Source organism: Lytechinus variegatus, chromosome 18 (assembly GCF_018143015.1).
Source record: "Lytechinus variegatus isolate NC3 chromosome 18, Lvar_3.0, whole genome shotgun sequence".
Classification (NCBI taxonomy): Eukaryota; Metazoa; Echinodermata; class Echinoidea; order Temnopleuroida; family Toxopneustidae; genus Lytechinus; species Lytechinus variegatus.
In genome coordinates this window covers 19522493-19594581 of record NC_054757.1, presented here as the reverse complement: position 1 = coordinate 19594581, position 72089 = coordinate 19522493, and the positions used below count along the sequence as shown (strand labels likewise).

The 72089-nt window shown below is 36.7% G+C and overlaps 1 protein-coding gene and 1 long non-coding RNA gene across 2 annotated transcripts; one reads left to right on the top strand and one right to left on the bottom strand.

The window, feature by feature from the left end:
• Positions 1-32980: 32980 nt before the first annotated feature.
• Positions 32981-44818, bottom strand: LOC121405609. The gene is made up of 3 exons (XR_005968656.1): positions 42989-44818; positions 38864-38964; positions 32981-37206 (listed from the first exon to the last, which is right to left on the bottom strand). It is a non-coding gene; the product is annotated as an uncharacterized LOC121405609 (long non-coding RNA).
• Positions 44819-50502: 5684 nt separating this feature from the next.
• Positions 50503-63302, top strand: LOC121431650 (protein NDNF-like). Its single transcript, XM_041629254.1, has 4 exons — positions 50503-50910; positions 56951-57193; positions 59575-59693; positions 60419-63302. Exons 1-4 carry the CDS (start codon positions 50903-50905, stop codon positions 61792-61794), a joined length of 1746 nt encoding a protein of 581 aa, XP_041485188.1. The 5' UTR covers positions 50503-50902; the 3' UTR covers positions 61795-63302.
• The last annotated feature ends 8787 nt before the right edge of the window (positions 63303-72089 follow it).

Sequence of the window (72089 nt, the reverse complement as noted above, 5' to 3'; positions counted from 1 at the left end):
AACATCTCCCAAGGTCGTAGAAACTAAGGTTAATTTTTCTTGAAATATGACCATAATTGGGTAAGTGTCTTGACAGGATGTCGGTTTATTGATTTATCTGTTTTGCCTAAATACAGTATGACATTATTGTGTATTGATAGCTCAGTGGGTAGAGCGGGGGTTTCATATTCCAGTGCCCCGGGTTCGATTCCCACTTGGTGCGCTTGTGCCTTTTGGCCAGGCATTTAAATCTTCATTACCAAGTCCCTTGGAGAAGACATAAATCCGTCGGTACTCTGATTGCTTGCTTACAAGCATTCATGCCTTCTTAGCATATAAGAAATCACATCATTTACTATTTACTATTTCCCATAAACATTAGCATATACTACTAGTCACAGTCATGCTAATGGTCTTTTCTGTTTTAATATATAAAGATTAATGATAATCTAACAATGGCAAGTAGCTGGTTGTACAAATTAGTTGACTTAAAAAATAAAAATGAAATTATATGCTTACTTCAAGAAACACCAAGAATCATCCTAATCATCATTTAGTACTGTTATTATTACTATTGATGTTATTATTATTATCCATTAGTTAACAGCTAAATATATATATTCCATGTGTATTTCTTATCCTATACACTTTTCTGTATTATTGTGACAATTACGTCATGAAAACACTTTTAGATCTGAAGACACGGCCACATTTGTTCAATTAAGCCAATGTATGCAGATGTACGTATAACAAGTCATATCACAATTTACATGATTTAAAGAGAAATGCCAGTAGTTGCAGTAAACACCGATTTCATGAGAAAGTCTGTAAAATCAGACTTAATTGTCAGAATATCATCGAGGATCTAGATCTGGTACAGTTACATAAACCGAACTTTGTGAAATCTTGAAATCTCAGTACGCTGAAAATGTTACACACTGAAGATCACCAACACAGATAGGCACATATGGGACAGTATATTAATATTGCTGGAATAAAGACCCAACGGAAGTGACCGAATCCGCGCTTATTTTGCTTATTTCTCAGCGATTACACAATTTATTCCAGAATCCTTTGGCACATATTTTTCATTCATACAAACAGACACTTGGGTGGTCATTTATATTAGATTATAATAATAAAGAATAATAACGTTTTATTTACCCAGGGTAGCCACTTCAGTTAGGAAACTGCTCTATACCAGCGGGCCCTGCATAACATAACATGTTATCATTACCCTTCTCCAATCTAAATGCTGAGCGCCTAGCAAGAAGGCAGAAGGTCCCATTTTTATAAGTCTTTGGTATGACTCGGCCGAGGATCGAACCCACGACCTCCCGTTCATGAGGCGGACGCTCTACCGCTGAGCCACCATGCCCTGTCAAAAGTCATTTTGAGATCTTTACCAAAACTGGATTTTTTAATCCTATTTTTCATTATCAAGATTTAAACTCTTTATTTGAAGAATTACTTTAATTATTTGTTAATTACCAATTTTTTTTCGAGATCAAAAAGTAGTTTTTGGTCAGAAGCATTCGGTTTTTCAAATATTAAAAACAAAATTGAATTTTTAATATCATGAAATGGAATAAAATGAAAATAATTGCGTACCACACACACGTAAGTCGGTAGACGGTGGCTAAAACGTTTAGGTACGACAGCCCTTATGGCACATTGTTTGAATAGCTCATCGGTTCAAGGTAATTAACGCTCATCACGTGTGCCAAAAATAACGATAATGTCCATGAAGCATGAACTAAGAGGCGAACTATTTTAACGGAAAAGCGCTAAAATGATTACCACATTTATATGGCAGGTATTCGATCTCATATTCGGCTAATGGTCAACACAAAGATCCGGAGTTAGATGGTGGAAAAATAACCAATGTACCGAGAGCTTTGCTTGTATCAACAGGTATTATAACATCTATTTAATCAGACTCGTGACATGTATTGTGAATTAGCTGAAGGTGTCCGGATAAAAGTTCGATGATTAAGGTAGTACCCGGATGATATCGGGACCTCGTGTGAACGCGTGGTTCCATGTTCGGTTACGCTGCAGTCACTCCATCGAAACCGTCCCAAGAATAATCTTCCATGCAGGCTTCTGTGACAATTAGGAGTTGAAGTAAGAACACATTTTATAGGGCAGTTGCTCTCATGTGACGTCACAAATAAAAACTTTTAGATTCCATAACTCTCTTATTCTCTGAGGGATTTGAGTCACACGTTTACAGTTTATGACGTTCATTCATACTTCTATCAAAACAAAGTTTGTGTTGTAACGTGTGGCTAGCCAACTGTGAAATAAATTTCCAATGGAAGAGGTTCAATGTAACAACTCATTTGACACAAAAATTATCAAAATATGTCCGGAAATAATTATCAAATTAGCTTTCTTCACCATTTAAAGAATGGGAAAAGGTCGAAGCAAACATAAGAAACGAACAATGTAATGTAGGTTTGTTATTTTCGGCTTGCCATAATTTTATCACAGAGTTAGAACCTGGCAAGAATTTTAAGTGGACATTAGAATACGGGACACTAACCTTCTCTGTTGCACGGCTATCCAGATAGACCAACGCGTTACATATCAGTAACGGCAGGTGCAACCAGACTTTCAGAATCAATCATGTCAATTTTTGCCTTTGTTTTTATGAATAATTAACATGATCATTGGTGTTACTATATTCATTTTGTGCCGTAAGCCGACGTCCAATCACAAAATGCTTTACCCAGACATATCCATCTTCTTCCCACTCCTGGTATACCTAGTATATCTAGTATAAGGAGCTTGAGTCGAATATCTTGTATAGACCAGTTCGTAGTTACTTCATGGACAATTTTGGTCAAATGACCTTTCATTTCTTTCATTATGATAGGCAGATTTCAAAGCAGGATATTACGTAAGCTTGCCTTACATAGCAGGATGAAGAAATTGAATAGACCAGGTGACTAGAATAGCACACCAATGAACGCTTTATGAAGGTATTTGTTGCATTCCTACTCTGAATGCATATCATAGCATGTTGCACAATGAACTTGGCAAACTGTGAAATACCAGTCGTTCGTGGACGCATTGTTGTTTTTTGTGAATGCAAATGAAAACCCTAATTCAAAAGAATATATGAATAATCAAGACATCAAAGGTGGTGCTTATCTCATTAGATTTTAAACCACCATGTCACTTTAGTACAAATGACCTCCCTCTGGTCATGCGTAGAATCTTTTGATCATGTGCAGAAAGGAACTACGAACTGGCTTATTGAATGTTGAAAGCTAGTTTTAGTGCTGATGGTGCTAGTGTCAATGCTGCTGCTAGATTTAATCGTGCCAGAAGCATATGAGCAGAGTAACGAGCTCTGTGCTTGTGTCAGTTAGCCCGGGTGTTGACAACCGGTGCAAGTGTTGGGGATGAAAACAAACAAGCGCAACCCACTCTTTACTTGAAATGAAATCCTCTGATCTTGTGATCAATGATGGTGAGATGACAGAACATATAGATGAAATGAAACTGTCATACCTATCTTGATAATAAAATATTGTTAGATCGCTTTATCGGGCGCCGATGCTTTTATGATAAAGGTGGGCCATCAGGGTATTAACCAATCAAGGTTTACCAACAGGTTGTACGGGTAGTATAGCATGCATCATGCCTTGATCGTATGATTGCAGTGATGCCGATTATTAAAATTGATAAGAGCCCAATGGAGTTGAGATGGGGGAGGCGTTTATTGTTCGATTGGAATGCATATATGGCAGCTTCAAAGCGGGGCGATCATTAATAATGTATAATCTCCCACTTTCGTTAACCTTCATCCTCAAAAAGGGAAAGTCTAAATGGCTTCACCCGATAGGAGAGTGGCGTACAGGACACGGATAGGAAGGTAGCTATTACATATTATACGCCTTTTCGTTGCACGCCTCGCTTTTGTTTTGCCAACGCTCCCACCTCATCAATTGACGGTAAGAGAAGGGGGCAAAGCTTCCCCGCTATTATGTAGGAGATTAACAAGGGGTGCACATACCACGGGTTCTTGCGGTAGATCCACGGAACAGAAGGAATTTCACCGTAGAATCGATTTTCGATAGCGATCATGGATGTAACTCCGAGAACTAGGCGCAATTCAAACCATACAAAAACGGCGTTGGGAAGGGGTGTCAGGTATTGACTACATACAGCAGATACAGACTCAGTCTGGTAAGACACCGAAAACATGTGCTCTGGTGTCAGTTACTTTTCCTAAGCTCACTCAGTACCTACAATTTAAATAACTGTTTGATCAAAGGTTGCACCAACCATTGCTTATACGGATCACGGTCGGATTAGCCCCTTTATTGGTTAACAAGTTTTGTGTCGTAAGCAGATGAAAGTTTGTAGGATTATTGCCAGCACTCATGCGTGTGCGGTGTGACTAAAACGACATCACCGTGAACATTATTCTTTCCAGCTCAGGCCGGCGAATAGGTCTCCTAGAACTTCACCGGTAGCGCACGATTGTGTTTCGAATGATATCTCTTTGGAATCACTCTTCCGGGGTTTTTTCTTCAGGTTTTACATCTTCTGCCCACTTTTGCTTTTGGATGAGTATTTGGATCTATACCGCCAAACACAAGTACATTTCATCGAATGGTAAGATGACACTGTTTGTCAGTCAACTATGATTCCTCTTTTCGATAGTTTGGTTGTCTTGGTGAGAAATATAAATAATTTTACTTGCTGATATAGCTCCTTACACTAACTTGTATTTACACTTACTTGTATTTACACTTATCAGAGTTTCTCAAGTGATCTACAATGATACATCACAGTTAATCTGGGAGTGATATTTGAGGTAACAAGTCTATACTTCATGGTAAAAAAGTTGATTTTTTTATAACGCCGTTTACTATATGAATTTAATAGTAGTTTTTAAACAGTTTAAACCAAAAAAATGTGTCTTAAGTCTTACAACTTACTTTAAATTTCAAATATTGAATTCCCTATGAATTAACCATGGTTGTTCAAATTGTGAAACTACTGAGTAGTTCATAAAGTAAACAGCGTGGTATGATATTTTAATCAACGGTTTTATTGTGAAATTCTGATAAAGTGGTTTAAGCTCTATTCTCTGATTTTCTGTTTTTCATGTATGCTATATTACATTTAAAAAACAATGTATAGCCTCACACTTTTTAATGCTTTGAACAAATTCTCAGTGCTTTTCCACTTAAACACATTTAGAGTCCAATTATAAACACGTCTAATTAGCAATTGAGTAGACCTTTGCGAGTTTAAGAACGACAAGTGTATATTTTTGTTGAAATTGGGGTAATATTCGAAATTACTGCACATACATGAGCCGATAATGTTTATAAGTTATATTCCTGAAATGTCTGTAGTTCCACCCATAAGTGCCCTTACTGAATAAAAAATTAAGTTTATGTATTAAGCAACAACAAAAAAAGAATTACCATTGGACAAAGACATTAATCATTTGGTATTAATGATAATTTGGCTTTTATTGACTGCGATATTAATCTTTACGGTTTGGATTACTATTTTTTATTCACTCAAAACTAACTTGTTTTGTTCTCATACTCGATTGTAGATTGTACTTGCATAGTTATCAACGATCCATGTGTGCGGATATTAATTAATGAGGAATCATAAACATTAATTAGGAATCAGGACAATCCAATTCACGAATGAGGAGGAAATGATATAACTGTTTATCGCATGGTATTTCTTTGATAAAGAAAATTGCTGTTTGGTGTGGGTTTTTTTTCAAATATAAAACCATCCAGGAATAATACCTATAGTTTATTTCTGCGAATTAATCATTTATAAGACGTAAGGAACTTTACTTTTTAATGAAAGGTACTCTGCAGATGTTATAAGTTACAATTCAATTTCATAAACTGTGATTGGAAGTTTCCAAATGTTACACGAGTTACATTTTCAATTAAAATCGTATTCACCTATCTGTAACTGTGGCGACTGCTCTTTAAGTCTATACTTTGGTGATTAAGTTGATGTTTTTAAATGCTACTTGATTCTACAGCATAATCTCCTTGTTACCCTGTCATTGGTATAACAAATTTTTAGATCACATTTTGAATTCGAAGATATATACATTACACACCTTGCTCTAGGTTTTGTGAACAAATTGAAGCATGTGGTTATTTTCATAGGTGATTTATGTCATGTATGTCATGATCCTAATTCGTCTTCACTCTAGTTCAGCAACTATCATGATAAACACATTGAAATGTTCACGCATTACCCTTTTCCGTGTAATTTTAATAATCCATCCATTCATTTTACTTTCGTAGTATAATTGAAACAGAAAGCCTATTTCTCCCACTTGTGTTAATGGGGATATTACATTGCAATGGTCTTTGTTCTCTTATAGCTCTTAATTTCTGCCCCTATGATATTAGCATTAGATTTAATGATATTTATAATCACATGTTATATGAATATATTTTGTCTCTCTATTTTTTTTCCTTTTTAAGTTATCTATACCGGCTTAAACGATGATCAGCAGATATGTTGTTTTAGAGCAATGCTTGAATTAGAAAGTAAGATACAATATTACAAATAAATGTGTATGCACGAACAACGTTAATAAATTATAGAAATATAAGTAATGTTAAAAGCACAGAAAAAGGGAATGTCACTATGAAGTAGTCCCACACCTAAGTTGGTACATGAGCGATATATAATTTTTATTTTTCATTTATAAGTATGATTATATATTCTTATTTTAGGCATTAGTGTTTTAGAATTTGATCACAAGTCAAGTTTATTCACAAATTTACAAAAATGTAGATATCGAATACAGAGGAAATGATAGGAATATTATTGTCTCACGATGATAACTACAAATATATTGCCAATCATGACCATGTGAATATGTTTCCATGATAAGATTATTGGTAAAATATATTAGATCATCCATTTAGATGAGACATGGCTTCATGTTTCCTTTGGGTAAATAGTCAGGTTGGGATTAATCCCGAAGTTTTTTTTTATTCTGTGGTATAGCAAAAGGCAACAAATCCCAGAAAATTGTTTTTCGTCAACAATGTTCTTACAATAGGAAACAATAGTCAGATCAATCTGAAAATCGAAGTACCTTTAACAAACCCGTTTTCATTCCAAGGAATGTTTTTTTCATGAAAACTTATGTCCAAAATATCACTGCTTATTCGTTGCCATTTAGACTCTCTTTAATTCTTCTAAAGCGCTGTAAATGGCGTTTTGATGTTTAATGACAAATTTAAAGGGTTAAACGGATAATCACCTTGCAATCCGAATCCTTTATCCAATCTTAAATTCATCCCATTCTGTTCCCTAATTAACCTTGTGACTTTGCGGTAGACGGACTCAGATCTATACCGAAACCTTGATCGCATTGTGTCAAACGGACGAGTCGTGGTGTTATTGTAATGCAACAAAAGGAGAAAGCAATCGCTATATACATGTATATATATATATATATATATATGAAAATTATTGGTGAAAACCAGTTAATTGTTTATCAGTTTGTGGTATGCTGGTCAAATTGTTTATGAGATTATCAGTTTATCAATGATTGGTGTTAAGCATGATCAGAATCCTTTGAACTTTTGAAAACCGGGAAAGCATTCCATGAAACAAATAATCGGTGTAGAGCTAATTAGCTAGCCGAATCCTTGCATCTGATTTGCTGACAGGTAATAGGTCATAGGTAATAATTACTAACAACACTCGTCTCTTCATGAAACACCCCTGGTTTCTTTTATAGCAAGGACATCAGGTGAAGTCCATTATTTGTCCAGACAATGAACTTATCAAATGAAGATCCTTACCCTTATGTCATTAGCCTTATTCCTCGTGGGATTGATAATCCATCACTTCTTAGTACCGCGTTTTCCTGGTAATAAGACGCGGGGGGTTAAACCCATCGATACATTTCCGGTATTGGCGTTACCAAAAGAAACACTTCATCAGAAGATGTACGGTCGCTCATGCAAAATTCTCGTCGGGCGTAGTGGCGTATTCCAAGCTACATGGGCATGATGGGGAATGTTTGCAGAATTATAGCAGAGGTGCAAGATTGGAACCCTGGTCAAGTCTTTTAGGTTGGAGACCTTAAAGGTCGGCCCCATACTTGAATGATTATATCTGATTTATACACACCCTCACACACCCCTCCACACACACACACACACACATACAATTACAACGACGAAAGTGGCTTCTGACCGACAATACGTATTACGGCATTTCCACTGACAGAAAATCAGGGTCCCGTGACACAAAGGTTAGCGATTGACGTACGCTTGATTTTCACGATTGATTATACATTGTAGTCAATGGAATCAATCGTAGAAAAATGTTCTACGATCATTGCTAAGTTTTGTGTTACTGGCCCCTGGTGATCCGGATTCTTCGGTGTGACTGTAGCATAATTATACTGAAGATGATGAGAGAGAGAGAGAGAGGGCGAAAAATTGTTGGGAAGCATTCAATCGATAGTCACCAAGAAGCCAACCAAGCCTATCTTATTCTATTTACTCTCTTTGAAATAAAGGATTAAGTTGTTCATATCATCCACATCGAGCCTGTACGACATCTCACCCTCGCGAAAATAGTGGCATATCACCAAGATAAGATGTCTGTAAAATGTTTGAATGTTTATCAAATCTGAACAGTCATGCTGAAAATGGGATATTGGGTAGTAACATCTGAAGCAAAGAGCAGCTAACAATCGGGTTTAACAACCAGCATGCTCAGATGGACGCTGTTCTGTTTTTGTTCTTTCTTTGTGGAAGCACCTCTAGCTAGAGGTCATTCATGCCTGGTTTGAAGATTAGTAATGTTTTGAAGAACCGGTGTACTTCTTCGCCAATCGATATGGGCATTAATGTCTAATGAGGTAGAAGGGAGCTCCTCATCGCCTGTCTTAATATGGATTAATTTATCAACGAGGTATAAAGCTATCAGAAGGACTTTTAAAAACGCTTCAGGTTGGTCAGTCAACCAAATGCAAACGGACGTGTTATGAATGCTAATCAATGTGAGATGACGTAGAAATGGTAGTAATGATACTATTACATGGATTCCTATGCATATTGGACTTTTCTTTGATTAACTCCGAAAGAAAAAGGACTTTAGAAATGGGTGTAGACTACGTTAATTTCAGAAGAAAAACATTCTGGCGGGTAATGGATAGCAGATCCACAAGAAGTAGTATCCATTGGCCCTTTTTAAATTCTTAAGTGTAGGAACTTAGATCATTGAGTAAGCTCTCCCTGCACAGGGAATATTCTTGAGTTCTTCCAAATGGGGCGCCCTCACGTGATTCACATCTCGAGGACGTCTTCAGGGTCTGCATCTCTAGCATTACCATTGATCTGACCAACATCAACCATCATTGTTATAATTTTTCATACAGAAAATTTGCAGTGTCTTTTGTAAACAAAGAGGAGCACTGAGTTGTCAAAACAACGATTAATGTATGCGTATGGATCATCATCTACTAAGCATTCTGAATTAACACGCATTTTAGATGGGCGTAGCTAGCTTTCCACCATGTCCACAGAGGTGGTTGATGGAATCAATCGCAACTCTTTGTAAGACGGGACCTAGGTGATGATCTTTAGAAAACTAAAAAAAAAAGGAGAAGAAATAAGCTTGAATAAATGCATACCTCCTTTACTTCTTACCTTTATGTGCATAGTGTAAGTTGAGAAGACTTCTGACCTCTGAACATTCAAACTTTTTCATCAACTGATGAAGACTATGTGAAGACATTATATATATATATATACATGTGTGTAAAGCTTTACATGTGTATGTATATATATATGTATATTTATATATTGGACAATATAAGGCAAAAGGAAAGGGATAATGAGTAAAAGAATGAGTGTTTTTTTATATTTCGCTTCTTGGTAGCCAAATTTCATTATTATCTTTAAAGTTCAGATTAACAACCTAGATGGTAGTTGAGAAGATGAAAGGTGACTTTGGATGCCCTTTAGCAGGTTGATAGTTGATTGCAAAGCATGGCGTCTTGTACGTGTACACACTTCTGACATGAACGTCAGCTTTATCTTATCCGAAAGATAGAGAGCGCAAGACGTTTTTAGTTGTGAGAAGATTCCATTTCAGAGTCATCAACTCATGGAAGGTCGTAAAGGTACATATTATCACATTTCTGGCGTTGTTCGTTCTTGATAGGCCTATCTTAAAGAGGTTTAAGCAATCTGCGAACATGATGCCAATAGATTGGTCATTTCATGAGTGCATTAGAGAAGCCTTTGAGTTCTAAAGAATGAATGAAAGACTGGTTAGCGATCTTTGTATTAAAAGAGGTTATAAACCATACATGTATATCTACAAAGTAACATTATGGTATGGAGATGAAGGTATGCTGATTTTTTATGACCCATATTTTGAATAGCTATATTTATACTTTCCAAATAATGAATGTGCGTATCATGCTTCTAGGCTAAGTCAGGTTTTACAGAACACTCTGACTTTACTTCAATACGCAAAAATGTAGATTGATATCCATATTATTCAAGATTATACTGGACACCAGAGTGGAAGTGGTTTGCTTCATGAATACGTCGAATATCATTTGTCTCGTGACTGGTAATAAGAATCGATTTGATAGTTCCTTAGGCGTTTTTTCACTTCGAAGATTAATTGATCGGTATCATTCTTCTCACATCAAACCCGGAATAATGTATCGTTTCTCCTTTCTGATGTCGTAATATGTATAAACCATAATGTCACTGAACATAATGATTAAGACAAGGAAAGTTAAGAAATATTTCTTTTACTAGCATAATGATACGAAGAGTGTGTGTAAAGGTGTATGGCTGTACGTAGCCATCGTACTGATTGTCTCTATGTCATGTTGCTACTATAGATTTGCATCTGCTGGTGATTCTGTGGCTTATTATATATGGACAGTTTTAAATCAACATTTTGCTTCCTTTTCCGAATGGTTCATGGTTTTCCTATTCCCTGGCGACACTTGTACTTCAAATTCCATCAGCGGTGAACCACAAAAGCATGGAATACAAGAGCAGTATGAAACATTTCCCCCATCTCAGTAATTCTTAATGCTGAACTTGAATTTACAAAAAAAAATCTGGCAAAGTAGCACGTCCTAACTTCTCTTGGAATTTACCATAAAAAGCAGAAACCCTTGAATCCGTAGGAAATTATGACTAAACATCATCTTGTGACAAAACCTGTTTAGTTTAATTTATGAATTTAGTTTGGCGTTTTGCAAAATTTATTATCCAGAGTAAAATATAAAGGATACAAGATAATGGTTCTCTCTTATCTGTTATGCATCTTATTTCGCTATTTGCCTGTACTTTAAGAGCTCACTTAATCAGATGGTACGTCACTGCGGTATGAAGATGGTGATTGTTGTCAGATCGCTTGTTCAGCTAGCTCAGAACTTTATTTATGGTAATACGTCAAAAAATATCGATATGATCCATATAGCCGTATCTGTTGTGAATCTGTTTCTTTTTCTGCTCAAGTAACTCCCGTAGGAAATCGCCAACACCGCTTTCCGCCTTAAACTGGTATAACCAATTACAAAGGAAACGTTTAACGTCTAAGTTACTAAGTTAGTGGCTGACAGTAAATACAGAAGATTTTAGTCTTGGGCCTTTATTTCATTCAAGTGGACAAAATAGCCGAGCGGGGATTCGTACTCACAACCTCACGATCATGCTTTATCCATACGACCCAAATACGACCCAAATCTTCTCGCTTATAATTCAACAACTCACTGAATCAGAGCATGGACCTGTTAGGTCCATGATCAGAGGAGGTGTCATTGGCAGCGTGGAGATGGCGCTTCTGGGCAAAACTGTCGTGCTTTGAGCTGAGATTTCTAAGAGGATGTAGAAGATAAGGAGGACGTCTCGGCGCTCTCGGGCCACACGGTATGGTGATGGCATTGCGGCTCTATTGAGGCCCTTGTCATCATTGTCTGCATGTTAATCAACCTTGACAGCTCTGGGATCTCACAGTAATGAGTAGCATCTCATAGGGGACGCTCCTCGGGGAGGGAGACTGCAAATCATGAGGAAGTTCATGCTAGGGGGTCACTATACTTCTTATCCATCATGGACATGATGAATTCCTGGATGGAGTGGATGTAAGGGGGCTGAATATCTTGGCAGTGCTTCTCTGACACATATCCTTTCCTCAACACCGAGATTGTATGATCAAAAATGATTTATCATCAGCACACTCACAGGTTTTTGTTACTTTGATTACCAGTCTCCACTAAAAACCATAGACCTACAACAAACCCCGATGGGTTGGGACCAGAACGCGAAAGACCTCACTCGTTTTCAAAAAGGGGAGAATTGTGCAGGAAGCACTCCGGAAGCCGTTGAATAGTTGGATATTATCAGATTAAATCAATACTTAGTCGGAAGGAAAAGAAATCGACCTTTACTTGCGGAATCCCAATTTATATATAAACGTTTACTATTGCCAGGATTGCTGTTGAAATAATACTGCGATTACTATTATAGTACAAAGAGGGTTTACAAATTCCATTAGTTTTTGCAATCGAATTTGTTTTATTGCAGTGACCCCGGACTCTATGCGGTTTTGATGTCTTTGCCATAACTGAATGAAAGTTTTTTTTTACTTGGTGAAATAGGCTGCCTTTCCTGTCACTCATCTCCAAACACGTCCTTTTTACCAAGTTCATTGTCAGCCATTAATGCGACTGGCAGGGAGACTCTATTTACAGCGAGCCATAAAATACTTAACGATACTACAAACTCAACCACATGGGAGTAAGAAACTCTCGGAGTAAAAAAACACAACTAGTATCAAAACTGTCACTGAGCGTAGGACTCTACTAACTGAATATACGATTCTCTTTAGTAAAAGTTCAGTCGTTATGTGAGGATCGTACGCAGATTTTCTTTTTTCAGATAGATCAGGAAATCATTTCTGGGTAAAGTTAAACGAAGCTTCAGAAACTTTTTGTACATTTTCAATGCCTAGGATTTGACCAGCCAAGCATGATGCGCAGAATCACTTCCGATATTAACTGCAAGTACATGAGTTCTTTTAATTTACCTAAGATTGTAATTCTCGAAATGCATTCGAAGTTAATATAGGCTATATTGTTTATCAAACTCTGGATGAAAAATTTAGGAGTAAAATCATACGAAAGACGTCCCTTGGCACTGTCAGCCGCGCTTTCAATATTTTGTTTATCGGTTTGGTTGATGATCAGTTTTACCTAGCGATGGCAATGGACACAAAGCTTAAAACTTCAACTGTGTTTACAACCGTTTTCTCATAACACCTAAAAGTTCAGGCAATTTTCATTCATTAATCCAGCATTTACCTGCACTTTCAGTCACACGGGGCCGGTGCTCATTCTTATGACTTCAAAAAGATCCGCCTTCTTCTTTTTTCCAGTCTTCCAATTTGTTTCTGCGTGAGTGACGCAGGTCCCGCCCACATTATTTGTCCATTCTTGAAGCCCCTTATAGCATCGTTTCCTTTTTAAAGGGGACTATCGTTGTGAGAAGGGTAAAACAAAAAGTTTCGTGTGTCTATTTTCTTTTCTTTTTCTTTTTTAGGCAGTTAGGGAGACTATAAAAATATAAACGGACACTGCAAACTATCGCTGTTCGTGCTTTTCAAAAAAAGAGAAATGTTCGGGTCGAATACATAATAGGTCCCACACATGTATTTCTGTGTAATGATTAGTCAATTACTATTGTTATCTCAAAACCTGGATAATTTCGAGTACATTAAAGGGCTGCGTTCATTCATTGTTGTTGTTTTTTTAACTACAAGTGTCATAATTTACCAAAGAATAACGTAGATCTACTAAAAACAATGCTTACAATCCCATGATGTCGTCAGGTGAATGAGATAATTAATGGCTTTGATCCTGCAAACTGAACAAGCGTTCCTTTTTTTCTACAGGTTCCCTCACATTTCACCATAATTATTTCAAATTGTCTTTGATTACAAATCGCTTAATTATTAAATTAGATGAATGAAGCCACTTCTGATTTATATACTATGTTGATTCTTCTCATATTATATATTTTTTTGTATTGTGTTCATAATTATGTGAAATATGTAAAATAAATCCAAATCAAATAAAATCAATTATTTCTAACGTCACACGAAACTGAATGTAATTTCTTTCTTTTTTTATCAGACGAACCCATCATGGTATACCAGTTTTGAATGTATGGAGTAGTTTTGTTGATTACATTGATTACATACATTTATATTTTTGGCATAACGGTTTCTTTATTATCCCCCAAAACGTGATTTTTAATACGATATGCTCGCGAAAGGCAGTCACTGCATGTAGGTGTCTTCAAACAGCACAGCGAAACTTGAATTTATTCACAAAATCTGTACAGGCTGTCATTATAGGGTAAAAAATGACATTTGAGAATAATTGATAAACTTAATAACAAACAAAATAACAAACAACCACAATGATTATCATGCCATGACAAAACGTCAATCAATCAACAATAACATGGTTAACACCGGTAAACTGCATATATATATGTGTGTGTGTGTGTGTCAAAGACAAAATACATTTTTATTAATTCCATTAATTTCCGTTCTAATGGCCACCCATACATTTTGGCCCACAACTTCATTTAAGCTTCACGTTAAGCTTAAAGAAAGGTATGGCGGTCATAAAAGCCCAGATTAATGGGCACTTTCATGATGTTCATGATGACTTAATTCAAAAGAGAAATTAATTAGCATTTTTAAAACAAATGTATACATGCGTCAAAGTTCAACTTGATGTAGTCGATTGCTGTTTGGTTAATTTGGATGCCCTTACTATCTGTCTTAATAGCCACCCATAAAATGATTTTTTTTCGGCATTAAAGGGGTAGTCCAAGCTGAACATAAAAGGAAATTCGGACAAACGAAACACTAAAAATTTCATCAAAATCGGACAAGGATTAAAGAAATTATGAAATTTTTAAAGATTTGTATCATTTTTCAAAACAGTTCTATGCATGTCTTCACGAATATTCAATGAGCTAGCTGATGATATCATATCCCTACTTGTTATTTTGCATTTTATTTATTTTACATGAAAATATGTGTATTCATTTTTTTTCTCTTAGAACTAATAACTTTGATTGACCACTAATCCAAAACTCATTGCTGCAACTTATTTTATTATAAGGGAAACGTGTCATTTACACATGTATGAAAAATTGAATAATTATGATTTCATGTAATAACATTGAAAAAGGAAACTGGGGATGTGACATCATCAGACCACCTCTTGAATATTCATGACAACCTGCATTAACTGTTTTCACAGAATATTGGTAAACTTTAAATAAGATAACTTTGTTATTTGTTATCAGATTTTGATGAAGTTTTCATCATTTTGCTCGGTGATTTTTACTCTATTAATGTGGATATTATTTTCAACCTGGAGTACCTCTTTAACGTTATGCACAAAATCCCAATTTAAAGCCAAATATTATTATTATATACCACTATATTTTTGTCATATGCTGTATAGACTGTATGTTCATGTATTCGACCCCTCACCTGTTTGATTAAGGAGTCAAACCCCACACCCTCTAATACCGATTTCTTCTATGTTAAGGATGATAAACACCTGTTATAGTCTCAGACAGGAAAAAGCAGAGACAGAGGCAAAAGACCACACGCCACTAATTTGTGATAAGCTATCTCCAAGACACGATCTAAAACAAGGGATAACCCAATGTCGTCGCCGATGAAACAATATTTACGGAAATTTTCATACACAGGTATATTCTTAACTAAACTGCTAATCCACTAATTCACGCAGTGTTTCGTTAGAATTGACCCATAATGCATTTTCCTAGTAATAATATGTTATTCATATTATGGGGAATAGTTGTATCTTTCAATGATGTATCTTCACTTTTCACTCTTTTGGATACTCTCGTACTCAAAATTTGTTTGGAATTTGAAATAGAATATGCTCGACGCTATACATGTATTATAAACAACTAATTTATGAACGATCAGTAGGCCTATTTCATTTTCTAATTATTAAAAATATGCAACATTTCTGAGGCTTGCCCGATGTAGTAGCTCGCAGTCTGTGCAAATGGATCTGAATTCGTATATCATGTTTGGATGAAAACTTATTGGATAAGCCAATTAGGAATCCCAGCCACAGTCAAGAAATATGATCTGGAGTGTGTGCTAGTTCGATATAGGCAATCAACATTTGTTGAAACTATTTGATTCATGAGCAGGTCGTGAAGGAAAAAAAAAACATTCCTAAGATTGTCCGATGTCAAAAGGGAAAACAAATCCCTAAATGTTAACATAACTTTATTTTCTTTGCCTTAATTTATTTACCTGTCACGAAAAAAGAGAAAAAAATCATTAAACAATCCAGAGGCAGTTCACTGACCGATCAGGCCATTCCAGAGAGAGAAAAAGAAAACGTCTCTATAATTACCTTCTGAATATATTTCAAGGTGCTTAGTGTCCTGATGTACATACAATATCAAAAGGATGCATTATATACCGTAGATCTCCTTGACAGCAACAGAAATATGTCTTATAAAAATGGAAATCTCCCCTCTTATCCCCCACCTGCGAATCTTAAATATTCATAGGTTTTAGAATCCTTCTGTATCTTTTGTTACCGTCGAACGAGGTAACTACCTATGCCAAACCAACATCAATGATGATATTTTACATAATTCCATGCAGGTGAAATAGAGTTTAACTAGAGTTTAACGGGGAGAAAACACCGTTACAATGTGTGTTGTTATAAATGTCCGTGTCCCTGGGGGCGTATTCCTATAGGGGTCAGAAAGAAACGTGACGTTATTCTTTTTTATTCTGGAATAGGGGGAATTATGTGTTTCCTACTTTCTCCTCTTTTCAATATTCTTCTGTGTTTTGATCAATTTAATAGCTTAAAAACAAGACGTGGCCTTTGAATCTAACCAGACGGAGAGGAGCCCACTGTTTCCTATGCTAAAAATGCAGGCTAAGTTTATCATCTCAATTAACATTCCTCATGGATGTCTTGGAATGGAAAATTAAAACCGTTTTGCTACCATTAAAGTGTGAAGAAAAAGTAAAATAATCATGTGAAACATACAATACAAACATAATTTTGTCATTTTCGACGTCACATAATTTTAGCAGAGTTAGACCACGTATATGTATTCTTGTACAAAATATATATTTCCTTAATCATAAGCAAAAAGGGCAAAGTATTCATTTCGTTTTCAAACCATTAAACTTTTAAAATCAGAAGCCCATGTATGACTGGTATGCATTTCTGCATTTCCGATTTTAGTGTACTCAGCCTTTGTCCCAATTTCCATATTTCTTCATTTCATCACGCTTTGCCCTCTAAATTTCTTGACATGCTTGTAGAACTTACTCTGGTGATATGAAAAGAATTTCCTATGATTATTCTTGATTTAAATACATGTGTTAATCAATTAATTTCTAAAACAGATAAATTGAATTGTGAGTTTTCAGTCACAGATATCTTGAAGGTTTCTGGACGAATTAAATATTTTCTTCCTGTTTTTTAATATTTATTGAAGCAATATTATATGTAACACACATAAGTTCGAGATTTAGTTAAGACATTTGTAATTTTTAACACCTGCCTTTAAGCTTGTCTATTGGACTGTCAATAATGTATGTATCTTAGATCATTAAACTATGTAACTTAGTATGCCGAGGTGTGAATGTAAAGAGAAGTATAAGACAACGATCTTAAATGAAAACAAATTCAACCGTCGTCATTAGATAGAGCAAAGGGACTCTGTTACGTCAGAAATACGTCATGCATCCTACTTTATCTTCTGCTTTATGTTGACATTTCCAGGCGATTATTGTTTTGGGTTTGATAAAACAAAACCATTTAGCCCCCGATGGTTTGCTTGTATAAGTGATATAGGAATTAAGATTTCTTTTCCACCTAATTGGAAATGGACGCAATAGAAGGTTTTCCCAATGTCTGTCTTTCATACAATGTGAAAATTGAATTAGTTATACATGAATCCTTTCCGTTTGTAGTGAATATTAATAGTAGTATTAATGAGGAGATAAGAAAGGGACGCATCTTCTTCGACATAAGGCCTGATTTTCTCTGTTTGACAGTATTTCTGTGCCTCTCTCTCATATAAGTGTGTATGTGTGTGAGGGTGCGTGCGTTTGTCCCTTCCCTTCTCTCTCTCTCTCTCCCCATCCATTTCCCCCTCCCCTACTTTTAGATATTTTTTTTTCCTCTCATCCCCTTTCCCTCTCTCTCTTTCAAGCTTGTCAGAATTGTGAAACATGTCAGTGAACACCACATTTCGGTCGTTAGCTCTGTCTCTACAATTACATTACGCCTCCATGTGTAAGCAGTACACTGCCCCCTTTTTGCGGGAGGCCGTGTCAGGGGAATCTACCGTAGACAGAATGTGTGCGCGCGTGGATGTGCGTGAGCTATCAGCTTGAGCGTGTGGGCGAGTGGACGCACGTGAATCAGTGCGTTTTCTGTGTTAGGTATCGTTTGTCATAGTGGCGCGACAAATTGAACGATACCCCCTAGAATGCTTCATCTAGATAGTGACAGAAAGCGAGTAAGGTGCCCGACTGGCGGACTTGCGATTGTGATGGTATAGCCTTATTCTTCGACAATAAAGCTGTACTCTCCGTGAAGATTGTCTACCCCTCTCTCTCCCTCTATCTCTCATCATCTCCTGCTCTCCCCCTTTGTCTCAACTTCTCTCCATCGGCTTTCTGACCAGCGGTGCTAGACTAGCATCATCCATGACCTTAACTGTCGGGCGCGAATATAAAACGCTTCTTTGTAGTCGCCATTATTTCTACAATAATTAAATTGTAAAAGTATTTTGTAATTACCAGTCGGCATATCTTCACCCCTTGGATTGTTCACAATGCCAGAAATAACTTAATAAGCCGCTACGGATGAATACATCATATTGACTCGAAGACAATCATGTGAAATATTGTAATGACATTCTTCCATCATTTCTACGATCTCACCATTGGATACGTTGTGTTAATAACTGTAAAGAAAATATTTTAACAAATATCATCTATTTTTGTCTTGACAGCATTCGGGGCCTGATGACCTTTTTTGGATTATTCACATGACTAATCCGTGAACGTCCCTCTCTCTTGGAAACAATTTAACGGATTTCTTACCCCCCATTGGATCCAACCATGACTGGAAGATTTTTAGTTTTACCTGGTGGTTTGTGCCTTCTGCGAGTTGGAGCTGTTTTCTGACAGATCTCAACCTTTCTTTCATTTTCAACACCGTCCCTGATTTCATGGTTCTTGCAAGTTCGAGTCCTGTTTAAGCGTAACTTCGGAACGGATTTTATATGCCTGGCTCCTAACCCATCGCCAGTGTAACGCAGCATCCAACCGTCACCGTGAAATCTAGGTAAGATATGGACCTACTGTGATATTCATTCTTGATGATTTTTTCTTCATTGATATGCCATACAAGAAATATACGCTTCATAATTTGAATACATGATTGCTTTATCTGTTCCGAACGTGACAGTCGTATTTGAAAGTGATGGTAGTAGTTGGTGCCGGCTCTCGCATTCCCCAGGGACGCGGGCGAAATCGTTCCAGCTGTGAATTAACGATGTTTTAATGCTATTACATGGGCGCGTTCGAGTTGTTCGATCATACACCATTCAGCCGGCCTTGATGAAGGGTGGCTGGAGTGAGATACAGGGCAAAACGATTTTAACCCAACCATCCCCGACATTCATGATTAACATCCCTCTTGCTATCATGTCCACGCCTGCTAGACATTGCAGGGGTTAAAATCGATAATTTCAACGCGCTTGGATATGGTCACGGAGATGTTATTTATATACATGTAATGAAAGGCCCAGATTTGTGGTTTCTATTCAAATATATTTTTTTTAATTGATAAAACAGCATAGGTATTGAAAATCATGAATTTGCAGTGTGGCGTTACTTATAAAAAAAAACTGTTAACTATTACATTTTTTTCAATTTTTACTTCGTACTCAGAATTACTCAGACGCCATTTTCATTACCAAGTAAACAAACCATGAAATGCTGTTTATTTATCCTTATCATGATTTTGATATTTAAGAGCTGTAATATACTTGTCCTGTGCATTTTTAAAATTCGTTTTAGGTGCACTTTGGATAAATCCATGCACTTAAATCGAGACTAGTGACCATATGGTCGTATCATAAGTACTTTATGTCCCATAAATTATTGCATTTGAAATCTTGCTATATTCTGATTACTCTACGCGTTCATTTGCCATCTACCCATTGCGATGGGGAAACGCAAACCGCATGAGATTATTTCCATCAGATACTTTCAAGTGTGAATACGATTTTCGCATAAATTATGCAGAAAAAAAATGAAATCACCAAGTAATATTGTAAAGTCAAGCTATATAGGCAGCATTTCCAAAGCAAATGCACTTGCGCTGTCTGCACGTCAGACAAAATCCTCTTCATTCTTTAAAGTCATAGGCACCCATAACCAATGTTTTATTTTTTTTAAATACTGAATTCTGATTCATGTATTTAATACTGTTCATATGGATGAAAGAGACGCCCAGGAAGAAGTAAAAAATCAAATGCGTACACTATCAAAATATCTGTGACTGAAAAATAATGATTAAGTAAGCCTCCTGGGCAGATTAATACAACACAAGTTAGTGTATGAAATGAAATTAAGATGGGGTTTCCGGTCACTCAACTTGTCACCTTTTTAAGCACTAAATAATAATGTTCGGATGTGATTTTTTTTTCTGAGCCTCATTTGTATAACATAGCACAGACAAAGGTGACAAGTAGGACCTTATTGGTTCAATTCAATTTTAGCCAATGCCTTTAACTACATTTTCTATACTATTCTGAAATTTCATATTGCACACTTCATAAACATTGGGCTCACATGTCTTCATTGTCTTTGATAATCCTTTTCATTTTATTGTCTGATGTTGTATTTTATTCTCCATCAAACGATTCTTTTTGCAATCATTGTTAAACGGACATGAAGGAAAGGGTGAAAAAGAGCGAAAGGCAATCATTTTAATGGAACGGTAATGAATAAAAATCAAGGAGAAAAGGCAGGTGAAATGACTCAATCACGATAACAGTATTCCAGCAGAGGAAAATCTATTTTTTAGGTCCAAGGTCGACAAGATTGAAGGGCACTTATTAAGGCTGTATCGAACGGACATCAAAATAACAATAGAATGATTATATCACATTGTGCTTTTACAAAAAAAAAATACTAAGAATAAAGAAAATGAAAAGGCATGAAAGCAGCAATAGCAGCTTTGCTAACTATATTTTACTGTAGTCCATCTTTTTTCTTATTTGATATTTTGAAGAGCAACAGTCCAATATAATGATCTAGCTTTATTGAGTAAAATACATTATAAATACACATACATTATTGTAGCATCATTATGGATAGCTTCTGGGTACGTTCCAGGATATTGTGCGTTCTTGAAGTAAAGGATTCGTTTCTCGTTATTTTATCAATCCGAATACACGCATTCGTGTATTCTACCACTGCGAATGCGAGAACATTCGGGAGAATTTCGTGAACATTCACGGATGAATTCGGCTCGTTTTGAAATGTTCGAAACCAGCCAAATACCCTCAAAAATACTCCCGAATGTGACAACAATTTAATTCGGGCCCTATTCGGGTTGTATTCGGATGACATTCGGTTGGATTAGGGGGAGGCATTGGGAGTAGTCTGGGCAGATTTAGACATATTCGTATCATTCGGGGCGTAACTGTCCTAGCCATATTCGTTCCGATTCGGGTCAACAATTGGGTCGTCATTCGGCTGTAATTGAAGAAATCGGGCCACATTTGGCTGGAATCTTGCCACTATTCCGGTGACATTCGGCCTTATTCGGGATGGCCAAAATTGATTCGGGTCCATTCTTGGCGATTCTGCGCTAAATCGGGATCTATTTATGACCAATTCCTTTCTATGCGGGGAGCTCCCCGAATCAGAAATAGGTTCTGAAACGACCGAATCCATCCGAATCAGTCCATACTTCTGCAGAATCGGTGCGAATTTATTCGGGAGAAATCAATTATTGTGTATCCATGGCTTAAGCTATAGTACATCCCGAAAAAGACCCGAATGAAATTTGTCGTGGCTACATTCGGGAGTATTTTGAAGGGTGTTCAGCTGGCTAAGAACATTTCAAAACGAGCTGAATTCCTGCACGAATGATTCCGAATCCTTCCCGAATTCTCTCTCATTAGGGGAGGGAGAACAGAATCCTCCCGAATACGTGTACTCTGATTCGGGGAGCTCCCCGAATCAGATGCGAATTAGGCTCCGAATCCATCGGAGTCAGGCCATATTCTGGCAGAATCGGTCCGAATGTATTCGGGAGAATTCGGTTTTGGTGTAACCCTTGCTTTAGATGAATTAGTGAACTAAAATCCTCTGGTATGTATTTGATATCACGATTAATTAGTCTGTTGTTTTTGTTGCTATTGGGAGGTGGAGATAACATTCATGACATCATTTCAAAACAATCACCCGTCTACCTCATAGTGGAAACCCTCATGGGAACAGACTAATAGTAAAACTAACGTTCGTATTGATGAGAGTGTACCAGTATTTTCCAAATTCGAGTTTGACTTTATTTATTGAAGGTTTCCGGAAATCGATATTTGGATACTGTCTGCGCTTCGAGACCGTTGCATTGTGTTCAGTATATATCACATTTTCACAGTGATTTCTAACGCTATTGTGATAATATATCGGTGTGATATTCTTGTCTCATGTGATATACTGGAATATAAAGTGCAATATACAATATCTGTTTGAGAGGGTGTCGTATTTAATAAGATTGCAACCTACTTAATGAACTGGATAATATAAATATGAATGTATATATATATATATATGTATATTTATTTATACACACTATAAAAAAAATTGGGTAATTTTTTACAACCACGAGGGTAATTGTGTCCAACCAATTTTGAGCAGTGTTTTACCCAATGTGAGAAGCATATTCTCAAGTAATGGTAAAAAAATTCGCAGCAATTACTTTATAATGGTCAAAATGTTCATCACACTGGATAAATAAAGATACAAAAAAATGCCGAATGTTGGTTGGACACATAATTACCCTCATGGAGCAATTTCGCCCAATATTTTTTAGAGTGTATATAGAAGTCACGGAGAGAATAGGTTTGTCTTCATAATAGTTCCTAGAAGTATTATATGAAGTATTATATATTTCATTTATTACTTACATTTCTAATAACGGAGCGCCAAGCTACCTTGAAAACATCCTAGGTCTCTGGTATTGACTCGACAAGGGCCCAAACCCATAACCTGCCGTTCCGTTCATATCATAGGGAGGATTGGGGTATTATGATGGTGTTGCCTTTTCTTACTTTAAAGTGATTGGTTAACATTGGTTTGACTTTTAAAAAATCTGAGCTAGAAGGTCACACTTGTCACCTGTGTCTGTGATATGTTACAAAAATGAAGCCCAGAAAAATTGCGTTCGAAAATAATTATTTAGTGCTTCAAAAATTGAAATATAAAGTGACCGGAAACACCATCTTAATTTTATCCCATACACTTATGTGTACTATTTAGGCGTCTATAAGACGCCTATTTACAAAATCGGGGTTTGCCTTGTAGTTTCAGCTTTTCATTCTCAATAATGGTTGTTTTCAGGGTTTATTAGTTCTAATACATGCACTTGTACACATGTTTCATCTTGGTTTGAGAATTTTTTAAATCGGCTGCTCACAAAGTTAAACAATGCCTTTAATGCAATTAATTACTCAAATAGACTTGTTTGCGTCGATATTAACAAGAATCGTGTAGGTATAGGCTAAAGTGCAAGTGGTTAGGTTAGATAGATCAACTTGATTTCTATTATAGAAATTTAGTCAAAAGGCATGGACTATATATATGTATATTTTCATCCTCCTCTCATACGTACATCTTTTTCTAAAAAATCTGTTATTTGTCAAGGACCAGTCATTTGGAATTCTCTACCATCTTCACTCAAGGAGGTTCAATCTTTTAATTTATTTAAGAAGAGATCCAAAGAAATCATTCTTGCTAATTATCATTTGCTGTGAGTTATTTTTCTAAATTTGTTTTATTTAGCTCTTGCCCCCCCCATTTGTTCTGTTTTGTATTTCTTTGTATTATTTTGTCTGAGGTACTTTAACAACATTTATTATATATTGTAAGGTCGGCCGTTATAAGGGTCTTTTCCTTTCTGGCTGCATCCTGCCAAGCATTTTATTTATTGTACCAATGTAAATATTGTATTTTATGTATGTGTATTATGTTATTGTATTTTAATGCTTTGGTCAAATAAATTCAATTGAATTGAGTATATATATATATATATATATATATATATATATATATATATATATATATATATATATATAAAGATATATATATATTTGTATATTTGTATGGTCTTGTCAATTTTTGCCATATATGACACGTTGTCTCTATAAATATATACCTTTCATATATTACTTGCTGGTTCGTCAATGGAAAAGCCTGGGTCCCGTAACACAAAGGTAGCAATTCATCGTACGCTTGTTTTTTACGATTGATTGTACTCTTTAGTCAACGCAATCAATCGTAGAAAAATCTTCTACGATCATTGCTAAGTTTCGTGATATACGGGCCCCTTGATAGATTCATCCTTGAATTCCGGAAGCTATATTTCTAATCGCTGCACCACCAATAAAATTCCTAATTGATTGTGTGTTAAAAAAAACGGACAAGGTTGGTATCGAGTGTGTCTCGTGTCGGTTAGGCTAAAGCTTTACAATTCATCCATCTGGTTATCAATAATGATTTGCTGTACACTTATCAATATTGATTGAGAAATCAACTCCGTTTTAGGCTGCCAATAACCTTAATTCGGACGCTTTGATTCATTAATGTGTTCTCGCCTCGACACGGTCGTAAACTTGAATTATTGGTGTAGTTATACACTCGGTCGGTGTAAAGGTTATGTGTGGTTGTTAATAAACACATTAATCATTTGGAATTGGAGCTTAAAGTGTGTATACTTTTTCATTTAGCGGACAAGTTCAGAGATTAAAAAAAACTCTCTGTGTTAGCATGACTGAAGTTCGTCCTAAAAAAACATAGTGCACATTTGCAAATGATGGATTAATTTTATCATACGAGGAACAAAGTAAAATATTTGTTCTCATCAATCGTCTTAATGATCAAGAACTGTTTCTCTTTGTAATGGTATTTAGTAAATCCTTTCAGTTTAAATCATACGAGTAATAGTACATTGCAAATGCTACAATATAAATCAAACAAAACACCCTTCATAAAGACAAATAATTATTCATAAAAAATAAAATTGTGCAAAAATTATAGTAGTGACATCTTCATATTACAGGTGGCTAATTCATTCGTAAATTGGTTATAACCATACATTTTTTTCTTCAAATTTATTATGGGGAGGGGATGTATCGGCCATTAGCTGATAAGGGCCTACACTAAATGGCCATATTACAACGTAATGTTATGGGTTCAATGAATCCACCCTGTGTATTAACTATGAACAGGTTATCAAACGTAGCCATGACCTCTATGTCTTTCAACTAGTCGAGCCATTCAACCATTCACATTTAATTACATCATAATAGTCAAAAACTACCATGATTAATTCACCCTAAATGAGACTCGAGCGTTAATGTGATGGCCGCAAAGGGACAAATATGTCTAAAATTATGTCTGTTTTATCTCGCCGCGTTAGAATATTTGATGAGGATAATACCGTTAATTGAAAAGGGGATTAGTGGGGTATATAGGAACACACTCTGTTTCACCCTAGCCTAATTACAGAGTGTGTCAGAGCCGGTGGTCGAGTGAGGGATGCAAGAATGAATTCACCTTGATCCCGTGTGCTCAGTCGGCCATGTGTTCCGCTATCTTTTTTTTATAATCATGTCATGGGCTAAATTAAATAGCCGATTAATTGTTGTCATAAACTTATAATGTGCTTTTTGTGGACATACATGTATCGTAAAATATGTATATTACCATGATAACATTTTCGCCTTAAGTCCATAATTATGTGTTTGCTTTCAGCAGGTATACATATACCTCATTACTTACATTATATTCTCTTTTGTGTGTAGTGGCAGATGTGAATGAATTTATTTCAATTTTAGTCTACGAAAGCATTTAATGTTAGTCTCACACACTGATTATTATGCGCACCTCTCAACATAGAAACAGACACGACAGTGTTAGAAACAACTCCTTCGTATCTTTGGAGTGGGTTTTGCGTAATAAAAGGTTATACATCGATTATACGTAATTCAACCATTCAAAGATTTCTTTTTCATTAGAAACTAAAATGCTCAAACATGAGCATTTTTCCCCTGAAATTTTGTTTTAACACATTTCTTTTTTTATCCCGTACTATCATTTTGCAAATCGGAACCATGCACTTCAGTAATGAAATGATGAATATAATCATGTTCCATTAGGATCAGAAGGACATATTTGTGCCGATACTATTTGAATATTGAATCAATATTCGTTGTCATAACTTGGTTATAGGCTACATAATGACTATCCTGTAGTCCCATCTATGCATGTCTGTGATGGGCGATTTTGATTAATGGTCTACCCCCAACGTTCACACCTCCCACGTCTCACTGACATTTCTGAATTATAGAGTGAATTCCGACCACCAAACCCTCATCGACTGCCACGAACTTTTGTTTTCAGCCAGGGAAGGCTCCCAGGTTTTGTTCCAGCTGATGAGTTATCCTAATCTGTTCGTGTAATTGTGACGTTTTATCCGCTGTATTGTTTATGCATGACCTAATTATAATGATACATTCGCACTTGTTATCTTGTCATTTATAAATCTGCGACCATTCGCATGATGTTGCGTTGTGTGAACGCAAGCTCTTGAATTCGGACGTAAGCGCCTGTCTCACTGTCTGAGTAGCAAGTTCGGTTCAAATACATGTGTTCTCCAACATGCCTTTAAATAGTAAGGTGAAATTAATGTGATCATGTTTCTTGATGTTAGTTCGTGAGGGCAACACATTTATTTTTCCACATCGACAGGAGACGGTTTGTAAAGTGTTATATCACTGTTATATTTCGCCCTTACATGATTTCTCGATGACTTAAATGCTGGAGTAGTGCCCAAGTTAGGGGGATCAATTGATGCCCTGTAATAGAACATGAATTTGACCATTATCTGTTAGGCAACATTACTGCATCATTATTGCATCTTTGGGATCATGGACCTACTTGGGATGACGTAATTGACTGGTGTATCTAGCCGGGTTGTACGGTTTATTAAAAAAAAGAATTATCTTAAGTTCTGATGTGAAAACGTCATCATGGTCATGATGTATTCCTCATTAAACTAACAAAAGACAAACGCACTCTGTGCATTAAGGTCTCTTCAACATTGTTCTGCATCGTTATGGACTTGTTTTTGTTTTTTAAACTCAATCCTTTTTCCGGCAGCTGAGGCCTCTTCTCGCCCTCTACTTCCGATATTTCCATCATAAGCCGAAAGTTTAGAATGAAAACCATGTGATCTAGGACAATGATGAGATTAAAACAGAATCTTGCACCATCTCGCTCATATTCTGACCAGACCCAATCATTGGCCATTGTAAGGGTACTGTGGGCATCACATGAAAGTGTGACGGCTATTGTTTTATCTACATATACTCATTTGCTTTTAAAGAAACAGTTCCCTTACGTCGTGTTACATGCTCCAGATATACACATCTTATGGTATTTTATTTCATTCCATTGAAATAATAATCATTATTATGCAATGTATTCAAGATTTCAAATATTTATTGGCTTCTAGTTTATTTCTTCTATTTGCCACATGTCCAAATATTTCAATTTGGATAAAACTAAGTCACGGCTCAGAGGAGGGAGAACGGATAGAAAATTGTTTTTTTTTACGGCTGACAGTGTATTTTCAATTTAGTATATATGAATTCATCATTCATCCAATCTAGTCATTCCGGCATTTTCTGCGAAATAGATTTAGCTAATCATATAATATTTATCTGTCATTTATTATTTATAAGTATTGATCAGCAGCAGATCCCGATGAGGTCAAATTGCAATTTGATGATGGTTTTATAAGGGAACAAACATTTTCTTGATATTTTACCCCTCAGAAATGCATGTTCGCTTTTAAATAGGTATAAATTGATATTTTTTACACTCGTTTGATGAATTTTACACATTGGAGTATCGTGCGACGAAGAGAAAGCTGGGGTTATTTATAGGCACTATTTGCCAATCGGCATCCCTAACTGTATCACATGGGATAATGATTTATTCGGTTACCTGTCCTTTTGTGGAGATACCATACGGCCAACTTCAAGGGCAATCATCTGAAACGCCAGTTTCAACTGCCTTTAAAAAGGGTGTAGAACGTTTCAGTGTATCAGAATGCTGTGTCTGGTATTGTATCGTTCAATCAGCAGACTGTCCAGTGTGACCTTACCAGAGGAGGAGGAGGGGGGGGGTTCGAGTAAAAGCTGTCATCAATATTGAATTATTGATCATTTGGTTGGTTTTAATATTTTACATTCTTGAACTTGTAAAAGGCTAGATGTCATTTAGAGTTCAACTGCAAGGTGTTTTAACGAACCACCCGTGTATTTTTTTCCATGTCTACCGATTAATCTTTCATAGCAAGTGTCTTCAGCAGGGCTTCAACCATATCAACGGGAAATAGTGCACCATCATAGATTATCTACGCTCTGTGATAATTCTTACTATAAGGAAAGAAAATCAATATCCCAAAATTCCCTTCATCGTAATTCATCTGGGCAATTATCGAAATCATTGTAATCCAACGTAGAATCGAAAATAAAATACAGTTCGGAAAGGAGTACTGGACAAAAATCACAAATCTTGAAATATTTTTAAGGAATTACCTTTAAAATTAATTTTTCCATAATCAAACAAATTAACTTGCTTCCGTTTACAGGCGTTAGAAGACAATAACAAACTTGAGACAGAAAATATGACAATAATGGCGGAAAGTTTGGAGTCACTTAATATGCTTAGTGTAAGATTATACAAGATCATATCGCTTTCAGTCGGAGCGTGTTCGCCTTGGCCATTAGTATATTCATTTCAAGGACAAGGCAATGTCCAAAGTCAGTTTAACAAGCAACATGCTCTCTGAAATTAGACTGTCGGGTCTTTGTACTTCAATCGTCAAGTATTTTATATATTATTCTCTCTTTTTTCACTCTCTCCCTCTCTCTCTCTTTCTCGATCTATCTAGCTATCTGACTATCCTCACGCACACATAGGATACCATGTATTTCAAAATATTAATAGCTTCACCCTTATTTGTTCTCTTTCCGTCCTTCCCCTTCTTTCTCGCCCACTGTTCTCCTGTCCCTGTGGCTCACGCCGACGTCTTGAACTTATTTACTTTGATGGGGATTATTCAAATCTCTCCAAATCAATACTGGCATCTATGGCTAGTCTGAAAAGTGTATGGCAGGGGTCACATAAAAGCTGTCTTGGACCACGGTGTATCCACACTATGGCTAGCCATGTGACCAGTTATGAACTTGTACTGGTATCCATAATGACGTGATGCTCTCCAGGGTCAATTCGAGGTTCCTAGAGGTCCATAGCTGACCCCATTCCCCAGGGACTGGTATATAGGGCGTGGTCGTGGGATAAAGAGGGGTACGACGTATTCCCTCCTTCCACTAGTGTCGTACCAAATGCCCCGCACGTCATTTTTGTACTATCACGCAGATGGATGAAATCAATGTGCAAACAAACCCTGATTCTTTTCATGCAACAGACATAACTAAACACATCTTCCTTTCGCCGTCAGGGACATACATGTACATTGGATATCGTTGCTGTAAAGAAATTTAGTAGAGGAATGTTATCTGCCCTTCCATTCTGTTTCGTCCCTTCCTTTGATTCCTCCTCCCCCTTTCCTTTCCCTATACACATTTTTACGTCTTCATTTTTTCATCATCGAATTTAATAACTGCCTTGACGCTATGTCCACTCGTAAAATAAGAAGCTTCTACGATTGTAGACGACACGACCTGAATATTGATTTACACGACTTGGCGTGCAGTGGACTCGCTGTCTGCCTTGAATCTAATAGGCCTTTTAAAGGAGTTTCTCCTGCTGCCAATATTGCGTTTTAATTGGGCCGTTAAAACTGGACTATTCAGACATTTTATTTATGCTCGTCGTAGACCTCGTAAATTGTTTAAATGAAACGTCAGTGCATTTGTAACGTTTGACACTTGCGACGCAAAATATAGAGACGCTACGTGGATAAAGCATATTATTTAAATGAAAGTTATTTTAATGTCACATTTTTTTTACTTTTGTTTTAAAGTGATTGGTTAACATTGGTTTGACTTTTAAAAAATCTGAGCTAGAAGGTCACACTTGTCACCTGTGTCTGTGATATGTTACAAAAATGAAGCCCAGAAAAAATTGCGTTCGAAAATAATTATATAGTGCTTCAAAAATTGATATATAATAAAGTGACCGGAAACACCATCTTAATTTCATCGTAAAATCACTGCCGACATTCAGGTGATTTCAATAATTTACTTTTTCATGAACTGGTCTGTACGAAAGTACATTAAGGTACATACATGAAGAAACACTGTTCGGGAAAATAACTATGTAATAAGTAATCAATGTAAAAGAAAACTTATGCCATTTTTACAAGAATGAACTGTTTCTACCATACGTGGGGGTTCACATTATTACAAGCTATATGTTTGTTTGTTTTTAGTGAAAGCCCCATTTGTAATGATTAATTTAAATACGACGACCATTTAGAGCTAATTGCCTTGAACCTGAAACACTCAGTGGGTCGGTCATCTTCACCAGATTTCCTCCTTTTTTTTACTGATCGAGGTCATGGTTCTTTTTGCTTTGGTTTGCGTAAAGTAAAAAAAAATGGATGAGAAATTTCCCAATGAAGCAACTAAACCTATTTAAATGTTGAGTAACAGTCACCTAAATTGAGTGAAATAGAATATGTGGGATTATCAGGATATGCAGGATATATAATTTTAAAATACCTTATACCTAGGATTTTATAAGGTAAAAACATGTTTATTGTGTATATTGTCATATAACATTGTGTAAAATATGTACATCATCGGTACTATTTTTCCGACAAAAAACATTGAAAAATTCATGGTCAACCTTCTGTAAAGTGTACATAAAAAAGATATTATCCCCTTCATAAAAAAACAAAAATACTATTAACTCTGAGTTGAACTTGAGTTGGATATTTCAAAGTGAACAATATCTTCAAAAATAAGATTAAATTCTAAGCATTTAATTCTGGCATATTTCATGAAAAAATCCCGCGTAAATTATCAGCAAAATGTTAGGACATAAAAAAATGAAGCTACCTGGACTTTTCTAAACCGACGGACTTGGAACATGTTGGCAGTTATTTTAAAAGGTTTTTGTCCACTCGTTTACTATACTTTTTGAAAAAGAATCTAGTCTGAAAATCGGAAATATTCTAGTGATACATCATGATTAGTTCATCAATGCTATTATGATGTCATTTGCTGCGAAGGGGCTTATATCCGGTTACCGCTGCGAAGACTCATGAATATAATTTGACGAAATTATTGTTCCAAGTTCTAAATGTATTTTGATATAGGAACGTACTTTTTGCAAGAACCACAGAGACGAGAAGAGCTGGAAAACCGATAGTTGCGCTCCCGTTGAAGTGATTTATGACTCTATGTTCGTGTGATCCTGTCTATCACCACATAATATATGCATTCAGCGGTGACTTTTATTTTCTCTGAGGTTTTTCTTAATTTTCCACATTTTCCGTCGCTAATTTCAATTTTCATTTAATCCATGCACACTTGACAATGTATCTGTGCTCATCTTTGGTTGTATCAAAATAAACATATCAACATTCTAGCCAATGTTGTGGAGTCGTATATTTCATGGACTTCTCTTACCTTTTTAAGGACATTCCAAGCCCGGAGAGGAAAGAGGGGGTGGTGATATTGGAATAGGAAGCTCATCGTTTATAATCATAATTATTTTAGCGGTTTACACCCGGGCTTTCAAAGGTTACCACTATGTCTTTGTTGCAGCTCGGACTAATTGTAGATATGAACAAATATATTGGTTGAAATTTACAGCGTTTTTGTCAATTTTGTTTTCATTTTTCGGGTATGTTATATTGATATTGTACATTCATTTTGATGTCACAATGGACATATTCTAAAGCCTCTTGGAATTGTTTTTCTTTTTTCGGTGCAGCCACGTTCAATTTTGTATCAAGGTGAAAATGACATTCTAATGTAAACGAGAGAGTGTATCTTTACCGTGTATTCACATAATTATGACACATACACCTAATTTGTATGAAGCAAATCATATTTTTGCCCGATGTACGTATGTATTGTACATTTTCACTTGCTATGAACTTTAAAGAGAAATTTCAGTACTTGCAGGAAACACTGATTTCATGAGAAAGTCTGTAAAACCAGGCTTAAATGTCATATCATCGAGGATCTAGATCTGGTACAGTTACATAAACTAAACTTTGTGAAATCTTGAAATCTACGCTGAAAAATGTTCACACTGAAGATCCCCAACACAGATAGGCACACGTGGGACAGTGTATTATTATTGCTGGAATAAAGACCCGACGGAAGTGACCGAATCCGCGCTTATTTTGCTTATTTCTCAGCAATTACACAATTTCTTCCAGAATCCTTTTGCACATATTTTTTATTCATGCAAACAGACACTTGAGTTGTTATTATATTAGATTCTGTAAAAAGTCATTTTGAGATCGTTACCAAAACTGGAATTTATCTTTAGATATTGGAAGGTATGAGGCTGTATTTTAAGTAGGCTGGACCGAAAGCAACACCACTAAATTTTCACAGGATGCCTCACGCTCTTTGCAAAAAAAAATAAAACATGGATTCATTTTCGGGGTCCAGACATTGACCTGTACCATTTTACAAGCCTTGATTCCATCGAACAACCTAATATCATTAATCATATAATTATCGACCAATCATTATGAATGTCTGCAATAGGAACTTCAATCGTCAACTGGCCGACCAGAGGCCTAATCCATGTTAATGCTATACCGGGAGCTCGTGGACCAAGTACAAGATTTATGCGTCTGACATTTTCAAGGCTTTGGCCAGGATTTGGCCTGACTGTCTTGCTTGTCGATTCGATCGATCATAAAAAGAGAAAATACCAATGTCTTAATCAAATAATAATTCCATTGTATTGGGGACGATTAATGTTCGAGATTATGTTGTTAATATTCAGATAATACACGTACCTTGTTTTCCAAGAAATTATACAAAGCAAAAGAATTAACGTTCATCGGTTGCTTGTTTGTAAACTCTTGAGACAGATGTATTTGATTTTACTACTTTGTCTTGACTTCATTAGTGCAATATACAAGCAAAATATGCAATGTGAATGAAAAGAACATTATGGATATAAAGATGTTGAACGTTTCAGTCAGTAGACTTCTTATGAATTTCGTATGGTGTTTATTTTCATTGTTTTTATACAAATATTGCCTTCAAAGCAGCATGTTAATTTTATTTATGTACTATTATACATGAGAATAACCACCTTAATTAAGGTTCCGTTGTTTTTTCATTTAATGAATAACCCTTTGTGTTTAATTTGTTAGAATTGCAATTCGTCGTCTTGATTTGTTGATTTGTGGTATCATTGGATTTTGCATGTTCATATAGGGTAAAAACACCCTCATGCATCTGTACTCTGGAGGGAACTACTTATCCCCATACCGGCGGGCCGAGACTGCAGGTGGCCGCTGAACCATATACTTGTGGCATTCCGTGAGGGCATAAAACCTCTCTAAGAGGTCTGCATCAGGGAAATGACCTGAATTTGAACTTGAATAGATTCGCTTATCATTTATGCCATTCCATACTCATTTAATGCCATGAAACGTCGCCTCATTTCGCTCCGACTTTCTGGTCACTTTCTTCGGCATGGTTCGATAAATTAACGCAAGGCGACTAGAATCGGGCGATGCACTATCACGACAATGTCAATAGATGAAAAATGCAGGCCTAAAGAAAAATGCAAACTGCACATGTCAAGTTTATAGATTTAACAAAAACCCTTCATATTTCTTCCTACTTTTTTAAATATATAAATCACATTTTAATGGTAAAAATTGAAACAATTACAATGAGCCCATGTTATCTGTTCTAGACGAACAATATACAGAGCAAGGTTGTTGTTTTTTTCTTCTACGACTCTGACCAAGGGCAGCTCTTCTTTCCTTAAGTTTTTTTGTTCAGTCTCCATCGGAATGAAAATTAATTTTAATGAAATAACTTTGAAGATGAATATATAATTTCCACCAAAACAAGGGAAATAATCAATTTCTTGTTATCCAATCTATTTTATAAAGTTTGTAGAATGGAGGATGGATACGTGAGCATGTTTTCAGCAGCTTTGGAAAATTCCCGACTTCCACAAAATTGTCTCTTTTTTTTGTGAAATCAGTAATGAATTTCAGTCTTTTATATATTTTTTAATGAAATTACATGTATAATAAATCGATCTTTTCTCATTTCAGCTTTGTCTTTCTACATCCTTGTGAGGGCGATGTGGTGATATTCATCGTCACCATAAATAAATATGAATTTTGCAGTTTGATATCGTATCAAACATTAAAAATTTTAGATACGAGAAGCAGTTGTATTTAGATGACAATGAATTCATAAACATTTATATTTCGCACTTCCGTCTTAATCAAATGCTAACTTCAGAACAAATTACAGGTGGAAAAGTACAGGTTCGAACTTTACAATAAATACATATGGGTGTCTGTCAAAAAAGCATTAGTGGCAATAACAGTAGAGAAGCAGAAGCGGCATATTAGTACAAACAATAGTCGTAGGTAGAATTCACAGTAGTATTTATATGCCAGTACGTAGGCCTATGCGTGTGCATTTTTTTTCCAACGTGAGTGAGTGGGTGAGCGTGATCGCAAACTAGTAGGAGGGTGTGGGAGGGCGCATGTGTACGTGCACTTGTAACATGCTTATGTTTAGAACATCATGCTATTTATAGCCTTTTAATGAATCCAAAATTGACCTCGACCCTCAAAACTGTCTTCACTCAGATGTTTCCCACATCGCATTGACAGAGGGATTTCCCTGCTCGCTTCTCAGCCTGTCATGCCTAACATATTATTTTTCAAAATATTTCTATCAATTTGACTGATTTCTAACATATTGTGATAAAATGATAGATATATATATAAGAATCAACGATTAAATAAGCTCTCTTAATCAACTGTTTGGGTCCTTGCTCCCATCTCGCTTGTAACATTAGTGATGCCTTCTTCCGAGAGGGATTTTGCTTCCAAAACAAACGTCAAAAACACCATACGCCGTGCATCAATCTTCAGGCTTTGAACTTCTCATCGAGCTTATGCTTCCATACTTTGTAAGACCATGAATCAGCAGACCGGGGGTCAAAGGTTAAAATGTAGAAAAATATTTCTTATTCATTCTATAAACTATCATAGAAATATGTGTCTTCTGGCGAGTCCAGCCGACAGGTGGTTCTTCTTTTTTTTCTTTTTTTTTGAATGGGTAAGCCATAGTTGAAGCAGGACTCCTCCTGTCCTTAATCCCCTCCTAAAACCGCCGGAATGGATAGTGCAAGGATTTGCACGTATATGTCAGTTTATATAACGAATTTACGTCGAGTTGACACAAGCATCGCAATGTTACATTTAGAGGTTGGTGAAAAAATGATAGATCACCCTTTCCCCACTTCTAGTCGTCTTTTGGACACCGTTGACCCCTCTGCGTAACGCTCTCGTCTTCATTCACAGCTTGTGTGATTATCACCCTGGAAAGGTGTCTATCTAGGCAATACCCCGATACCCTGACTCTTCTGACGCTAGTCATATACAATGATCAATTTCCAAGTGGTCCATCTTCCCCGTTATAGTATCTGCATTTTATGGTTAAGTTTTGAATTAAAAAAAACGGTTAGGTTTAAAACTTTATTTTCATGAACCTTACATTTTTCCTCCAGTTCCCCCTAGACATGTCTTGGTCATGAACTTGATTTAACGACATTCCCTGCATGCCTGAGACCTCGACCCGAAATTATGGACAAAATTTGTACACAAACCAGAACAGGGCATCACTGACTTGGACCCATACATCAGTTTTGGTGCAGGTGCACGAAATCTCTTTCATTCAGGCACGTTACAAATTTCATGCAGCATATCGTGTTGATGAACATGGCATCCACCTGTTTCGCCGTGTAAGATTCAGATGCAATCGACCTATTTCCACCGCCTCTGAAATCTTGGACATTGACAGGGTATGAAGTGAATAAAAACGAGCAGAGTTCATTTGAAACAACTTCATGTTTGGATTAACTTGTCATTTATTACAAAAATAAAAAAAGAGGGTTTATATAAATCGGAGCCGTGTGTGGTACTGTACATCCAAATATCAGACATTCATGTGGTAAACCAAGAAAAAAAGTAATAAAGCTTCTATAACTCTATTGATATGCATAATTTCTTAAAACGTATTTAATGACTTGCGTATTTATGTATGTACGTACGTATGCATTGGAGTATGTATGTGTGTTTATATGTTGATACTATCAGGCAGACCGAAATCAGAAATAACCTCTCCTGTTCCTAAAACAGAAACAAAAAGAAATTCAGAATACATAAATCATAATGTACTATATGATTCTATTATCTTATCCTCGTATTAAAAAATACTTTAATTCCATTCTGTTTACTCATTTCATTCATCAATGCGACAACATTTTCATTGTTTCTATACTTTTATTATACATGTATGTTGTAGTATGAAAAGGACATACCATGAACATGAATAATGTTTACCAATGGAGTTCAGTTAGGACAAGGTAATGACCTGGAAAATTGATGACCCGAGTAAATTAGATACAGGCCTTACGCAGTGGCATATTATTTTGAAATTGTCGTTCCTCAATGTAGCCTAGACATCATCATCCGTGGCGTTAGAAGCGATGCCACAATGGGGGCCAGGTGCCACCGCCTTCCTACGATTATGAAAGAAATGAGATGAAGAAAATAAATAAATATACGTATATGTATATATGTGTGTGTGTGTGTGTGTGTGTGTGGGTGTGTGTGTGTGTGTATCAAGATTATTACTTTTGTGTAATGAGACCTCTCTATTTAAAAATAGAGAGGTCTACATGTACTATAAAATACCCTTTTCATTTCACTGAGAAAAGAAATTATTTCACTTTTTAGGTCATTTTCCCCTCTCCCTATACACAACACACTTTCGCCGCCTCCATCTGAATGTAGCGACCCTTGATTATATATTTTCAGAGAAAGAGCAATTCAATTATGACGTTCACTCCCTCAGTCTGCCAAGGCTCATCGTTTGGATTTCCAGGTATATTTATCGCAAAACAGAAAAGATTGTCCCTCATGGGAATAATTAGTGACATATGTGCACCTTGCTAATCAGTAATTTGCAATAAAGCAATAAAGAAATTTCCGTCATAAATGATGTCAGGGATATTTCGGTCTTCTGCCAGTCAAATATTAAGGAATATACATTCTTAAAACAAATCAGTCAAGTTGACTAGACAAGTAGTCAGCTGTAGTGGTCACATTTCTGACATAATTATATTTTAGTTAAAAATAACTATAGTAAAATAAGACTAGAATAACAGTTGCACCCGGCTGACCCTACTAACTAGTTATTTTTGACTGATTTGTTTTTAGAGTGTATGGTTCCTATTCCTATTGACATTTTCCTTTGCATAAATACAAATGTATTTAGCCATATAGGCCTGCCTTCATACATTCTTATTTTGTACTTAAATCACTGCTTATAACTATGTTCCAATTCCTTTGATTTTGATTGTAGGCCTCATGAAAGCAGGCATATAAACGAAAGATCATGCAAATCATGTAAATAAAAGGAACTAAACACCGAGAATTGCATTTTACTAATTGTGATTCCGGATCTTCCAATTTACATTATAGAGGATGTATAAATAAAAAAAACAGAGGGGTGAGGTTTAATTGGAGAAGGGGCAAGATCATTGTCCAATATTCCGTAAAACGGAGGTTTGATATTTTTTTTATCTTTGATATTTAGGGAGTCATCACATTGATGCATTGATTTTTTTAAACCGTATTTAGAGAGACGAATATTTAAAATGCATAGATATTTACATGTTGACCCCCATGATCATGAAGAATGGTGGAATCATTGGTCACTCAATTCATTTCTGTATTCACCAAGACATTCATGTATAAAGAAAATGGGAGACGCGACGGTGAAAAGGGCCAGAATTTGGGAGAGAGTATATTTGATTCACCGCCTTTCCAGTCAATAAATATGGGGAACACGCTTTGGAACCCAACGACCTTTCACGAACATTCGATGTGATCGCACGGTCAGATCCGTACCTTACGGGTATGTTATCTCTCTAATCAATTTCAATTAACTAACACGACAGATACATCTATTAATACGTGTACTTCCACCATTGCGCGGTTTCGCCCCAGGCTAATTTCACCTTGGTCGAACCACGGCCCGCGCGTTGCTCTATATTCTTCCAGGAGCTTGATTCTATTTTGGGGGAAACTCAAGCTACCTGAACGAAATCACGGTTAGCATCTTACACATTATCTCATTAGGCGTAGAAGGGAGCAGTGATAATCACCAATTACCTCTAATACGAGTCTCTTTTGAAAACAGACTTCTGTGGCCAACGTGCTGCCAGACCTTTATTTTTCTCTGTCTGTGTCCCGACAGCGGAGTCCCGACGTATCTAAAATGAGAATCAAATTTGATATGTTCTATCGTCATGCTCGTGAGCTTACTTGAGATACTGCCAATGGAATTCTTCAGATCTTCTGAGATCTTTGATGGGTAGAAAATATGATCACCTATCTCTTTATCCCCCTCCCGCCCTCTTATCTACTGTGTGGGGGTGCAAACAAGTTGAGATCACTAAACCTATTGGTTTCAAAATATTTGCATAAAATATAATTGTGATGCAAGATAGGAATAAGATCCATGTTTATACATTGAATATTGGGTTGTTGCTGACCAGAGATTGGTACTAAAGACAACCCCAATAATTTTCATATTGAAAGAATCATGACAAAGTTCTCTCAATAATATTTACCCAACAAGTTGCCAATTTGAGATAATATGCATGGTCTTAGTGATCTCGTATTCAAATAGCCATATCTTTTTACTCCTCATACGATTTCTTTTAAACTTCGTTTGTTTTCTTGCTTTGTTTGTTCTATTCGGGGGCGTTGGGTTTTATTATTCCCATTCACAACCCTCTCATTTCCTTTCCCGTGATCATAGATGATAAAGGAAATACAAATTCAAGTGGTATAGAATGAATATCTTAACTGTATGATATATTATTCAGGAGATTCATTACCCACACAAGGGCATACGTATACCACCTGTTAAGGACAACGGTTTCATCATTTTGTCATCCATAACAGACACTGATAATCCATACTTTTCTGCAGTTGAATGACCTTAATTACGTTTAACGTTAAGTCGATCTTTATACCGATTTGAATGTAATTAGTCATTAACATTCAAATTTTGCTGATGTACCATAAAAGGGTTATTGGAGCACACAGGATCCCCATTAGGTATAGCTGCAGTCATTGCTGATGTGTGAATTTGAGGGAATGTGTTATTGATTAGATGTCCATGTTATACATAATGCCCGGCCAAAATAAGCATGCAAAAATCGGGTCGACATTGATGCGAAGGGGGAAAAAATCAATGAAAACCTTCGCATTGCCGACACCGTATGACAGGTATATACATAGCCAGGGTGGTAACATTTACTCAATTAATTAAAAACTTACCGGGTTTATTGTTTGTCTAGACGCCGCTAGCTCAGGGATAATGATGGTTAGACACCCCTTGTCACACTCGTTTATTGACAGGAGAAAAGCCTGGCTTGACGGTAAAACTAATAGTTACACTGTAAGTCTTGATTCGATAGCCAAATTTCGCGCAGCGACGTACGTGGCTTTCTGCAACGCGGGCATATGGCAAGCACTTCTAAAATTTATTCAAATTTATTGATATGGCTTGCCATACGCCCACATCGCTGAAAGTCCCGTATGTCGCCTAGCGAAAGCTTGCTTATATCAAGACAGTACGAGCCCTCGATACAATTTAAAATATATTGCTTATATATATATTTTCGATTGCTTATAGTAAATAATATATATACATTGAATATATAACTCGTTAACAAATCAACAAAATTCTGCGTCAGTGTATTGAAATACCTAGCAAACAATGAGGTTAAAATGAAAACACCGCCTGTGGTAAAATGTACTAAACTTTTGATCAAAGACTTTTATAAAAATAAACAAGATGATGCTTAAAAATACACGATTTGGGTGTTGGGGGAGGCGGTTATGGTTAACATTATGATGATAATACAAATGGATATAAATGCGCTGACGTTATGAAATAATATTGACTTTGTACTTATAGTAGGCTAATAGGTGAAGTCGATATAGTAGAGATCTACTTTGTTATCGATATTTCATTAATATTTTCTTAAAGACTTTACTATTGCACTGCATATTTTGGAAGTGTCTAGTATATATCCCCCATTAACCTCTACATGTTGAATTGATACAGGCTTGACAATTTTTTCCGCATACAAATTAGAGGAATATGTTATAATTAATGTACAAGGGTATTATGCCATGATTTATGTGCATTTCATCTTGTTTAAAAAATAGAAATGAATAAGAATTTTGATACTACTTTGAATATTCACTAATAACTACATGGTTAGAATGAATATGCTAGTTGTTTTCAATAATTTTTTGATAAATTATTTCTGATTACTTAATCGACTCCCAAAATACACGTTCAGGGTCTACTTCCGACGCATTTTCCAATGAAAGTATAAACTGAGAGAAATTATATGAGTATAGGCCAGAAAATGGCGCAATCTTGTTGCGGATGTTACATCACAAACTCAATATTTTAAGAAATTTCAATTAATAAATATATACTCTATTGAGTAATTCCAGAAGAATTGCAAAACGTGAACGTATATTGTACAATCGAGTGATCATCTTGGGTTTTGCATCATTCTAAAAAGAATATTGATTTACACCTGAGATGGTGTAATTTATATATTAAGCGAAGGACATGTTAGCACACCCTTTTATGGGGAATCCCTGTTCAAAAAATGATTCATTTTTACTGATGTTGCTATATCATCGGTGTATGTGACGAAATCGAGGACAGAGGATATTACCCTTTAATTACGGCCAACGATGTGTTTAATAATTGACAATCTATGGAAATATTGCCATATTCCTATCATTACGTCATCTAAGGTAGATAGTAACCCATTCATTTATTCCAGGCGTGTCGAGGCCTGTGTGTGTGTGCGGTGACGTGTCTTAAATATTGCCCGCCCTTCTGATAAAAGGGTGATTCCATTAACAGATCAACGCATATACAACGCGCCTATCCATTAAAGGTTTTCACTCCGGAATTCATTTAAAGAGTCGAGCAGACGAGCTTTTGAAGGTAAAGTAAATAAAATTCTATGATGTACATTTATTTCTCCATTTAAATAGGATTTTTAAAAAAATATTGGGTAAGGTGCATGGTGTTGGATGAATTAAAGATATATGTTGTAGAAATATCATTTTTTGTATAATATTAAATATGCATTTTACAATTGTTAAACCCAATTCACGATTCCTTTTCACCTAATATTAAGTGATTTTTGCACATCTTCTTTACAGCGTACAATATTTATTTCAAAGTACAACGCGCTGAACAATTTTGAGCAATTTTATAAAATGTAATTTTCTTTATTGTCTTTTTCATTAGTTTTCTCAAATTCAGTGCTTGTTTACTATCATATCTTGATTGTAATGCTGTTTAAAGGATACACTACGTTTCATACTGAACTACGTTTTGGTTTTATTATCGTAAAATGTGGGGCCAATCGTTGTTTGTACTTGTCTGCTTTAAAATGAAATTTAAATCTTTGAGGATCATGGACAATTTTAATGCTGGAGGAGTTAAACTTTGTATAACAGTTAAGGAAATCAATGTACAAAAATACATAGATTTAAAACTAAATAAATTTAGAAATGATCAACTCACTGATTTTGAAGGAAGATCGAAGTAGATCATTGATTTGACTACCCATCTTCGTAGACAGATTTAGACTGAATTACATATATACACATTTTCAGACTTGGAGTGGGCGTGTTTGCATAAGAATATTGGAATCTAAATTGGGAATGGTCCGGAAAGCCTGAGTTGAGTGTTTCTATTTCATAGCATGCACTCTGACATTTTCACTCGGAGCGAATGGTCAGTACTCTCCAGTGATATCGTATACATTTTAATCGATAACAAACGAGAGCGAGAAAATGAGGATGACGTCACGATTCTGGCCTTGCCAACCCATGTGAGGTGCCGGTCATATATCGCGATGGATAATTAAAGTAATTGAATGTATGGTGAGAAATCACTTTAAATATAATCGTAAAAAATGCATGAGTTTTATTTAATACGTTTATGTCTGAAAACGCCCAAATGACTTGCTACTTCCTATTGCATAATATGAACATCACGATTTCGAACGTATTGGACTGTATAAAAAGCACGAATGTCTAAGAAATGTTCCACAGATCGTGTGTGAGTTAAGTGAATGGTATTTCATCTTACGCTACTCTCTGTAGAAACATCAATGTCAATCGAAAGTGATTAAAGATTTGATTGGAATAGGATCACGTCAAAAAAAAAACAAATCTCACCCGACAGCCATCGAAGGTAATGCGATGAACCTAGAAAAGTGCGTTTTGGACCATTTCTCCTTTTAACGTAGACGGTTCTACCCGGGCAGGAAGCGTTACCTTAAACCGTCGATAGCTTAAGGCGTTGTGTGTATAGGACGACTACACGCTGGTATTATCTTGCATTGATGTCGCGGTCGATCTGCAATGCTCTCTTTTGTCAAGTTCATCGTTAAAACGATGTTTAAAAAGTCATCTCTGTAATGAGCCTCTATTATTGCGCCCGCGGGAGGCTCAGAGGAGGAAAAAAAATTGGCGTTTCGGGGACAGGAATGTCCTCTTGTCTTTAATATCTCCCCCTTGCTCCCGATATCCCTATTTTAAACCAACATCAGAGTTTTGTAAATATTTAGGGGAAGCTGTGTGAACGATACTAAAGAAGCGAAAACGATTGAATGAAAGTAGATCATTGGAGATGACTGAAAGGATAGTGAACTGAGCGTAAATCGCCTGATCTCCAGTCTTTTAAATATAATTTGGACTGGAATCTTATAATTCAATCTCAGCCTACATTCCTAATCAACAGACATTTAACAAGTGGTGAGTGAAATGTAAAATATGTATTTGTACCAATTTTACAGATTGTGTATACCCTGTTTTCTTGTGTCAGAATTTCGTACCCTATTTTTTATCCTTCCCGAAACACAATTTCGAATTAGATAATAAACCTTACAGATGTTGCTATGTTCTCTTAGCCTAAGCCTCTGCGCTCTAATGGCATAGATTATCTTAAATTTATTTGTATGTGGCCAGATAAATTGCAACTAGTGTGCAATGTTTTGATGATTCACAAGGCTGAAAAATATAAAATATATACACGTTTTCAACATTTACTTCAATGAGGTTGAATAGGCCTATTTTACTTAACCGTAATAAAATATGTTTCAGTCAAGAGCGAAGTTATGAAATCCAGGTCAGGGCTTTCCTGACATATCTAGAAATAAGACCTGTAAAAGTTACATTGGCTAGGATTCGAACCCAGGACCTCCGGTCGCAAAACCATGGGAATAACCACTGTGACATTTAAAACTCTTAGAATTGCGAATTCCAGGACTCTGATGTCCTAACACATCTGAATCACACCAATCTTTCAACGACACAAATCTGGATGATGGAATACAATGGATGCGTAGTCAGGTCGACATTTAAACAACAACCTTTATAGGCTAAAATCCGACAAAAACATTATGAAAACCACTTATCTTCCTTGGCAATATTTGCACTGGATTAGACTCTCAGACTGGGGGTGTAAGAAAATTATCCTGTCCTTCTTGGAAGTGTTACGGGGTTTCGTTCTTGGAGAGAGTTTGAAAGGACAACTGAGGGTTAGTATGATTGGATCTCATGGAGTCATGTCAATCCTTATTAATGTCCATACTAAAGACCCTTCTGAAAGACATCTTTAAAGGATCTCAGAGGCACTCTGTCTCGATCTTTAAAGTCGTGGGTCATAATTTTCTGACACCTGACTTTTCAAAAGGTAATGAGAATATACGCGAAGAGCTGTATCTTTTAGGCTGAGCAAATCATGCTGCCTGATTTAGGCATTCTCGGGAAAGGGGGATAGTCAAGTATGAAAGTTACCATTTTAAGTGAAATGTGCACACAATTGCGTAAATTATACTGGTCATGAAACTCCTTTCTACTGTGGATGATAGACAGCACCTGCAAAATGGCAAATGTCCTTTAAGTATCTTTTTAGTTTTAATATTTGCAGGCTTTAAGTTTCAGGATGATATGGAGCAGAACAGTAGTGCCATTTGAAATCATTTTGTATTGGATAAGTACAAAGTGTAAGGTCATTTACCCCCCTCCCCCCCCCCAATATTGTAAGACGTTTATCCATGAAATGTTATGTGCAAGGAGAAATAGCGTTTCGATAAGAATATCCTGAAATGTTCGTTGACGATTATGGAAACGTCCAATTCTATTTGTATGTTTAAATATTATCGTACTCTTTGTCCAGCGCTCTCTTTTCCCAATTTTATTTATTTGTATTTCAACGTAGAATGCAGCACGGTGTTAAATTGCGAAATGTTATATTTTGTTAATGTTTCCATCATTATAACAACTGTATGGATTTCAGTCATCATGTTAATAATTTGGAAAGTGGTGTTTGTGTTCTTTAACAAATATTATTAAGCACATGCAGAAAACTACATGTGGTCATAGACCATAGTCACTGATGGGCAAGCGTTGGTTGACCGCTGGCCGAGTTGGCTGGAGGAAACCCTACCTTGACCAAGCAGCTTGACATGTTTTCCTTCGAAACCGAGATTAAAGATCGTCCATTTCCTCGGACCGATGAAAGAAAACGCTAGGGGGCGTCCCAGACGACTGATGGATAATATCTTCGGGCAATTGTCATTGTTTTAACTCTAATGCTATGTTTTGTTTACTGGCCATTGGAATTCGGTAAATATTTCCTGCCAAACAAGCAGGAGAGTGGGGTCAAAATGCTCACCTGTCACTAAGAATTGTGAAGAAAAAAAATCACACTTTATAAAATTGAAAATTCAAACATGATTTGTATCTGTTACTGCAAAGCTACAACTAAAAAGTTAAAAAGCATTTATTTTCTTGGGTCTAATATTATTCATCTCTATATATACGATAACCCGTCATATAGGCACTATCGGTAATTTCAAAAAGTGTCTGATTTGTATTTTATATTTAGTAAGTCAATTAATAAAGTAAATGTATGTTCATGAATAATGGAATGTGTATCTTATTTCGTCTTTCTGTTAGAAAAAAATCCCTGTTAATATCTAGTATCAGAAATGCTCTAAAGTATTTCGTCGTGCGAGCCGATCGAAATAAGATGGAACTTGACCATACAGGACGCTGCAATTTGATGTCACCCGAGTAGAGTGGTATCAAGGGAATAACCTTTCTCGGCGATTGCAATCTCCCCCTACTTCACATTCATCGGTTTGAGATGGGACAAGAGTCTCGAATAGGACGAGCATCTCACCGCTGCGGCAGAGAAACGAGGTTAAATCTGAATGAGGAGATGGGGTTGTTGCTTGAGTTGGAGGCGATCTGTCCCGAGTTCGTTACCCGGTCAAATGCGTTTGCCCCCTTCCTCCGTGCCTCTGTTTCGGTTGCTGATGTTTTCTGATCAATAGTTTATGAAATGTATCAAATCCATTGCCAAGATTGGATGTAAGTTTATGAAGGTTAAAATGTCATGTTTTCTACTTGAATAAAACACGATGGGTTTAAAAATATTCAAACTGAATGACGAAACACTTGACCATGTTGATAAGATTTCAAATATCATTGATCACAGGATCGCATATTTTCGTACGGTTAGGATTGTATTTATTTATTGTCTTTTTTGAAGGTTTAAACATGGTAAAGTCTTCCATTTTTTCAAATCTGTAAATTGTTTCTCCAAAAGCACTTGTTTGCCAGTTTTCGGTATATTTTGAAAACGATTCGAACAAATTGCGGCAAAGAACAAGAAATCATGGGAACATTACAAAGATATGGAAAAGTCATAAAACAACCTCAACTTGACTATGGTTCTTGCAGAAAAATATATTGAAAATATCATATTCAAAATAAAATCTCAATCGTCTTTATTCTGTACTTTGTTCTGCCTTTAGTATTTTCCTTGATATATCACTGTCATTTTACTATCGTATGTCACGTACTTTCTCAATGTTTGAATAGCAAATCAGGAGAAAGTCTGATGAGCTGTTAACACAGTCCATTACACTGATAACTGATCCAAATTACAGACTCTCAATTTCAAACACGATTTCAGACTTCGTTTGAAATGGAAAGAAATCTTCTTGTGCTTTCCGGGAGAAGGAATATTATTATAAAAACTGGAGTTGGTATCTAGTACATTTCATCCGTCGTTACGCAATACTGATAATAAAACTATTTAATTTTGCAGTGAATAATGATTATTTTACATATATTAAAATCTGATTTTTTGATTTTACCATTATTCTCGAGAAAAAAGGTAATTTGTTCCTTTTTTATTTTCTACTTTTATTTCAAATTCGGTATAGTTTATTAAACCTCGTTTATTGTTTTTACAGATTTACTTGTAAAATAAGTTGGTTCCTCGCATCAAAATATTCCGTGATTTTGGTTTGCACATAATATGCTTTGAATCTAGGTCGAATGACAAGCACTTGTCGATGAGATGTTTGAATCGATCTGTAAGCAGTGGACCTCTTTCAAAAAACAACATGTTGTTATTACCGTTTTCTTAAGTACACCTAAAACCATCATCTTTGGCGACATCGATGTGGTATGTCTGAGGATGACGAAACTTCCCGGCAAGAAAAGTCTTAAGAAGTCGCTCACCTTTTAAATCAAGTCTCTCACAGGTTGGGACTATATGATACAGGCACAATCAATATCGTGTTCATGCTATTTTTTTTCCTTTACTGCTCATTTATTGAACACCTCGCTGACATCACCTCCTCCCCCCCCCCAAACACACACCCCTTTTCACACTCGTGCCCGCACCCCAATCCCATGACAAACACACCGGAAGAAAATCTTAGTTATGAAACAAAACTTCTTATGAAATTAAAATAATATTTTTTTCACCTACCAACACAATATTGTGTTTACGACCATCCATTTCTATCCCCCCCCCCTCTCTCTCTCTTTCTCTCTTCCTCCTTCTCCCATAGAATCACACACATGCATCCACACCCTCACTCTTCGTCACGCGCACACTCCATGTATTTCACCATCCGTTCCATCTTTTTCTAATGCATTCGTATTCTCATTGTCCATTGGCTTGTTTTCTCCTTCGCTGTCTTTCTCTCTCTCTCTTTACTAACTGTTTCAATGCTTTCTATTATTTCGATCACATACCCCTTATCCAGAGGCCTATTTTCTTGACCAATCCCCCAATTACAAAATGGCGGCGGCAACCAGACCACTCATTCCAAGGTTGCAGACGACATTCAACAAAAAAGCGAAGCATGGCCCGGTTTCCTTGGCGACACTTTCCCGCCATTTCGAGAGTTTGAAGTGGACGGATGTGTGATCTGCAGCGCCGTTTGTCAGCCTACAGCTTGGCCGAAATGTCGGGTTATATTTAGGCCGCCGTCCCGAGCTGCCGATATCGCCATTTGAACTTTTCTAGATAACGATTATACATTAACGAGACTTAATGTCCAGACGGTAGGAGTGTCCAGACGAAAGGGATAGAATATCACACTTCAGTTATTTTGAAAATAAGGAATATGGGGCAATTTCCATAGAGCTTTCATATTCACAATCTATCTGGCTTGTTGTCTCTTTACCAGTCGATAAATGAATCGCCAACATTATTTTGTTGCTATTGCATTTGATTTGATAATTCTCTCTCCCTCCCAGGAATTCTCTTCCTCTGTCTTTCTGCTCTCTCTCTCTCTCTTTTCCCTCGTCAGTCTCACTCATTGTTTCCTTTTATTTTCACACGTAAATCACTAATTTGACTCTCTCTACGTATATCCTACATTTTAATTAGTACCCCCTTTTCCCCATCATCACATCAAGGGTATTCCCCTGTGGCAGCATTGCATCAGATATCCATTGCTATATTTGGCGTGTTATGACCTCAGTTACACCAACAAAGCGGCACCAAACCGACCGATGGTGAGTCATTGAAAGAAACGTAATGGTTTTGATTGGTCAGGGTTGGTCGATTAAGGTGTGACTGCGATATGAGTTGTTTCACAAGCTTTGCACAACATTTCCTGAAACCTGCTGAAGAATGCGCCATCGAGTCCCATCCGACTCATCAACGTTGATTAATGCTTTATAGGCCAGACACTAAATGGCACGTATTCATCATGTATATTTGAATTTAATGTCCTGTTCACCATATTTACGACGACACTCTTTGGTTGTGTGAGCGCGTGGGAGGGCTAAGGATGCTTACCGGCGTATGATCATTATTTTACGTCTTCAGAAGATGAAGAACTATTAAATACTAGTTACTTTCAAACAAGTGATTAATGATCCAGACCTGAGGTGTTAAATGAAATTGTTTATACGATTCCGCTATGTCACATAAGTCTGTGAAAATGAAGGGCTGAAAACTTTTTATTCTATTTCTTGCAAAACTTGAAATGTTTAAAATGTATAGGTAAAATTATATACCTCACTCCCGTCCCATGTGCATGTTTCCAACGTTTGTACTGCGAATATTTTTTTTTTTAGGATCCCATATTAGCTTGCAACCACAAATCTTAAATTTCTTTCGAATCTTTTCCGAATATCTTGAGGGGGGAAAAGATGTTTTACGGTATATAATGTACTTTTAATTATCTTAAAACCACATTTCATGAAAATTCGATATTCGTAAGATTATATGTCATGCTGTTTCCCTCTGATCCATAAATGCCCATAAAATGGTTGAAATAATGGCTTTAATGGTACCGTAACGTTAGGGGAATACAAAATAAAACCACTTTTTTAATGACAAATATTTTTCCAGTACAATTATTTTTTTATAACTTATCTTTTAAGTTTTGAAAAAATGAATCCTTTGGTCTCGAAAGCTATACTAATTATATCATCCTCATTTTTATGTTATTTTGAATGGATTAAGACATGACACAACCAACCGAGCTATGTTGGATCTTTCATTTCTCATGTTGGAGTCTTCACCCCGTGAAGGGTTCCTGAACTTTGCTGCGGTTAATGTCATTATTTTGTCAATCTTTTGCCAAAGCATTATTTCTCTTTATCGGGGGGCTTATCTGAAAGCTTAAAAAGCTGTGTAAACTTGGAAAGATGCCCTTCCCATTCCTGATCATGCTCCTCATTTCTTAGCCCCCTTCCAGCCAGTTTTCATCATCTCTTTTGTCTTTCTTATTCATCTTGGAAAAACCGCAATACATCTCCTTCATCTTCTACATATGCATATCATCATTATCTTTTAGCATCGGTAGGTCTTATCCTCCGCCCGCATTCCAAAGCGGTATACAGCGGGCAAACGGAGAGGGAAGAGTGCCACACTGTTTGTTTCTTTAGTACACATTGCATAAAGATGATGACACGTAACTACAATAATTTGTGTTCTCTGTGGGTGTACTTAGATATTGCACTAAAATTGGGGGTATTCTTCGGTCAAGTGATATATATTAGGCATGTTCTTGTGGAAGGGCATGGTTATCAAAATAGGAATAAATCTGAAAGGAGACTTCATTTGTTTACGTAAGCCAACATTGCGAGTCGGTTTTTTTTCAAGTGTTGGTGTAAGGAAGGGGCAGACGTGCACCCCCATATCCCCTCTTCCATTCCGGCGGCAAATAAAACCCAAACCCTCGATTCTATTCCACTGGGTCGTGTATACAATCTATGTGACCCCCAAGAGAACTACTATATCAGAAGAAGCTACCTTACAGGTTGGGTGGATCGAGCTGCAAGAACTCTCTCATCTTTCGCCTCTTGCCTGGTATTTTATTCCTTGGAGATGTTCCATTTTCTACCACAAAGCTCGTGAGTGTGGAGAGACTAGGTGCGGGCGATCATCATCATCGACGCCTGCTGATTATAAAATATTCATAGTTGAGCGTGCAAGAGAGACACAAAGAGAGAGGAAGCGAAAGATGGGAGTAGGGAGAGAGGATGAGGGAAGTTCACCGTCAAAGGCAAATTGAACTCATAGCACCGACTTACCTTCGCGCTTCGTGCTTCAGCCTTTCAGCTTAAGAGTGTATACATTGTATCTCCACCTTCCAGAAACCAATTGAATTTAACTTATTTGGACATTGCAAATAATACATTCCTACGTTCGGGTAATTTCTATGGATCTAGTTCCGGACAGTCTTATGTAATAAAAACCTGATTCGTTCACTTTCAATAAGGAATATATCAAGGATTAACAACACGCACTTAAGCTCAACAATGATTATGTGAGTATGATCTCGAAAGGGGGGAATTTTGGGTTCATGATGTATGTCTCAATATTTTTTTTTCTGTAAAATCTTTATCGTACATTATTATTTTGAAAATAATAAAATTCACTGAGAATTTCAAAAAGTGTGTCTCGCTTCTCTATCAACATGACCAAGGTGCCGAAAGAAGTTACGAGTACCTATACTCCTCCTTCATTTGACAAAAATCAAAGAAGTGCGTTTCGATTTGCTCCCTTCTCTAATAATAGTTCATTATAATTGAGCCAAAAGTTTTCCTTCCGATGAGCCTATCAAACATTTTCTTTCTTCAAATCCATTTTCCTTCTCGTAAAATCCTCAGTTATCTTATTAGTCATGCCCGAGAAACGAGGAGGAAATGAGGATGAAAAGGTACATTAGTGTTTTAATGGCGTCCCAGAGTGCACTGCGCTAAGTTACCTCTCCGAGATGTAAGAGGCCAACCCTAATGAAGGGGAAGTTCCTCTATACCTGACCTAAAAATGAATTTGTCGATCTATCGGACGTATCGCATAACTATTTACAAAGTTGTTATCAATTCACATCGACATAATCATTTTGCAAAATTAGAATGGATGACAAAGATGATAATGCTATTAAGATCTTCTAATCGGACATCTAATATTGATGGACAAGCAATGAAGGCCTCGCACTTGCCTGTGGTAATGGTACTATTGAGTTTTCGTGATAAACGTTCTCATTATTATCAATAATTGGCATTATCATTGTTATTGTAATTATATTCAATTATTTTCTGTGACTTTATTTGTTATAATCATCATTATAATGTATCATTGTGAATGTAATCCCAGGACCCGGCCGTTAAAATTGACATATACAGTGCGTATCAAAAAAATTACACTTTGAAAAAACCCTGGGGATTAGAAAATATACAACATGTGGGTGATTTTTCACATATATTCTTTGGTTTGGGTCTCATCAATCCAATGAAAGTAAAAGGTCTAACAGAATGTTACACTTGAGTAAGCACTGTCCATTTTTGTAAAGCTCGCAGAAATCTGTTTGCGCAGACATGCTCGTTTTTACGCTGTGTCAATGTGAAAAGGCGAAATCAAACTTAACTTGCGAAACATTTCTCATTCATTTCCCTTGCACTTTTAGTCAATTGAAATAAAACGGATACATTCAAGCATTTTGTCATAATTTTGCCACCCAAATTAAAATGTTAACACTTGGTGTGTGGGGAGTGGAGTGGAGCGCAATGGCACTCTTCGAAGTGTTATGGGCAAGGAAACAATTTTAAAAAGGTAAAATATATCTTCTAGTCAATTTTAGTAGCTAAATTCCACATGTTCTTCATGATTTAGGTCTACTTTTTTTCGCATAAGTATTTCAAAATTCTGCGCAAATCATTTTTCACAAACTGATCAAAAGTAAGTGGTGCTCACTCAAGCGGATATATTTTTCGACAGTTATATCGTCGTTTGCTTAAATGGATCTGTACCAATGTCAAAATGTGGAAAAATCTTCAGGATATTACGAATGTATAAATTTACATGATTTTTTTCTAAGTGTAAACTGTTTTTTGATACGCACTGTAGTGACTTAAATGAAGTAGATTAACAAGATGAACATGTATTTATCGTACCAAATATTGTGTACTCACAAATACAATACTCTGTACATTATTTTTGTTATCAACCTGTATAACATTCTAAACTATTTTTGCACAAAGAAATGAAGAGGTAGAATAGTTTTCATCATATCTGTTTATCATAAGTATCACGGTCACCATAATCATCATATTTGTCACTTTTAAAGGTGAACTCTAGCTGGAAGCAGGTCATTGTTTTTACTCTATGCTGTTGTTCTATTTTGGGTGTAATTCGGTGGGACATCACACTTTGGTGTGACGAAATAATGAAACATAAAAATTGTAGAATTGACTGTTAAGTGGTATAAGCAAGGTCATGTGACTGTAATTTAATTTAGGAAAGGTTCTTCCTCGGTCAAACTGTGAGCATTTTAAGAGATGTCTATGATGGTGACAGTCAGATAGTATGATATCTGCTTCTGATTTTCTATACACCAATATTACCATGGCCACTATCGACATGTATATATATATATATATATATATATATATATATATATATATATAAAGCTAGCCCAATAAAAGATACTTGGAAGCTACGTCTTGAATCAATGCTTGAGTCATTTACGTCTATATATATATATATATAAATATATATGCATAGCTTTACTTAGCTTTAAAAATATAGCTATAATTATGTCAATGTTATTCTTACACTATTGCCAAAACTAACACAGAAATTAATTCTTAAATTGATGCTAATGGTAATTCTAATCATTATACTAAAACCAATCCGTTTAATGATACGAAAACTTATACTCACATTTATCATGTTTATGTGTTTGTCTTACAAACCGGTATTCTGCTGATGATATTGCAAGTATTGCTGGTACTATACTACATCTACTTTTTCTCTTCTTTTACTTCTACTACTGGCACCACCTCCACCAGACCACTACTTTGACTACTACTATACTACTACTACTACTACTACTACTACTACTACTACTACTACTACTACTATACTACTACTACTACTACTACTGCTACTACTACTACTACTACTACTACTACTGCTATACTACTACTACTACTACTACTACTACTACTACTACTACTACTACTACTACTACTACTACTACTACTGCTACTTCTTCTACTACTACTACTATTGCTGCTGCTACTTCTACTTCCCGGAATACTACATTGAATGTTATTTTTTCTTACTAATATAATTATTATTGCTGCTCTTACTGCTGCTGACGTTGCTTCTTCTACTTCTGTTGATGCTGCTATTGCTTCTGACTACTGTACTACCACGTCATACTGAATTACCTAGGCTGCACTTTCTCCTTCAAAACAGTTCATGGTAGACTTAAATGCACTTCCATAACATGAAGCATCGTCTAGAAGTGGTTCATGGATCTTATAATGATGTCTTTATCACTCAAAAACTCGGATATGATTCGCTGATTTTAGTTTCGACTTCTTAATTCCCTTAGAGTCAGATGGACGCGTTATATCAAAACCGTCTAAGCCTCCCCTTGCGCGGAAAATGTATCGCACAGTTGGGCGTGCCAAGTTGATGTGCATGGTCCCCCTTGATATAGTTATATTATCTTTATTCGAAATACAGGGTCACGTGGTGATATTTCGAAACACGCTGACGCTTGTTGACAACTATGTACCTGTTGAAAATTATGAGGCTATAATGAATTCGGATTCTTTTCGATAATTCGTCGAGATCTGTGATTTTCAAGTAGTGGATGGAGGATGGGAAAAAGGTATGCATCATTTCAAAACTCTCACAAGATTAATGAATAATGGAAAAGTGTCGTTAAAACAACCTAAGTGGACTCGGATGCAAGATAAGCGAATAAGTCACGCGAGTATCTACTTTAGTATTATGTATTCCCATTTTTTACCACTCCCCTCCTTGACATACATTTTATTCCTACCTTGCGAATTCTACCAAAAAAAAGAAAGGAGGGTTTCTCCGGTCACTGACCTATATCTTCATGTATTCTCGATAGTCCTTATCGTTTACGAAATGCTATTAGGACGCGATCACCGTCTCTTACCTTTTATGTTCACGTTGACCGACACTTTGTTGAATATTAATTGTTTGCTACTCGTGGGCTTTCCAAAACCTCGCCTTCTTCTTCCTTTAATTCAAATCAAGTGATTTTTTTTTTAATAATTGAAATGCAACAGTCCTACAACCTCTCTTTTATACGCACACACACATGTTCGCGCACCAAAGCAAACCATCACTCTCAATCACAAGGTTACTCGCATCTTTTCCTCAATTTCCCCTCTCTCCCACGCACACACGCGCGTGCGCCCTTTTTACATCCGATCGCACAGGCAGTCTCTTTTTAATTATTTGGTAACACACAAATAAAACACATGAAAGTCATTATAAATCTATACACACGCACATATTCATCCATACTCACGCAATAACCTTCTTCCTCTCAGTTATCTACGTCTCTACTCTCCTTTACCTATCTTCTCTTCATCTCTCCTTCATTCTCTGTATCTTTCTGTCTGACACACAAATGCACACACACACACGCACCCAATTCCATTTCTCTCTCCCTCTTCCACTCTCCGTCTTCCCCGTTGTATCGACACTCGATGAGTCAAGGTATCTTGAGAAAGCACTTTCGGTGCATTTTTACACTCAAGATGAATTAATTATCACTTCTCGAGATGAGCGCGTTCGGTTTTGTCACGTCTAAACACGACTTGCTGATAGATCGTCGTACTTCTCTAAAACCACATTGTACCACATCATCAATAATGTAATATAGACCCTGGGGTGCTTCACAAAGATTTTTAAGTGTGACTTAAGTCGCTCTTAAATTCCCAGTTATGTGCAGTATAAAACGCATTACAGCATTAGTCAAATCGTGCTATGAGGACGCGCGCTACTGCGTATAAATTCCGCGTTCGATATCATGTGAGCGTTTAACACGGGAGTAGGACTCGAAGTCATACTTAACGTTTTGTGAAACACCCCCATGTTTCTGTGGATGGTTAAATCAGTTCCCATCCTACTCTCATTCAATATTCTGATGGATTCGATTTCAACCAACAGGGGGATGGGTGTTATTCAACCTTTATGTGAGAAGCGTGAATAGATGTGATTTGTAATCCGAAGAGCTTATACATGTAGCCCGTTTATTTACTCGTCCAATCCCCAAAGCATGACTATGATTTTCGTCCCATCTTCTAATGCCCTCCAACTATCTCTGTGCTCCTTTATCATTGAAGAAAGACTCATAATGCACTCCCTTGTGCTAATATTTATTGAAATGAATTATGTTCTTTGTCATGTAATATTAGAAATGTTTCATCTCTGTAAAAGCATTTGAATGTATCCATATAGCAGTTTTACATCATTAAAGGTATTTGCTAACATTGATTTGACTTTTTAAAAATCTGAGCTGCGAGGTCCCACTTGTCACCTGCACCTGTGATATGTTACAAAAATGAAGCCCAGAAAAAATCGCGTCCGAAAATCATTATTAAGTGCTACAAAAAAAGTGAAATATAAAGTGACCGGAAATACCATCTCAATTTCATCCATACACTTATGTGTTCTACTATAATCGGCACGATAGAAATTACACAAAACCATCCATTATAACGTATATCAAAGGATTTCTTTCAATATTTTTGTTGTTTTGGAGTTTTTAGGTTGACAGGAAGGCATTCATGTACATATTTCATCTTTTCTTTGATATTTTTTAAATCAAATTTCTACAACGTTAGCATATGCCTTTAATTTTGGAGACCGTTGTGGGAATGCTACCCAGGGAGGGTGAAAGAGGCATATATTGCGTGTTGATCGTTTTTATTGTTTTTAATTCATTCCTTATACTCTAATGAACTTCATGTTATTTAAGAAAATTGTGGTCAATGTAAATACAAATTGCTGTTCAATTGATGAATTATATTGAAGCTGCAATATTTCGTTTAGAAATATTCCCTATACAGTCCCTTTGCACTAAAAACACATAGAATCCTGTATGGTATTGTCAGTTAGAGATCGTGTTCAGTACAAGGCACAGTTCTGGTGACATGGGGGACCAAATGGTGGTCCAATTGCGTTGCCTGATCATTCTGAGCAGATCATATGCAGACGCAAACCCTTGTGTCTCCACAATGGCATGTCCCTCCAATCATTTTGTTCGATCACGTCCCCGTTACACAAAACCTAACGATTGATCATGTAGTTGATTTGCTGAGTTACATACAATGGTAACATATTCAATTTAAGAATTAGCTTTGGGATCAATCACTTCACTTTTTCCTACGGACCCGAAACCTGCCAGGGCCACCACGTTCTTCGTATTGTTCTCCCTTAAACTTCACGACAAATTGATTTTGCTGTGTCCCCAATATTCTTCATGTTCTTTAAGAAAATCAACATTTTTTTTTTTTATTCTATTCCAGTCTGGTACCAGGACTTATCTCCGTTGCGTTTGCAGCCGTCATGAACTCATTATTCAAGCCACCATTGACCTTCTTCCTCCCTCTCCTCCTCCTGGTGTCTCGGGCCAAACTTTCCCCATCGCAACGGCTACCGGGCAACACCCCTGGTGATTCTGGGCGGCACCCGGAGCTCTTCTACGAGAACGGCCTCTTGCCCGACGGCAGGGAGATGACAGCCTATGCAGCACAGGGAACCACCAAAAAGTAAGTCATTCAATATGTTGTATCCCACAAAGGGGGCATGATCTTGACAATAATAATGTGGTTTTTAAAACTTTTATGAACTAGATATTTCGGTTGACTTTAGTATGTCAGTATAGTAGGATATTAGTGAGTGTATTTGGCGGACGCCTATATAATCAATTAACGACTTGTGGTAGGATCCAAAGCATCTTAGTGACGTCAATGACCAGATGATACTTATGGGACAAGATCATGACAGAAATGTTGTAATGTGGGGCTGGTTCAAATTTCATATCTCCTAAGTATAATGCACGTAATATAAAATTAATCTCAGGTCGAGTTTGATTTGACTCTATAGCGAACCCGTATGGAGAGCCACTAATGGTAGCCATCATTGTACGCCATTTTGAACATGGCCTATTTTCTTCTCATTCTTACGTCCTTTGAAGTAAATTTATTTCCTTATATTCTGAACCCGGGTAAATGAGTAGGCCTATGTAAATTTGTAGTTCAGTTTATGGTTACCAATATGTGAAACATGATCTTTATCATTGAATATTCAATTCATCAGTGCATATCATTGGTGGCAAATGAAATATGAAAAGTTGATTACCCGATTGTCTCTTTAACGTTTTAAGAATGGGAAACGGGCATAAATAATCTCGGGAACATTCGTTGTTTCGTATGTGCATTCTGGAAGATTGTGTAGCTGGCTTTCCATTTTGATTTTTAAATTAGATTGCACTTTGGGCCTGAGATTGCCCTCAATGAATTATGAAAAGTGATCCATAATCGCAAAATTAGAAACCATGATTAATTTGGACCAATCACACTTGCTTTGTTCTACACTGCCGCCGAACAAGTTCCGTCCTTACCGCTACTCCCTCTAAAAAGAGACCTTCTCGTATTTCCATCTATCTCCAGATTCGTCTTGGCCCTTGTAAAAAGAGACCAACATTATAATCTGAGAAGACATAACAAACTCTAGCCAACCTTCTCGCGTGTGTCTCTTGAGCTGTACCAGGGGGTTCCGTTTATTTTTCTTGGGGCTTATAACAATATCAATCCTTCAAAAAATTGCCATCCCATTAAACAGTCGTTGTTGTAATGCTTACACTGCTGATGAACTCTAAGCCTTTAAGGTCAGCTCATTGCGGTCAGATTTACGATGAAGATGAGCGCACGCGCACACCCTCATCCATAATACACACATACGCACACCCTCATGCACACACGCGCCACAACCCTCCATATTATACACATACACCCTCATCTATGTTGATGACACACCCACACTCACTATCATCCACATCGCAAAGAATGACACCCCCATCCGTATATCATAGACACACACACACACACACCCTCATCGATATTACACTCACGCACACCCTCAATTAGTCCTATATAAACCTCTCGAGCTTTACAAATAAACTTGACACTCTGAATCATTTCTGACCTTACCTTGCATGATTCCAATGCTTTCTCCACCTTCGCTCTCTCTCTCTCTTGAAAATCTTTTACTTTCCATTTTCCCATTGAAATCATCTTCCTCTATATTTTACATCGAAATCTCAAATTCAACTTCTCCTACGTGCCGAAATACAGCAATGAACATTACATGCCCTTTCACTTTTTTTTTGTTCTTTTCCTTCGATAAACCCATCTTCCCCATCTTTCCTTTAAAACTTCCAGTTGACATTGTAAAAACTTTCTTTTATATCATACTGTCCCAATTTTGCATTTCATATTTTTCTGGTTATGACAACCGTCTTCACTCTGGCAAAGATCCAAAATGATTTAGCACGAAATGATGATCCCTATTGGTACAATGTGAGGTACCTCTAGACATGTTAGGGGGAGACAGTTTTCACGATTAAACAGTCATATACCAACATCACCAATCATCTATTATCATGTCTGTACATGACTGGATGAAACGACCTTTCTTGACATTTTAGGCAATGTTCTTCATGTTCTTCCTTAACATTCCATACCCGGTAGTAAATTTGATTTCCATTTCGTTTTAAAGAAACAGTGTTTCTGTTCCGATTTTAACCATGTCTGTTTGCCGTTCATTTCCTGGGTTAGACTCACTCGAGACACAGCTATCCCCTCATGAGACTTTACCAAGCTAGTATTCTCCTGAATGTATTTCAAAAGTTTCAGGGGGTGACAGTTACCTACAATTGTAATTAGCTGAAATCCATCGACTTAAAGTGCGGTCGTATGCCATTGTCAAACACGGAATCCCTGACACATTTTGAACCGCTGTCATTTTAGCAAAGGAAGTTTCCGTCTCAGTTTGTATCACTCCTTTTTTCACCTTCATGTGTAAACATAAAGAAATATATTAATTGCTCATATGATTGAATTTTCATTTATTTATTTTGTATGTCCAGATTTTTCTTCACGGTTGAAGAAGACAATACTCCGGTACGAATAGTGGTGACTCCTTGTTCGGCCAGGATAGAATGGAATTTATCAATGCTAGAGCTCCCAGAGGACGGCAGTGGTTCCAGTAAGTAAATTTTCTCCTCTTTATAAACACACACGAACACACGCTCCCAATATTTCTTCCCATACACACCTACATACCCACACACACATGTACATTTATTGCGGAAATTGATATCATGTGTACTTATTTCAATTATGCCTCTGCCGGACGATTTTCGTCTGAATAGGAGTCTCATACATCGAGTATAACTAAGATATCGTTAACATACAACCGAGGACCCATCACAGCAAATAGGGGACCTTTTAAGTGCGCCCTTATAATTATGCAAGTATGTATAACGTTTGCAAAGGATCCGCATGCCTTTACCATGTTTACACCATCCACACACATCCCTTCGCATTATGCTACATCCGAGGACAAATTATTTCCTTCTCCTTTTTCCCCTTTTCCTTAAAGTTACTCTTATTGTACATCTCGGGGTTGCCATCCAATTTCCTGGCTACTGTTTTATGAAAGCCCAGCCATGTCCAATAGACATGTGCAAATACCCAACCTTGAGAATCATCGATCAGGGCCAAAATCACACTAGCTTGCAAATCGTCTTTGAATTAAGCAAGTTTATAGTTAAAAAGAGTTCGTCAAATTTTGTAGTGCCCAGACAGCTGACACTGCCTAGACCACCTTTGCGCCTAGATATGACAAATGTTCCTTATCATTTTAATTGTTGGAAACACACATTTACCCACAATGGTCAACAAATTATTACTTTTTATCCGGTTTTCCAGGTGCTGCTGACCAGTTAAGCGAACAGCGCCCTCGACGGCAGCCTACAACTGTCCCTGGGACGATCCTTAAGAGCTATTCGGGCTACGACGCGGGAAAATATATGACCAACACATCTCCAGCGTGCACCTATGTCTTAGAGGTGCGGAGTGTTGAACGAGGGACGTCCTTTCAGATTTATGCGACGTCGACACCCGATTCGGATCATTTCTTTCCAGAGCTCCCGAGTGATCCGCAAGTCGATGTGACGTCATTCAATAAAAACCGGGTGTCGTTGGCGTGGAAGCCGAGTCCTTCCGATGTGGTTTACCATCAACCGGTTCGATACTGCCTGGCGATCAACACCAGACGAAACTACCACACATGGTGTGGTGTCCAGGCCAGTGTTCCGGGTGGCGGTTCCAATCCGTTCCCGTCATCGCAAACGAGGTTTGGCTTCGATTCGGAAAGAGAAATGCGTCGGGCTAGGAAGCGGATTCAAGAAGAACAGGCTATTCTTAGCAGATCTGAGGAAGCTCCTGATATGGTGATTGAATGTGTCGGCTCAAAGACCCTGCATACGATTACCAACTTAGATCCAGCTACGAGATACTTCTTTGACCTCTTTGCCGTGGATCAAGTTACTAATCGAAGCGTAGCCTACATTGGAACGTCGATCTATACCCGCGCCGAACCTCCCGATCGTAGGATCATAAGATTAAAAGATGGTGGGCTGAGAACGATCAGGGCAGAACGCTCGAGTTCAATCAAGCAGTTCAGATTCCCAGTAAGCGGCAAGTCGCGTGACCAGGATGTCAATGTCACTATTCAGTCATGTTCCCAAAAAATTGCGGTAGAGATCTGGAGAGAAGGGGTGAAGATTCGAGATGCTCCAGTGAAATCCCTCAAACATTTCAGCATACGTAATGTGGAAGATGAACTTCTGATAAAAGTCAAGACCAGGAGGCGGACACCGACAGATTATAAAATATTTGCGACAACAAATCCATCAAAGTACCCTTTTCCGCAGCTCCCAAAAGACAGCACGATAAGAGTTTTCAAAAACTTAAGACAGTGTACGTCAGTGACGCTGGCGTGGTTAAGCACAAAAGAGGTTTCACAATATTGTTTGTATATGCGGGAGGAAGATCCGAAAAGCAGAAGCCTCATCAGGCAAGATAGCCGTTGTCATGGACCGAAGAATCGGAAAAAGAGCGAGAAAGTGTTATGTCGCTCGGTCAATGGTGCAGAAGCAGAAAGAGACGCTTTGACAGAAGTGGTTACAGGCCTGAAGCCAGGCACTAAATACATTTTTGACGTGTATGTCAGTGGGGTCGGCAAGGAGACTCTTGCATACAAGAGCAAAACTGTGAAGACAAAACGGACTTGTGACGTTTGAAGGAGAGGACTTCTCTCGAAATGGTAAACACAACACTTGTTGCAAGAGGCTGAAAGACGAACATAATGGATCAAACGTGTGCTAAAAATCCGCAGGGAACGACAAACTCTGGTCGAAGCTGTTATGTATCGCCCTTTACAGCCTTCATAGGTTGTTGACGCGATGGTGAGGACAGGACCAAGTGCTACTGCAAAGGCCATGGTGGATTAACACTTTTGAGACACTGTCGAGGCGCCCTCTACGTGGAATTGGAGAAGCCATAGAGGTCGCTCCAGTGAAAAGTGGCATGTCGAACACCGTAACCTATATCATATTTTATCCACTGTAAATTGAGCCACTCACTTATTTAAAGGTTTACAGGTGTCGTATATGGTGGAGTAACATCTCATCACCGATCGCCACATCAAAGCATGTAAGATATCGGTATCGGAAGAGTGGAGGATATCGGAATCTTTAATTGTATGGACGATGAGAACTGTCAATATCGATATTATCACATATGTGTCGTCTGAATTAATCCGATGACGCGATCGTAAATGCAAATAACGATTGTATATATTTCGTCAACATGAACTCGTCATCATAATCTGAGAATGTATTCGTATTTAATTCATTACAATGTCTGCATTTCTTTCATACATTTTGTGATTTTAATCTTATGAAATTGGTGGCCTTCAAGTGTTTTGACTTATTTTTGTTTCACTGCCAAGTATATTTTAAGTGCAAGTTTTAGTGAGTATTTTTTCCCTGCTGCAGAGCTATTGTTTACGATCTATTTTTGGCGATCATTAAGACCACGTTCTATATCAGCATGATCAGTATGTTGTTATTTAAAGAAAAATATGCTGAAACGTACAATTGGAAATCAGTGATTTCTGAATAATATTTTATGAACTTACGTGCAGGTTTCATTGGAAATGTCGTATGGCGAGTGTCTTCGATAATGACAAATCATGTCCAGTTTACGGGATGCGTTGGCTTGTCTATGATTATATAACAACCAGCCCACTGTAATGATACAGTCAGACCAGGAAAACTGACTCTTAACCGACCGACGGAATGTCGTTCGAAGTAACGGAATAGATTTGATCTATCTGGAGTGGGCTTGGTTGGTGTGACTGCGACGTACTGATCCCACTGTGCCAGACTTTAAAAATCCAGGTTTTGGGTATGTTCTGCTCAAAATCAATGCAGAATAAAGGCATCATTTACCTCACTTCATATATATGGTGATCAAACATTAGTTCCGCCATCACTTCTGCGTTGCCGATTTAAATGCTTACATGATGAAGAAGAAAAAACATCATACCGGTGTTTATCTAACCATTGAAATGCATGAGGAGTGGTGAATTTACATTAAATGGGAAGTCCACTCTGACAGAAAGTCACCAATATTTTTTTATTACTTTTAATGCTATTTTTATCACGACCTTTCCTTCAGGGCGAGTTTCCCCTTTAATGTCTTGCCAAAATAATGCCTAGCCCTATTGAAAGTCGAACCACGGTAACCCGGATGGACAAAAACAATGCACTTCCATCTTTAACATGCCACAGCAGGGCCCTGGGGACGACTTTTACTGGGGCTGCTGATGTAAATTTGTAAAGCCAAAAAAGAAATAATAATGAAATAAAAAGAAATCACTACAGAATGGACGTTGAATTGGTCGCGAGAAATTTGAAATGCCAATAAAAAGGGGGATATAACTACAAAATAAACGTCAGTTTGGTTACAATTTTCTATTTTTCCCCACTTCCTAAACACCTGGGGTGTTGCCTATGGAGAACAACCCCAGGGTTGGGATCGGTTTCCGTCGGTGTGAATGTAGCAGTATCATTCTGCACCTCATTCTCCATCAATGATGGTATCTTCAATGTGGTGTTCCGATATGGCAAAATGTTCTGATTGACATATCAATGAAGCTGGCGTCAAGGTAGAAGCGTTTGAAGGACCAGTAGTTATATCCCCAGACTACAAGATCCGCAAGGTTCATTTCGAAATCACCCTTAACAGTAACAAAATAATCTTTGGCATGACATTAATCTACATTAGTTGCAATCAAACCAGATTATTTTACAGAATTTGAACATGGAAATCCAATGTGACTTTGAAATAATGCTAATGGTATCTGGTGAAGTGTTATGCAGATAAACACCCCCTGGACATACATTTGAACAAAAAATAACTCATTATTTATTATAAAATGTTTGGGAAATATTGTTCGCGTCACATTTTTATTCAATACTCGAGTTTTTCGTAAAATTATTTGGAACTTCACGAACTAGATGAATAATTTCAGTTCATCTTAAGCACACAGAGACATGGAATAAAAATTTTTAGGCTTTACGTGATGGACATTATTTCATTACCCTTATTCATTTTATTAATCAATATTCTGGTGCCCAATCGGTTTTAGAAATCGTTCGATTATTGAACATCTGCTCTTTTGGGGGAATGATCCCTTTCATTGTTGGAACGGGGAGTAGTTCTTTTTTTCATATTGAAAAAGCTTTCCTAAATAATCTCAGATTAAGGTTTTGGATACAAAAGTCACTTAGCATGGATTAAACATTTTACGTTCAACTATATCTCATTTTAAATGAGTTTGTCTTTATTGATCGATATTTTGTCGATATGAAAAAAGACGATTTTACAAATAGTATCATAGGTTAAAAAAATTGTATATGATTGTCACGTCTGAATATATTTATGAGGAGGACCTTATCATAGATCGTAGAAAAACATGATGGTGTTGTGTATTAGTGAAAAGATATATTTATTGAGTGCTTGAATGAGGAAACCTTAATCAAAACTCCTTTGCCTAACTTCACTGTTTCGTCTATTATAAGTGATGAAGCACGTATGATAATCAACTACCTTTACTTTTCCAAGTATTTATAAGATACTTCACGATGCACTTTAGTGATTACATGTTGACACATGTATGACATTGAACGCGTTAGTAGTATACTACAGTCCCATGCGCAACATATGGTGTCAGTATTTCATAGTCGATGTGCTACTATCTTTTCTATCCGCATATTCTGGTTCACATAATGTGAACGTCTTTTCACAGGAAAAGGGTGAACAATATTTGACAAATGTGGCAAGACTTTGATTTTTACCATTCGTATTTTCTAATAGGCTTTTTTTTCAATATAAGATTGGTCTTACATCACTATCTAAAGGGCTGTCTTATTTTGGTCGGGTTTTTTTCCTGACTGTGGGTTTTGTGCTATTTAAATACATTTCATGAAGGATTGTTTCTACTGAGTTTAAGTGTAGGCCTATATACAATCACTGTTGAGTACATTGTTTTGTTATATTCATAATTGATTTCTACTAAATTTGCCAATGTATGATCATTATTCTTGTGCTTTATGAAATGAATTTATTGATTTTTGTAAATTTTAAATTTTGTACAAAAGACGACTATTTTTGCGTTGTTTCTCAGTCCTGTGTTTGACGAAATTGCACTCTTTTCATGATCACAGTATTACATTTCTAGAACAGAATTAGGACTTTAATGAACGCAAATAATGACTAATAATGTTTAACATTTTACAGCAATGTGTGTTAGTGAAATAATGAACTTTGACCAAGATGTGAATGTCTTTAGTGTAATATCTCTATGATATAAATATTAGTTTATAGCTTATGACTCGTACTAACTATTCTATTCTGTCGACTTTTCTTCACGTCCAAATTTATAATCATGATCAAGATTCATGTTAGAATAATGTTTGGATATAGACCCCTTTATATGTTTTTAGAATCTGGATTTTCATCTCTGAGAACTGTTTTGTAATCAATATGCTTCAATCGTTTTTTATGTGCCTCAGATATATTCCGATATTTACAAAGCACTGTCATCACTCTACACTGTAAAGATTACGGTGTACAAACAGTGCCTGTCGGTGTTTCTAAGAGGACAACATCCTGAAGTGTAAAAATACACCACTGAGTTTGGACATGCAGCGTGATGTTTTTGTAAACAGAATGTGTTATAATAACACCAATTGTATTGAACTAACACTCTGAGTTAAGCACCAGTGTAAAGTATTCGATGTTGTCCTCTGTACGCATTCGTGGTTGAGTTTTAACAACATTGTTTTGGGGGACATTGTTCGAAAGGTTTACCCCCAAATTGGGCATGTTGGGTAAGGATTGAAAATGCGTTGTTCGGTAAAATTATTGAAAGAATTTGCACAATGTGGTGTTTTATTCGGATAACATATATTTATATATTTTTTAAAATTCCGATTCAACATATATTATTTGAAAGACAAAATTAACCCACCCAAAGATAAATGTTCCACTTTTGTCATCACTGAGAAAGGTAAACAGTCCCTTCGACGAAACCGAACCCATAATCGACAGATATTCAAAATTAAGTTACAGGCAAAGAACGTAGAGAGCCGGCAGCAATTGTGTGTTGCTGCCCTCTACGTTCGTTGGTATTAAGTTTGTACTGTCTGGAGTTCATTTCGTTCATGTGACGTAATATTGCAGCATATTTTCTTCCTCAGCTTTCCCTTTTGCCATGGCTACGAAACACAAGTTTGTGATCATTCGCAAATTTGAATTGACCAATCAAGATCATTGTGGCATGCGCATCCAGTTCAGAAGACTAGTCCGTGTCCAATCAGAATTCCTCGTTCAAACTTTTCACTACTCGCAAATTGTGTGTTCTGTATATTGTTTAAATGGGGGTAAGTTGATACTATTGGGACTGATAGAGTTGTTTCGGTCATTCAAATTATGTTTTAATCCTTCTTTAATTCTAGTCCATTTGCGAGTGATCTTCGTCATGTATTTTATTGTACAGCCCGATCTGTGGTGTTTTTTCTAATTAGCTATTTCTGTATTATGGGGATGGGAAAGAGAGGGAATGTTAAAAGTGACCTTTGAATTCTAGACATCTGACATGGTAACGATGTACCCACGTCATTGCATTTAGATTCAAACTTGGATGCTTTAGTTCGTCTTTTCATTTTTGAAAACTGAACTGTTTCTCTTTGCAGTTTGTATGGAATCCAAATCGTGTATTACTTAATCGCTATTTCCTCAATCTTACAGTAAAACAATGGTCTGCTTTCCGCTCAACTCTAGTTTTCAGAAGCGAATGCATTGCGACTTCGCTACGATGTTTACAATGGATGATATATTTAAAAGATGATAAAGTCGTAAGAAGTACATGTAGATTGTAGCGGAGTTTCTATCTGGCAAGAGCTGTGGTCAGAACGCATTGGGAACGCAAACCGAGACAATTCTGATGGCGCAAAATGTAAATTTCATAGAGACGCCGTAGAGGGAGCTCTACCCGTGCCGACTGTGAGCGGCATTGACGTGAATTGATGTGGTGACTATTTGGTTTATGTTTAACCCCTTCTCTTGTAAACCTTTGTGTGCTTACCTTTAATGGTATTGTTTTAACATCGTTATAACACGTATTTATTTTTATTTCTCAATCAGTTTTCTCCTCATTTTCCTCGCCTGTGTCCTCCATTCTTGTTTCTTCCACCCTTTCTCTCTTAGTTCCTTTTTTCATTTTATTTATTCATCCCTTTTTATGTTTCTTTCACGATCTCTACATCTATTCCCCCACCCCTCCCGTCTTTCTCTCTTTCTTTCTCTATTCCCCCTTTGTTCATATCTTGTTTTCTTTCATCATCTCTATTCATTCCTTCATTCTTTCTTCTTCTATCTCTCTATCTTACCCTTGGTCCATGCCAATCTTATCTAATCTCTCCCGTATCTCCTTTTACTCACAATTTCACACAGTCTGTTTACATGTAGTGAGTTATATTCATGTTGACTGCGGCTCAACATGACACTCTTTAAGCTAACAAAGGCATCGGTATTTACAGCAGTGTTACTTCGTAATGTTATACATATATTTTCATTCTGAATAATAGCTGGGTCACATAGTAAGTACTGTCACAACATGCCAAGTGTATGAGCAATCAAATATTGTGAAATGGGCTAACTGGTTAAATATGCATTCGGAACGTTTTAAAGAAGGCTGAAATAATATCTTTCTTTTTTTTAATGTTATGTGCCAATAAGTTTTATTTAGACGATTAAGAAAAATATGAAGATCGAATTCTCAGCACTTCTTGATTTTTTACATCATTACTTGAACAAAAAAATAAATGTGAAAAAAAACTCTAAAAAATTATCGAAAGTTGTAACTCTCGAGACCGAGACCAATGCATTTAAAAAAAAAAAAAACAGACGCATTTTAAAAAGAGGTTGCTTTATACCCGTTTAACGTCGAAAATATTTTTGCCTTGACTCAGTTTGATGTATTTTGATGTATTTTCATGTGTTTTCTTTTCCTTCTGAAAATAATGTGAATATGAAATAAACTGTGTCAAAAAACATACAACGTACAAAAGTGGTATATTTTAGCTTCATTTTTTTGTTGCACATTACCTTATCGTTCACTATGAATTGTGGGTGAACTACGTAAGAGTGACGTATAGGGGTGACGTTAATAAAGGAGTGTCCAGTGACAATAACCCATGATTATTAAATGATATGTATATCATTTAGAAGAGTGGAATGGAACTGATTGAGTGGTAAAGGTGGAAAGAATTGTAAAGAGTGGAAATGACTGGCCCTATGGCACATTATGTACAATAAGATTGTAATCCAATTGTACACTCACATTTGAATAAGGAAAAATATGGTGCATTAGACTCTAATGCACAATTTTCCCACTGCTATATCCTCAAATTGAGCGTTGTGGCCCAGTGGATAAGTCTTCTGACTTTGAAACAGAGGGTCGTGGGTTCGAATCCCAGCCATGGCGTAATTTCCTTCAGCAAGAAATTTATCCACACTGTGCTGCACTCGACCCAGGTGAGGTGAATGGGTACCCGGCAGGATTAATTCCTTGAATGCATGAGCGCTGAGAGGCAGCTCAAGCTAAATGCCTATTATTATTCATGTGACATCATCTGAAACTACTCCATCCCACTTCGATTTGGTAAATGTTGAATTGTAATTTTTAACCGGTAGTTCAAGACAAAAGTATGCATTATGCAAAATACAAAATTATTTCCTGACATAGCAGCACATATAGCCATTGCATAATCGATTGAATAGGCCTATTATTTTCGTCTTAGATCATGTTCCATCGATCCTTCAGTAATGTCCTCGTAAGCATGACTGATAATGAGTTTAACAAGAACACCCCCTTTACTTTACGTTGATCAAAATTTGTTTCTTTAAAAGGTTATGCCATTTTCGTAGGATGAAATTACCTTTTGGTTGTGTTTGGGTCAGCAATCACCGGAATTGTTTGCAGACTTTGAATGGTCAACAATTTTTATTGAGTTGGGGGTAAGGTGTTTCATGGATTGAGGAGGGGGTAAAGCAACCCATTCTCGGTAAGAATGTAATAACGGCAGACATGGCACTCTTCTGCAGTTGGGGCAGGGGGCGCCCCCACCGCTATAATTTCAGAAACCTTTTCTTCTGATGATCTTCAGAACAAAGCACGCAAAACTGTGTACCAAAAACTTCATATTCAACCTCAAAATTAAAAGAAAAACCATGCACTGAACTGCCTTTTTTGAAAACTAACATTCTTGTCCTGGTGAAAATTTCAGCGTAAGGCCTTGTTCATGTGTTAATTGCCATTGCTGGATTATTATATTCTTATGCACTCACATCTCATACATTTTTATTAATTTTAATCATTTTGTAATATATTTCCAATCATCTATTTTCAAGAGAAGCCAAATGCTGATTGTCTTCTTTTTATCTATTTGGGTCAGAATCGGAATAAATTATTAATATTTTCTTTTCCAGACGGTTATTATAATTTCCGAAACAAGAAGTGTTGTTTTACATTATAAGTACGAATGGATGATTATAATTTCTGTTTGCGGTAACTCCTGTAGGAACTCGGCAGGACAGCACTTTTTTGCTGGTAAACGCCAAGCTGGTATATACCCAATTACCTTGGAAACATTATACGTCTAGTTTAATCAGTCATAGTGGCTGACGTAATAGACGACAGATATCACTCTTGGGCCTTTTTATCAAAGTGGAGACAATGGCAGAGTTGGGATTCGAACTCACAACCTTGCGATCATGAGTCCAATGCTCTAACCACTGGACCACACGACCCGTTAAATAACTTATCATTATTAGTTCATTAAAAATCAGCCGATATTCCCTGCACCACTATTACTGTATTGGGATGATAAAGGCTGCTTCTAGCAGGTGCTGTCGAAGTTGAGAGGGGGGGGGCTGGGGCGTGTCCCTTAACAATTTTCAGTAACCCTGAACTTGAATTTTTGTATTTTTTTACATGTTGTGCCGCCCCACCCCTCCCCCCCCCCCCCCCCCCCACACACACTTTAAAGATCGTTCTTCGTCAGTGTTAAGATGATTGTGTTGTATACACGTATTGCCCTATTTGGTAAATTCCGTTTTCTTTTTTCTCCCGATCTCAACTTGCGGGCACACACCACTAACTATTTCCCCATAGACTCATGTGTTGAAAATGAGATTTGAAAAAATCGCCAAAAATAAGTCTTAATAATCACATCATCCACACCTTTATCATTTGGTAGTTCATCCAATATCCTTCAAACGCTAAATATATGAAAAGGTGTTTTTCAGGATTTTTTCGCACTACAGGGGCTCAAACCAAGACTATGTGCAAACTTGGTTGCAGTCACAGTGCTCACAGAGTTTCTTGGGCAACTAATCAAGTTCCCATAAAACCCAGCATTGACAAATTACTGCTCTCCCATGGGACTGAACAGATCCAATAGTAATCCCTCTCTATGCCCATATGAAAAAATTGTTCAGATATGCACCGTTGATTTTATATGAATATTTTTCCAACCATTACATCTTTTTAATTGCCGGATCCTATTAGTGGTGTGCGTCCTTGCGGTCCTTGTCAATATGGCACGAGGATTTGAGTGAAAGAACGCCATCTTTAGTCTAAAACTCAGAGAATTTCAAAAGCACCTGTCAATCCAGCTGCAGTGCGTAGCAAACCCTTGATGAGAGATTCAATACTTCGGGGTGTATTGAGTAGTTTTTAATATTCTTAAAGGAAAAACTTTTTTGATTGACAACTTCAATTCATATAAAAATAAAGTACATATAACAAATAGAAGTTTGATATCTTTAAAAATTGATAAATACCTTGACAACTCACAAATTTAACAGCATTTTTCTTCCGTTAAGTGTTACAATAAAACACAATGTCAGACATCTTCCAATTCACAATTAAAAATAACATTGATGATAATAATATACATTAAGAATAAAACTTCTACAATAAATTCAATATTTTTTAATATTTCCAGTGTCAAATATTAACATTTAAAAAATCCAAATGGGATGACATAGATGATCGATTGCAAAAAAAAGAGGTTTCATTATTGTCACCTGAAAAATTTTGAAAGGAACCAAAAAATATCACTCCAAACGAAGGAAAACCTCTTGATGATCGACCCCACCCCGAAGTAAATGAAGGGAAAAGAAATCAATGAAATAGAAAAAAATGTTGAAAATCAGACCAACGAGACAAAATATACACCATATTTGGCGAAAAGGTGCCCCATGACGCCAGTTGATATACATAAATTAGAAATAGACTTTTCTTTCCCATTTTGTAGCTTTTCTTTTTAAAAAAAAGTATGCACATCTTTCTTCCAATTTTTCTTTCACTCTAAAAAATGGAATGTTAAATCAACATTTAAAAGGTTGGAGGAGTGACAACCTTTTTCAAATGTTACATCCAACTTTGTATAAAGCTAAATCCAACATTTTAAGTGTTGGGTAGAACCATTTAAAGTGGTAAATGCAACATTTAGAAAATGTTGTCACTCCTCCAACCTTTCAAAATGTTGATTTAACATTCCATTTTTTAGAGTGTTCGTACTTGACACACAAATGGCACCACGCAAATATCCCTCTTTATCGAAAAAGATACTGATTGCATCTGTGTACAAGAATATACATGTAAGTGAGCCACCCCCCCCCACCACTTCCTCCTCCTGCCCCTCCTGCTCCAGTTCTCTTACACTCTAAAAAAAAAAAGATTTACCCAACATTGTGTAAAATGGGAACATGCATGTTGGTTGAGTAGAAAGATACAATAGAGATGTATAGCGTTATTAAGTAATATATCTCTATGAAAGATACCCAGTATGTTGTAAATTTTACGCAATGTTGCGTTTAAATCGCCCAATTTTGGGTTTAAAAAATACCCAGCAAATATGCATGTTCCCTTTCTATCCAATTTGGGTAAAATTTTACT

Excerpts from the sequence above, each read along its gene's own strand:
- LOC121431650 (XM_041629254.1), top strand. Across the intron at positions 57,194-59,574 it reads GCACAGGGAACCACCAAAAA|ATTTTTCTTCACGGTTGAAG; the intron begins GTAAGTCATTCA and ends TTGTATGTCCAG. Across the intron at positions 59,694-60,418 it reads AGAGGACGGCAGTGGTTCCA|GTGCTGCTGACCAGTTAAGC; the intron begins GTAAGTAAATTT and ends CCGGTTTTCCAG.